This window comes from Entelurus aequoreus, linkage group LG17 (genome assembly GCF_033978785.1).
Source record: "Entelurus aequoreus isolate RoL-2023_Sb linkage group LG17, RoL_Eaeq_v1.1, whole genome shotgun sequence".
Classification (NCBI taxonomy): domain Eukaryota; kingdom Metazoa; phylum Chordata; class Actinopteri; order Syngnathiformes; family Syngnathidae; genus Entelurus; species Entelurus aequoreus.
The window spans coordinates 2,749,005-2,821,093 of NC_084747.1; the positions used below are offsets into that span (position 1 = coordinate 2,749,005).

General features: G+C 35.8%; 3 protein-coding genes and 1 pseudogene across 5 annotated transcripts in view; all 4 read left to right on the forward strand.

Moving 5' to 3' along the window:
- Nucleotides 1-14,891: 14,891 nt before the first annotated feature.
- Nucleotides 14,892-25,828, forward strand: LOC133631829 (selenoprotein M-like; annotated as a pseudogene).
- A 2,096-nt stretch (nucleotides 25,829-27,924) lies between these two features.
- On the forward strand, nucleotides 27,925-34,759 carry LOC133632156 (transmembrane protein 17A-like). The gene is made up of 4 exons (XM_062024429.1): nucleotides 27,925-28,089; nucleotides 33,977-34,083; nucleotides 34,153-34,266; nucleotides 34,323-34,759. Exons 1-4 carry the CDS (start codon nucleotides 27,966-27,968, stop codon nucleotides 34,638-34,640), a joined length of 663 nt encoding a protein of 220 aa, XP_061880413.1. The 5' UTR covers nucleotides 27,925-27,965; the 3' UTR covers nucleotides 34,641-34,759.
- Nucleotides 34,760-35,023: 264 nt separating this feature from the next.
- Nucleotides 35,024-49,096, forward strand: LOC133632153 (zinc finger protein OZF-like). Of its 2 annotated transcripts, XM_062024423.1 has the most exons (3): nucleotides 35,024-35,771; nucleotides 46,343-46,910; nucleotides 46,991-49,096. In XM_062024423.1, exons 2-3 carry the CDS (start codon nucleotides 46,394-46,396, stop codon nucleotides 47,113-47,115), a joined length of 642 nt encoding a protein of 213 aa, XP_061880407.1. In that variant the 5' UTR covers nucleotides 35,024-35,771; nucleotides 46,343-46,393; the 3' UTR covers nucleotides 47,116-49,096. The 2 variants fall into 2 exon arrangements, with proteins under 2 accessions (XP_061880407.1, XP_061880406.1); XM_062024422.1 differs by having other exon boundaries at nucleotides 46,343-49,096.
- A 9,673-nt stretch (nucleotides 49,097-58,769) lies between these two features.
- The window catches only part of kank1a (KN motif and ankyrin repeat domains 1a), a 453,264-nt gene continuing 439,944 nt past the window's right edge, over nucleotides 58,770-72,089 (forward strand). Inside the window, exon 1 of one of the 2 annotated variants that reach the window (XM_062024419.1) lies at nucleotides 58,770-59,011. The gene's annotated coding sequence lies outside the window, so the exon portion shown is untranslated. The remainder of the gene's footprint in view (nucleotides 59,012-72,089) is intronic. The other variant, XM_062024418.1, reaches the window with a different exon arrangement.

Genomic DNA, 72,089 nt, shown 5'->3' on the forward strand with positions numbered 1-72,089 from the left:
CATGACGATTCAGAGTGACTTCAGGTGATAACACGACTGATATCACGACGATCCAGAGTGACTTCAGGTGATAACACGACTGATATCACGATGATCCAGAGTGACTTCTGGTGATAACACGACTGCTATCATGACGATCCAGAGTGACTTTAGGTGCTAACATGACGATCCAGAGTGACTTCAGGTGATAACATGACTGATATAACGACGATCCGGAGTGACTTTTGGTGATAACACGACTGATATCACGACGATCCAGAGTGACTTCTGGTGATAACACAACTGATATCACAACGATCCAGAGTGACTTCAGGTGATAACACGACTGCTATCATGACGATCCAGAGTGACTTCAGGTGATAACACGACTGCTATCATGACGATCCAGAGTGACTTTAGGTGATAACACGACTGATATCATGACGATCCAGAGTGACTTTTGGTGATAACACGACTGATATCACGACGATCCAGAGTGACTTCTGGTGATAACACGACTGATATCACGACGGTCCAGAGTGACTTCAGGCGATAACACGACTGATACCACAACGACTGCTATCATGACGATCCAGAGTGACTTTAGGTGCTAACATGACGATCCAGAGTGACTTCAGGTGATAACACGACTGATATCACGACGATCCAGAGTGACTTTAGGTGATAACACGACTGATATCGTGACGGTCCAGAGTGACTTGAGGTGATATCACGACCATCCAGTGTGAGTCAGTGTTATGGGAGGCTGAGACGAGAAGACCAAGTGGGAGATGTGGTGCAGACATTCCTCCTGGACACATCACCAAATATGGGCGTGGACAACTGGTCAGGAAGTTTGCTGCATGGACAAAAGTATTGGGACGGAAATGGCAATGTGACCTCAATGTGACCTGGATGTGACCTCAATGTGACCTGGATGTCACTTGCATGGGCAGTGTGATGAAGTGAAGACAAAGGAAGTTGACTGACTACAAAATAAAAGTCAAAATGAGGTATGTAAATAGCTAACTTGTTGTGTTTACATTTAAGAAGGCCTGGTCCGCCTCCATTAGTTGAATGTAACGTTTGGAAGGGATGGACTAAAGAACCGAGGACAAAGTGGTTCTGGATCAGCACCTGGAAATGGCAAAAACCTGCAGAAAATGACCTTTTTTTTAATAATTTTGAGATTTTAAAAAATGTAGAAAAAGTTTTAAGTGAATTAGACACACCTTGTGATTAATTACTACCGGTATGAGGCGAAATTCCTCCCTTGTGGTTAAAATCCCTCTTTTGCCCGCGGACTATCAGCACATTTCCACTTTGGCCCCTGGAGGCCAAAGTAAGATTTAAGAAAAAATACAATCTGTCCATTTTACAGTAAAAAAAAAACTGGCAGTTCGGTCGTAAGAATTTTACCGTAAAATTTGCAGTCATTTTTCCAGTTTATTTTGTTAAAAAAACTGGCAGCTCGGTTGCCAGAATTTTACACAAAAAATTAGTTTTTTTCCTGTTAATATAAAAATGCTTTTTTACAGTAAACTCTTGTTTTTTTTACCGTGAAAACAACAACGTATTTTACGATGTGTTACCGTAAATTGCAAAACAGTACCAGAGTTTTTTATAGTCAAAAACTGCCAGCTCAGTTGCCAGAATTTTACCGTAAAATTTGCGGCCATTTTTCCTGTTTATTTTGTGAATGGAAAAACAGTACCGCTGTTTTTTTTATGGTAAAAAATTGACAGCTCAGTTGCCAGAATTTTACACAAAAACATTTTTAGTTTTTTTCAGTTAATAGAAAACTGCTTTTTTACAGTAAAAAACTGGCACCTCAGTCGTAAGAATTTTACCGTAAAATTTGCAGTCATTTTTCCAGTTTATTTTGTAAAAAAACTGGCAGCTCGGTTGCCAGAATTTTACACAAAAAATTAGTTTTTTTTCTGTTAATACAAAAATGCTTTTTTACAGTAAACTCTTGTTTTTTTTACCGTGAAAACAACAACGTATTTTACGATGTGTTACCGTAAATGGCAAAATAGTACCAGTATTTTTATAGTCAAAAACTGCCAGCCCAGTTGCCAGAATTTTACCGTAAAATTTGCGGCCATTTTTCCAGTTTATTTTGTGAATGGAAAAACAGTACCGCTGTTTTTTAATGGTAAAAAACTGGCTGCTCAGTTACCAGAATTTTACACAAAAAATGTTTAGTTTTTTTTTCTGTTAATAGAAAACTGCTTTTTTTTACAGTAAAAAACTGTTTGTTTGTTGATTGTTGTTTTTTTACCATAAAAAAAGAAAAAAAGAAAAAAAAAATTGGGGGGGGGGGGGATTTTACGGTGTTACCATAAATGGCAGAACGTTTATTACAGTAAAAAATGTTACCGTAAAATTTGCAGTAGTTTTCCAGTTTATTTTGTAAATGGCAAAACAGCACCGCCGTTTTTTAATGGTAAAAAACTGGCAGGTCAGTTACCAGAATTTTACACAAAAAATGTTTAGTTTTTTTTTCTGTTAATAGAAAACTGCTTTTTTTTACAGTAAAAAACTGTTTGTTTGTTGATTGTTGTTTTTTTACCATAAAAAAAGAAAAAAAGAAAAAAAAAATTGGGGGGGGGGGGATTTTTCGGTGTTACCATAAATGGCAGAACGTTTATTACAGTAAAAAATGTTACCGTAAAATTTGCAGTAGTTTTTCCAGTTTATTTTGTAAATGGCAAAACAGCACCGCCGTTTTTTAATGGTAAAAAACTGGCAGGTCAGTTACCAGAATTTTACACAAAAAATGTTTAGTTTTTTTTTCTGTTAATAGAAAACTGCTTTTTTTTACAGTAAAAAACTGTTTGTTTGTTGGTTGTTGTTTTTTTATCATAAAAAAAAAAAGAAAAAAAAAAAAAAAAAGTTTTTGGATTTTACGGTGTTACCATAAATGGCAAAACGTTTATTACAGTAAAAAATGTTACCGTAAAATTTGCAGTAGTTTTTCCAGTTTATTTTGTAAATGGCAAAACAGTACCACCGTTTTTTAATGGTAAAAAACTGGCAGCTCAGTTACCAGAATTTTACACAAAACATTTGTAGTTTTTTTTTCTGTTAATAGAAAACTGCTTTTTTTTTACAGTACAAAACTGTTTGTTTGTTGGTTGTTGTTTTTTTACCATAAAAAAAATAAAAAAAATAAAAAATAAAAAACTTTGGATTTTACGGTAAAAAATTTTACAGTAAAAAATGTTACCGTAAAATTTGCAGTAGTTTTTCCAGTTTATTTTGTAAATGGCAAAACAGTACCGCTGTTTTTTTAAGATAAAACGATTCGATTCGATTCCTGCAGATGATGATTCCATTCAGAATCGATTCTTGATTCAGAACGATTCCCGATTCAAAATCAATAATGGCTCAACAGGACAAAGTACACAAAAAATTGAAATCTATTTAAAAACAAAAACAAAAACAAAGATTAAGGTGTACACCGCCTTCCGCCCGAAGCAGCTGATGTAGGCTCCAGCACCCCCGCGACCCCGAACGGGACAAGTGGTAGAAAATGGATGGATGGATGGTGTTCATGAGCGAGCCCCAAATGTGTTTGTGGCGGTCCAAATGTATCTGTGGTTGAATCCCAGTGTCGTGCATCTTGTCGGCGTATCGCTTTAAAGCGAGACCAAATCACGATGCAAAAAAATTCAAATACTCGAGTATTACCCGAACGTTACCTTCTCCCACTCGTGAGTCCCTCCTACAACCCCGGGGGCCCCCCAGGGACTGTAATGGTGGTCCATCCGTCACCACCGGTGCATTGTGGGTATCTGCTTTGGCGGCAGGAATGCGAGCTGTGGATTTACACCACAAATATTCCCAAATCCCGACCCCCGCCTTCTCTCCCCCTCTCCTAAATGTCAGGCTATTTTCACCACACGCTTAACTTAACTTAACTTAACTCCACCTAATCCATCATTCATCAACTCCACCTAATCCATCCGCAACGTATCCGCAGCAGCCGGCCGGTGAAAAGATGGCGTCTGACATGAAACGCCATAAGAGAGTATGTTGATGCTTTTGACTTGCTACTGTACGTGCACAAATACAGTATATATTGCTACTGTACATACACAAATACAGTATATATTGCTACTGTACGTACACAAATACAGTATACATTGCTACTGTACATGCACAAATACAGTATATATTGCTACTGTACGTGCATAAATACAGTATATGTTGCTACTGTACGTGCACAAATACAGTATATATTGCTACTGTACATGCACAAATACAGTATATATTGCTACTGTACGTGCACAAATACAGTATATATTGCTACTGTACATACACAAATACAGTATATATTGCTACTGTACGTGCACAAATACAGTATATATTGCTACTGTACATACACAAATACAGTATATATTGCTACTGTACGTACACAAATACAGTATATATTGCTACTGTACGTGCACAAATACAGTATATATTGCTACTGTACGTACACAAATACAGTATATATTGCTACTGTACATGCACAAATACAGTATATATTGCTACTGTACGTGCATAAATACAGTATATGTTGCTACTGTACGTGCACAAATACAGTACTACTACTTGCTACTGTATGTATACAAATACAGTATATGTTGCTACTGTACGTACACAAGTACAGTGCTACTACTTGATACTGTACGTACACAAATACAGTATAGACACAAATACTAAGGGCGCACAAAAAGGATCGATTCACATCCAAAGTGTGAGTCTTACTCGTCCAGACTCTGAATTGATTCACCATTTGAGTCACATAACTTCCTATTTGACACTTGTTAGCGGCTAGCATGCTAATGTTAGCATGCTAGCATTCACCTTACAGTCATATAACTTGGTATGTGACACATGCTAACTGACAGCATGCTAACGTTAGCTTCGCTAGCTTGCTAAATTTAGCAGGCTAACTTTTTGCGCTAGTTTTGCAACCGTTTACCCTGAAGTCATGGATCTTGGTACTTGGCACTTGTAAACTGTTAGCATGCAAAGGTAAGCATGCTAACATTAAAGTGCTAACTTTCTTTGCCAAATGTACTAATTGTTCTCAAATATGCCAGCCATACGCCTTTAGAGTCAAATAACTTGGTAGGTGACACAAAAAATTTAATTAATTTATTTTTATTTTTATTTTTATTTTATATATTTTTTTTTTAATTTAATTTTTTAAAATGTTCTATTATTTATTTTGTTTTTATTTTACTTTTTTTATTATTATTTATTTATTTATTATTTTTATTTTTTTTGTTTTATTTAATTTTAATTTAATTTTATTGAATTGTATTATTACATTACAATTTTATTATTACATTACATTCATTTTTCCCCTTCAAAATGAATTGGCCATTTTTCAAACTTCCACCATTTCCACATTTTTCAACCTATTCAAACCATTCCACCTTCAACACATTTCACTCATCCTGGAAATTCTAACTATAATTTTTTCAAGTTCCAAAAAATTCCAGGAATTCCCAGAATTCCAGTTTTTTCAAACCTGTTTTTCACCCTTTTTTTCTGGTGCCTACTCCTTCCACATTTTTCAACCCACTTCAACCGTTCCACCGTCAAAACATTTCTCTTAATCAGGACAAAAAACAAAGTTGTTTTGTGAACTGGAAAATTTCCCAGTTTTCCCGAAATTCCTGGAATTCCTAAAAACAATTTCTCAATTAAAAATGTTACTACTTCCACATTTATTCTCAATTTGAAACATTCCAACACCAACACTCAATCAGAACATTCAAGTCTTTTCAAATGTTTCCAAAAAATTCCCGCTTTTCCCGAAATTCCCAAATTTCCATAAAATTCCCATTGAAAATTATGGGACATTTTCCAAAGTTCCACAACTCCCACATTTTTCATCCGATTCAAACTGTTTCAGCCTGTTCAAAATTGAGTGCTCTTCTTCAACAATTTTTAAAAAAATCCCGGATTTCCAAGAATTTCCAGTTTTCAGGGACATTTTTCCCCTTCAAAATGAATTAGCCATTTTTCAAACTTCCACCATTTCCACATTTTTCAACCAATTCAAACCATTCCACCTTCAACATATTCTACTCATCCTGGAAATTCAAACTATCCTTTTTCCAAGTTACAAAAAAATTCCAGGAATTCTCAGATATCCAATTTTTTCAAACCTTTTTTCTGGCGCCTACTCCTTCCACATTTTTCAACCCACTTCAACCGTTCCACCGTCAAAACATTCCTCTTAATCAGGAAAAAAAACAAAGTTGTTTTTTGAACTGTAAAATTTCCCAGTTTTCCCGAAATTCCTGGAATTCCTTAATACAATTTCTCAATTAAAAATGTTACTACTTCCACATTTCTTCTCAATTTGAAACATTCCAACACCAACACTCAATCAGAACATTCAAGTCTTTTCAAATGTTTCCAAAAAATTCCCGCTTTTCCCAAAATTCCCAAATTTCCATAAAATTCCCATTGAAAATAATGGGACATTTTCCAAAGTTCCACAACTCCCACATTTTTCATCCGATTCAAACTGTTTCAGCCTGTTCAAAATTGAGTGCTCTCCTCCAACAATTTTTTCAAAAATCCCGGATTTCCAAGAATTTCCAGTTTTCAGGGACATTTTTCCCCTTCAAAATGAATTGGCCATTTTTCAAACTTCCACCATTTCCACATTTTTCAACCGATTCAAACCATTCCACCTTCAACACATTTCACTCATCCTGGAAATTCTAACTATAATTTTTTAAAGTTCCCAAAAATTCCAGGAATTCCCAGAATTCCCGTTTTTTCAAACGCTTTTTTCACCCTTTTTTTCTGGCGCCTACTCCTTCCACATTTTTCAACCCACTTCAACCGTTCCACCGTCAAAACATTCCTCTTAATCAGGAAAAAGAACAAACTTGTTTTTTGAACTGGAACAATTCCAGGAATTCCATAATACAATTTTTCAATTAAAAATGTTACTACTTCAACATTTCTCGACCGATTTGAAGAATTCCAACTGCAACCAATTCAGCTCATTCAAGACATTCATGCTCCTAATCATTAAAAAAAAAAATCCTGTTATTCCCAAATTTCCAGGAATTTTCCAAGTTGCACAATTCCCACATTTTTCAACCGATTCAAACCATTCCAACATCGACACATTCCACTCATCCTGGACATTCGAACTAACACTTTCCCAAGTTCCAAACCAAATTCCGGTTTTCCTGGAAATTCAAACTCTTCAACATTCAAACTATTCTTACATTCTGTCAGCATTTCACTTCAACTTCAGCATTCACACATCTAGTTGTAATTCTTATAGTAAAATAATACATTGCGAGAGTCGGTTCGACTCGGAGAATCGATTCTGAATGGAATCGTCACCCCAGGAGTCGGACGGAAAGGTGAGGCCGCCCAAAGATTCACAACCCCTAAGAAAGTACTTTATTCACAAATACTGCGTTGACAAATACTGCGTACAAAAAGGTGGCGGTCAAAAGTATTGGGACACGTTGTGACATCACAACAACATGAAGCGTGTGGAGTGTGGTGTTTTGTTGTGGTGTGGCGTCAGTGTTTTGTTGTGGTGTGGCGACTCACCGCCCTCCTCATGCGACGCTGGTTCTTCTTCTTCTTGCTGGGCATGTTGACGCTCACGGAGGATGATGAAGGAGCAGTGAAGAAGGAGCAGTGAAACGAGGAGGCAGAGCCTGAAGGACGAGGCCTTATAAAAGACCCCCCCCCCCCCACCCACACCCACACCCTCCCCAACCCCCACCACCGACACTCCCCCGCCATCCCCCACTGACATTCCCCTTGCACATCCTCTCGGAAATAAGTTTGGACTTATTTATTTCCTTCACGCTTCCACGAATACGACGGCATTAGCGAGTTAGCATTAGAAGCTAAATGGTCTCCAGGGTGTTGCTGGTTAGCTCGATGGACTTGCAATTTATTTCAACCCATTTGTGAAGAATGTTGGATTAAAAAAAAATTGTTTTGAAGGTAACTGGAGAAGAAGTCTGTTAAACTTGTGCTAGTTGTGCTGGTTTATGCTGCTCATTGTTTTTGTCCAACTATTATAGTTTTCATGTTATTAATGTTTGATCGTTTTTGTGTTATCATCCATTATGCAAGTTATTTTTAGTCAAAATGAAGTCAAATAAATACAAAGCAACAATATACAAAACAATATGACGTAAAAACAAAATACATCAAAAATCTGTTTTTTGTCCGCAACGTCCAACAGTCAGAAAGTCGTCTTCTCAGTAAATTATGAAATCATGAGTCAGGTGCTTTATTTCAGTTGTAAATAACAATATATCAATAATACATGTCAGTGTTTATCTGTAAATAACAATATATCAATAACACATGTCAGTGTTTATCTGTAAATAACAATATATCAATAATACATGTCAGTGTTTATCTGTAAATAACAATATATAAATAATACATGTCAGTGTTTATCTGTAAATAACAATATATCAATAATACATGTCAGTGTTTATCTGTAAATAACAATATATCAATAATACATGTCAGTGTTTATCTGTAAATAACAATATATAAATAATACATGTCAGTGTTTATCTGTAAATAGCAATATATCAATAATAAATGTCAGTGTTTATCTGTAAATAACATTATATAAATAATACATGCCAGTGTTTATCTGTAAATAACAATATATCAATAATAAATGTCAGTGTTTATCTGTAAATAACAATACATCAATAATAAATGTCAGTGTTTATCTGTAAATAACAATACATCAATAATACATGTCAGTGTTTATCTGTAAATAACAATATATCAATAATAAATGTCAGTGTTTATCTGTACATAACAATACATCAATAATACATGTCAGTGTTTATCTGTAAATAACAATATATCAATAATAAATGTCAGTGTTTATCTGTAAATAACAATATATCAATAATACATGTCAGTATTTATCTGTAAATAACAATATATAAATGATAAATGTCAGTGTTTATCTGTAAATAAAAATATATCAATAATACATGTCAGTGTTTATCTGTAAATAACAATATATAAATAAAACAATGTCAGTGTTTATCTGTAAATAACAATATATCAATAATACATGTCAGTTTTTATCTGTAAATAACAATATATCAATAATACATGTCAGTTTTTAACTGTAAATAACGATATATCAATAATAAATGTCAGTGTTTATCTGTAAATAACAATATATCAATAATAAATATCAGTGTTTATCTGTAAATAACAATACATGAATAATACATGTTAGTGTTTATCTGTAAATAACAATATATCAATAATACATGTCAGTGTTTATCTGTAAATAACAATATATCAATAATACATTTCAGTATTTATCTGTAAATAACAATATATCAATAATACATGTCAGTGTTTATCTGTCAATAACAATATATAAATAAAACAATGGCAGTGTTTATCTGTAAATAACAATATGTAAATAATACATGTCAGTGTTTATCTGTAAATAACGATACATCAATAATACATGTCAGTGTTTATCTGTAAATAACAATATATCAATAATATAATGTCAGTGTTTACCTGTAAATAACAATATATAAATAATACATGTCAGTGTTTATCTGTAAATAACAATATATAAATAAAACAATGTCAGTGTTGATCTGTAAATAACAATATATCAATAATACATGTCAGTGTTTACCTGTAAATAACAATATATAAATAAAACAATGTCAGTGTTTATCTGTAAATAACAATATATAAATAATACATGTCAGTGTTTACCTGTAAATAACAATACATAAATAAAACAATGTCAGTGTTGATCTGTAAATAACAATATATCAATAATACATGTCAGTGTTTACCTGTAAATAACAATATATCAATAATACATGTCGGTGTTTATCTGTAAATAACAATATATCAATAATACATGTCAGTGTTTACCTGTAAATAACAATACATAAATAAAACAATGTCAGTGTTTATCTGTAAATAACAATATATCAATAATACATGTCAGTGTTTATCTGTAAATAACAATACACCAATATTACATGTCAGTGTTTATCTGTAAATAACAATATATCAATAATACATGTCAGTGTTTATCTGTAAATAACGATATATAAATAACACATGTCAGTTTTTATCTGTAAATAACAATATATCAATAAAACAATGTCAGTGTTTATCTGTAAATAACAATATATCAATAATACATGTCAGTGTTTATCTGTAAATAACAATATATCAATAATACATGTCAGTGTTTATCTGTAAATAACAATATATAAATAAAACAATGTCAGTGTTTATCAATTCAATTCAATTCAATTCAATTCAATTCAATTCAATTCAATTCAATTATTTATTTCGTACTTGGATGTGTACATTTCAACAACATTTCAACAATCTCACATACCTTACTGCATTCAATACACAGCCATGTCGAAAAGGAACAGGATGAAGAAAATCTTATATTTCCTGCCCCTTCGCACAAAAGAAACATTTTCTTAGTATTTCTTTGCCGGTAGTGCATTAGAACATCCAATGCAACAAATCAATACAAAACAATATATCACATATGCACACACAGGCACCCACACCCACACGCACCCACCCACCAGGGGCGTAGACTCTAGAGTAGTAAAAAAGGCTACAGGACATGTATGACCCAGTTGACAAGAAAAGTTATTGTTGCCTAAAAACTACAAGTTTGTACCCCTACCCAGTGCACACACTCATAGAAATTAATAGAACAAACAATCAATGAAAAGAATAAACAAGCAAGATAAGTTGAACAAAAAATAAACAAACAAAACAAAAACTGAAAAAATAAGGCAATCACTCAAACCAAACAAACTGAAAAAGAACAAGGCAATCATCCAAACCAAACAAACTGAAAAAGAATAAGGTAATCATTCAAACCAAACAAAACTGAATAGTACAAGGCTATCATAACAAGGTATCATTCAAACCAAACAAAGCTAAGAACAATGTGATCATTCAACCAAGGATCCATAGTGCATGTCGATAAAGAAAAAAAAAAAAAAAAAAAAAAAAAAAAAAATGAAAGGAAAGCTAGACTATACAATACTGTAAATAACAATATATAAATAATACATGTCAGTGTTTATATGTAAATAACAATATATCAATAATACATGTCGGTGTTTATCTGTAAATAACAATATATCAATAATACATGTCAGTGTTTACCTGTAAATAACAATACATAAATAAAACAATGTCAGTGTTTATCTGTAAATAACAATATATCAATAATACATGTCAGTGTTTATCTGTAAATAACAATACATCAATATTACATGTCAGTGTTTATCTGTAAATAACATTACATCAATATTACATGTCAGTGTTTATCTGTAAATAACAATATATCAATAATACATGTCAGTGTTTATCTGTAAATAACGATATATAAATAACACATGTCAGTTTTTATCTGTAAATAACAATATATCAATAAAACAATGTCAGTGTTTATCTGTAAATAACAATATATCAATAATACATGTCAGTGTTTATCTGTAAATAACAATATATAAATAATACATGTCAGTGTTTATCTGTAAATAACAATGTATAAATAATACATGTCAGTGTTTATCTGTAAATAACAATATATAATTAATAAATGTCAGTGATTATCTGTAAATAACAATATATAAAAAATACATGTCAGTGTTTATCTGTAAATAAAAATATATAAATAAAACAATGTCAGTGTTTATCTGTAAATAACAATATATAAATGATAAATGTCAGTGTTTATCTGTAAATAACAATATATAAATAATACATGTCAGTGTTTATCTGTAAATAACAATATATCAATAATACATGTCAGTGTTTATCTGTAAATAACAATATATCCATAATAAATGTCAGTATTTATCTGTAAATAACAATATATAAATGATAAATGTCAGTATTTATCTGTAAATAACAATATATCAATAATACATGTCAGTATTTACCTGTAAATAACAATATATACATGATAAATGTCAGTGTTTATCTGTAAATAACAATGTATCAATAATACATGTCAGTGTTTATCTGTAAATAACAATATATCAATAATACATGTCAGTGTTTACCTGTAAATAACAATATATAAATAAAACAATGTCAGTTTTTATCTGTAAATAACAATATATAAATCATACATGTCAGTGTTTATCTGTAAGTAACAATATATCAATAATACATGTCAGTGTTTATCTGTAAATAACAATATATCAATAATACATGTCAGTATTTATCTGTAAATAACAATATATCAATAATACATGTCAGTGTTTATCTGTAAATAACAATATATAAATAATACATGTCAGTGTTTATCTGTAAATAACAATATATAAATAATACATGTCAGTGTTTATCTGTAAATAACAATATATAAATAATAAACGCATTAAACTGCAAACAGTTTAATGCGATTAATCCCGATTATTTACAATTTACCTATGAACAAAATGCAATTAATTATGTTTATATACAAGTTAACTGTAGACAATGCGATTAATCATGATTAACTACAAGTTAACCTAACTAATTGCAACTAGATATGGACAAAATGCAACAATCAAGATTAATTACAAGTTAACTGTTGTCTAATTATGATTAATTTTGATAAATTACGAGTTAATTATGAACAAAATGCGATCAAGCCAGATTAACTGAGTTAACTATAGACAATGTGATTAATCCCACTTAATTACAATTTACATATGAAACAAATGAACAAAATGCGAATAATCATGTTTATTTACAAGTTAACTGTAGACAATGCGATTAATCATGATTAACTACAAGTTAACATAACTAATTGCAACTAAATATGGACAAAATGCAACAATCAAGATTAATTACAAGATAACTGTTGTCTAATTGTGATGAATTTTGATCAATTACAAGTTAATTATGAACAAAATGCGATCAAAAATGTGATTAATCCCAATTAATTACAATTTACTTATGGACAAAATGCAATTGATCACGATTAATCACAAGTTAACAATGGACAAAATGCGATAAATTATGTTTATATACAAGTTAACTACAGACAATGCGATTAATCATGACTAACTACAAGTTAACTTAACAAATTGCAACTAAATATGGACAAAATGCAACAATGAAGTTTAATTACAAGTTAACTGTTGACTAATTGTGATTAATTTTGATCAACTACAAGTTAATTATGGACAAAATGCGATCAAGCCTGATTAACTGTGAGGTTAACTATAGACAATGCGATTAATCCCGATTAATTACAATTTACCTATGAAAAAAATGAACAAAATGCGATTTATTATGTTTATATAGAAGTTAACTGTAGACAGTGTGATTAATCATGATTAACTACAAGTTAACATAACTAATTGCAACTAAATATGGACAAAATGCAACAATCAAGATTAATTACAAGATAACTGTTGACTAATTGTGATTAATTTTGATCAATTACAAGTTAATTATGAACAAAATGCGATCAAAAATGTGATTAATCCCAATTAATTACAATTTAGTTATGGACAAAATGCAATTGATCACGATTAATCACAAGTTAACAATGGACAAAATGCGATAAATTATGTTTATATACAAGTTAACTATAGACAATGCGATTAATCATGATTAACTACAAGTTAACTTAACCAATTGCAACTAAATATGGACAAAATGCAACAATCAAGATTAATTACAAGTTAACTGTTGACTAATTGTGATTAATTTTGATCAACTACAAGTTTATTATGGACAAAATGCGATCAAGCCAGATTAACTGTGAGGTTAACTATAGACAATGCGATTAATCCCGATTAATTAAAATTTACCTATGAAAAAAATGAACAAAATGCGATGAATTATGTTTATATAGAAGTTAACTGTAGACAGTGCGATTAATCGTGATTAACTACAAGTTAACATAACTAATTGCAACTAAATATGGACAAAATGCAACAATCAAGATTAATTACAAGTTAACTGTTGACTAATTGTGATTAATTTTGATCAATTACATGTTAATTATAAACCAAATGCGATCAAAAATGTGATTAATCCCAATTAATTACAATTTACTTATGGACAAAATGCAATTGATCACGATTAATCACAAGTTAACAATGGACAAAATGCGAGAAATTATGTTTAAATACAAGTTAACTATAGACAATGCGATTAATCATGATTAACTACAAGTTAACTTAACCAATTGCAACTAAATATGGACAAAATGCAACAATCAAGATTAATTACAAGTTAACTGTTGACTAATTGTGATTAATTTTGATCAACTACAAGTTTATTATGGACAAAATGCGATCAAGCAAGATTAACTGTGAGGTTAACTATAGACAATGCGATTAATCACAATTAATTACAATTTACCTATGAACAAAATGCAATTAATCATGTTTATATACAAGTTAACTGTAGACAGTGAGGTTAATCATGATTAACTACACGTCAACCTAACTCATTGCAAGTAAATATGGACTAAATGGACTCCCGGATGAAGTTTTGTCTCAATTCCTGTGAGAATCCTGCTTGTGACTGAAGCATTAAGGGGTGGGGGCTGGTTAGCTTAGCTGCAGGTAGCATCCGTGGGCAGATAATACTGTATCATCCCTTTCCTTTTCGACCTTAACAGGTCTTCACGTCAAAGAAATGCTATTAATCACGCATTCTTTACTCAAATGAGGGATTAGGCAGAAACGTTTGCAAATTGTCCTGGAACACTTTTTGTTGGACTCTTAAAATGTGGACTTCCAGGTGAGTGTGTGGCGTGGAGCAGGTGTCGCTCCCCCCGGCGTGGGAAAAGACGATAAGGGTGCAGGTGTGAGCCGTGAGGTCATCAGACCTGCACAAAACCAGCGAGCGCCGTGGTCCTGCGTGGGAGTCCTCCAGGTGGAGCCGATCAGACCGCTCGGAGACATGTGGGCCTTCCTGGCGCTCGCCCTGGTGGCGGTGGTGGTGGCGACGTCGTCAGAAGTGAACCAGGAGACGATCATCGCCAGAGGGAAACTTCTGGTGAGTCTACTTTGGGGATTGGGGTTCCATGTCTTGCCACCGGGTGACTGTGGGTCTGGTCTGGTCTGGTCTGGTCTGGTCTGGTCTGCAGGCCCCCAGCGTGGTCGGGTGAGGCATCAAGAAGATGCCCGAGCTGCGTGACTTCCTGATGGAGCGCTGGGCGCTGTAGTATCCTTCCTCTCCAGCACGGAGGAGCTCAGAAAATCATTTCTTCACTGACTGTCACTTGTTGCTAGGCAGATTTCACCCATGGTCACGTATTGTTATGTTTTGCTGCAGAAAGTACATTGTTTGAAACACGGAAATGTGAAAAAGTGACATCATGGTTAAATAAGTGACAGCATGGTGAAAAAAGTGACATCATGGTGGAAAAAGTGACATTGTGGTGAAAAAAGTGACACCATGGTGAAAAAAGTGGCATCGTGGTGGAAAAAGTGACAGCATGGTGAAAAAAGTGACATAGTGGTGAAAAAAGTGACATTGTGGTGAAAAAAGTGACATCATGGTGAAAAAAGTGACATTGTGGTGAAAAAAGTGACATCCTGGTGAAAAAAGTGGCATCGTGGTGGAAAAAGTGACAGCATGGTGAAAAAAGTGACCATGGTGAAAAAAGTGACACCATGGTGTAAAAAGTGACATCATGGTTAAAAAAAAAGTGACACCATGGTGAAAAAAGTGACATCATAGTTTTAAAAAAGTGACATCATGGTGAAAAAAGTGACAACATAGTGAAAAAAGTGACACCCTGGTGGAAAAAGTGACATTGTGGTGGAAAAAGTGACACCATGGTGAAATAAGTGACAGCATGGTGAAAAAAGTGACATTGTGGTGAAAAAAGTGACAGCATGGTGAAAAAAGTGACAGCATGGTGAAAAAAGTGACATTGTGGTGGAAAAAGTGACATCGTGGTAAAAAAAAAGTGACACCATGGTGAAAAAAGTGACATCATAGTTAAAAAAAAGTGACCATGGTGAAAAAAGTGACATCATAGTCAAAAAAGTGACACCCTGGTGGAAAAAGTGACATCGTGGTGGAAAAAGTGACACCATGGTGAAATAAGTGACAGCATGGTGAAAAAAGTGACATAGTGGTGAAAAAAGTGACATCATGGTGAAAAAAGTGACATTGTGGTGAAAAAAGTGACAGCATGGTGAAAAAAGTGACATCGTGGTGGAAAAAGGGACATTGTGGTGAAAAAAGTGACATCATGGTAAAAAAAAGTGACACCATGGTGTAAAAAGTGACATCATGGTGAAAAAAGTGACATCATAGTTAAAAAAAAAGTGACCATGGTGAAAAAAGTGACACCATGGTGTAAAAAGTGACATCATGGTGAAAAAAGTGACATCATAGTGAAAAAAGTGACACCCTGGTGGAAAAGTGACATCGTGGTGGAAAAAGTGACACCATGGTGAAAAAAATGACATCATGGTAAATATTAAAATGCCATTTGTTGTTCGTGTTGCAAAATATCTTTGTCAAACTATGCTAGTTATTATGTTATTAACGTGTTATTACTCATAATCTTGTTAAAATCTCCCTAACTTGTCGCATTCACTTGTGCTGCAAAATGTTGTGTCTAACTATTGTTCTATGTATTTGTATTTAGTCTGACTACTTTACTTGTTATACTCTTCACGCTGTATAGTTTTTATGTTACTAACCTGTGCTACTAATGTAGTACATTTGTGTTTGTCTAACTATTATAGTTTTTACGTTGTCAATGTTTTATTTTGAAAATCCACAAACTTGTCCAAAACGTTTGTGCTGAATTTGTTTGTGTTGAACTATTATAGTTTTTATGTTGTTAACGTTTTATCCTTCTTAACCAGCCCCTCCCCCAACTTGTCAACATCTCCCCAAACGTTTGTTCTATGTTGTGCTTCAATTTGTACTTAGTCTGACTACTACTTGTTGTACTATTCATGTTTTATAGTTCTTATCTGGATGATGTCACTGATCACAAAATGTCATTTAGAATAACTTAAAAACTGTAACGGCACACTTAGTGGTAGTACTTAGTAGTAGTAGAGTTGTATTTAGTGGTAGTACTTAGTAGTAGTGGTGTAGTTAGTGGTAGTAATTAGTAGTAGTGGTGTATTTAGTGGTAGTACTTAGTAGTAGTGTTGTATTTAGTGGTAGTACTTAGGAGTAGTGTTGTATTTAGTGGTAGTACTTAGTAGTAGTGGTGTAGTTATTGGTAGTAATTAGTAGTGGTGGTGTAATTAGTGGTAGTACTTAGTAGTGGTGTACTCAGTGATAGTACTTAGTAGTAGTGGTGTACTTAGTGGTAGTGCTTAGTAGTAGTGGTGTACTTAGTGGTAGTACTCAATGGTAGTGGTGTACTTAGTGCTAGCACTTCTTAGTAATGTTGTACTTAGTGGTAGTACTTAGTAGTAGTGGTGTACTTAGTAGTAGTACTTTGTAGTAGTGGTGTACTTAGTGGTAGTACTTAGTAGTAGTGGTGTACTTAGTGATAGTATTTAGTAGTGGTGAACTTAGTGGGAGTACTTAGTAGTAGTGGTGTACTTATGTTAGTACTTAGTAGTAGTGGTTTACTTAGTGGTAGTACTTAGTAGTAATGGTGTACTTAGTGGTAGTACTTAGTATTAGTGGTTTACTTAGTGGTAGTACCTAGTAGTAGTGGTGTACTTAGTGGTAGTACTTAGTAGTAGTTGTGTACTTAGTAATAGTGATGTACATTAGTCAACAAACAGACTTATGACCAATGTGTATTAGTCAACAAACAGACTTATGACCAATGTGCATTAGTCAACAAACAGACTTATGACCAATGTGCATTAGTCAACAAACAGACTTATGACCAATGTGCATTAGTCAACAAACAGACTTATGACCAATGTGCATTAGTCAACAAACAGACTTATGACCAATGTACATTAGTCAACAAACAGACTTATGACCAATGTGTATTAGTCAACAAACAGACTTATGACCAATGTGTATTAGTCAACAAACAGACTTATGACCAATGTGCATTAGTCAACAAACAGACTTATGACCAATGTGCATTAGTCAACAAACAGACTTATGACCAATGTACATTAGTCAACAAACAGACTTATGACCAATGTGTATTAGTCAACAAACAGACTTATGACCAATGTGTATTAGTCAACAAACAGACTTATGACCAATGTGCATTAGTCAACAAACAGACTTATGACCAATGTGCATTAGTCAACAAACAGACTTATGACCAATGTACATTAGTCAACAAACAGACTTATGACCAATGTGCATTAGTCAACAAACAGACTTATGACCAATGTGCATTAGTCAACAAACAGACTTATGACCAATGTGCATTAGTCAAAAAACAGACTTATGACCAATGTGCATTAGTCAACAAACAGACTTATGACCAATGTGCATTAGTCAACAAACAGACTTATGACCAATGTGCATTAGTCAACAAACAGACTTATGACCAATGTGCATTAGTCAACAAACAGACTTATGACCAATGTGCATTAGTCAACAAACAGACTTATGACCAATGTGCATTAGTCAACAAACAGACTTATGACCAATGTGCATTAGTCAACAAACAGACTTATGACCAATGTGCATTAGTCAACAAACAGACTTATGACCAATGTGCATTAGTCAACAAACAGACTTATGACCAATGTGTATTAGTCAACAAACAGACTTATGACCAATGTGCATTAGTCAACAAACAGACTTATGACCAATGTGTATTAGTCAACAAACAGACTTATGACCAATGTGCATTAGTCAACAAACAGCGCCCTCTAGTGGTTTAGTCTCCTTGCAACACTGTTATTACTTTCCTTGATCCTGTTTCCCCTCCCAGTCACAACCTGGAATACGACTCCTCGGAGGAGACCAATCCCAGGTTGATGTTTTATAACGAGAAGGACGAGATGGTGAAGGTAAGTCCTGAATGTGAGGAAATAAGACGTGAATAATACGTGTGGACAAACAGAAAGAAAAGTGTTTTTTTTCTCAGTTTGTCCTGAATCACAACATTTGTTTGGATTTAATAGCAACTTATTGATTGTTCTTCTTCTGTTGATTATTGGCTGTTTGATGCAGGGGTGTCCTAACTTTCTCCACTGAGGGGCACACATTGGAAAATGAAAACAAGCGGGGGCCATTTTTATATTTTTCATTTTCAAGATCAAAACAATATATTGATTTTCACATTTTTATTTGTTTATTTACCTTTAGGGCTCCCCTAATGTTTAGTCCTGGGCACCTGGAAGAGTCTCAGTCATTACATTTTTAAAAATAAGTCATGATTTTTTTTTAGTCAACCCTAAAATTTCTAGATCCAATTCAGATCTATCGGTGGACACAAAGTTTTATTTGTTTTCCATCTTTTATTTTGTCTTTGTAAAAGAAACCCCTGTTTTTATGGCAAAAAATACAAAATACGCAAAATATTAACCCCTTTTGATGCTTTTTGCCAACTTTTTAAAAAGTTGAATAAGTGGGAAGAAAAAGAATGTGAGTTTTGATGCTTTTTGCCAACTTTTTAAAAAGTTGAATATTTGAAGAAAAAAAGAAAATCTGACTTTTGATGCTTTTTGCCAACTTTATTAAGAGTTGAATATTTGAAGAAAAAAGAATATATGACTTTTGATGCTTTTTGACAACTTTTTAAAAAGTTGAATACTTTGAAGAAAAAAGAATATGTGACTTTTGATGCTTTTTGTCAACTTTTTTAAAAAGTTGAATATTTGAAGAAAAAAATAATGACTTTTGATGCTTTTTGACAACTTTTTAAAAAGTTGAATACTTTGAAGAAAAACGAATATGTGACTTTTGATGCTTTTTGTCAACTTTTTTAAAAGTTGAATATTTGAAGAAAAAAGAATAATGACTTTTGATGCTTTTTGTCAACTTTTTTAAAAAGTTGAATATTTGAAGAAAAAAATAATGACTTTTGATGCTTTTTGACAAGTTTTTAAAAAGTTGAATACTTTGAAGAAAAAAGAATATGTGACTTTTGATGCTTTTTGTCAACGTTTTTAAAAGTTGAATATTTGAAGAAAAAAGAATAATGACTTTTGATGCTTTTTGACAACTTTTTAAAAAGTTGAATACTTTGAAGAAAAAAGAATATATGACTTTTGATGCTTTTTGTCAACTTTTTTAAAAGTTGAATATTTGAAGAAAAAAGAATATATGACTTTTGATGCTTTTTGTCAACTTTTTTAAAAGTTGAATATTTGAAGAAAAAAGAATATATGACTTTTGATGCTTTTTCACAACTTTTTAAAAAGTTGAATACTTTGAAGAAAAAAGAATATGTGACTTTTGATGCTTTTTGTCAACTTTTTTAAAAAGTTGAATATTTGAAGAAAAAAATAATTTGTGACTTGATGCTTTTTGCCAACTTTTTAAAAAGTTGAATAATATTTTTCATTTTCAAGATCAAAACAATATATTGATTTTCACATTTTTATTTGTTTATTTACCTTTAGGGCTCCCCTAATGTTTGGTCGTGGGCACCTGGAAGAGTCTCAGTCATTACATTTTTAAAAATAAGTCATGATTTTTTTTTAGTCAACCCTAAAATTTCTAGATCCAATTCAGATCTATCGGTGGACACAAAGTTTTATTTGTTTTCCATCTTTTATTTTGTCTTTGTAAAAGAAACCCCTGTTTTTATGGGAAAAAATACAAAATACGCAAAATATTAACCCCTTTTGATGCTTTTTGCCAACTTTTTAAAAAGTTGAATAAGTTGGAAGAAAAAGAATGTGAGTTTTGATGCTTTTTGCCAACTTTTTAAAAAGTTGAATATTTGAAGAAAAAAAGAATATCTGACTTTTAATGCTTTTTGACAACTTTTTTAAGAGTTGAATATTTGAAGAAAAAAGAATATATGACTTTTGATGCTTTTTGACAACTTTTTAAAAAGTTGAATACTTTGAAGAAAAAAGAATATGTGACTTTTGATGCTTTTTGTCAACTTTTTTAAAAAGTTGAATATTTGAAGAAAAAAATAATGACTTTTGATGCTTTTTGACAACTTTTTAAAAAGTTGAATACTTTGAAGAAAAAAGAATATGTGACTTTTGATGCTTTTTGTCAACTTTTTTAAAAGTTGAATATTTGAAGAAAAAAGAATAATGACTTTTGATGCTTTTTGACAACTTTTTAAAAAGTTGAATACTTTGAAGAAAAAAGAATATATGACTTTTGATGCTTTTTGTCAACTTTTTTAAAAGTTGAATATTTGAAGAAAAAAGAATATATGACTTTTGATGCTTTTTGTCAACTTTTTTAAAAGTTGAATATTTGAAGAAAAAAGAATATATGACTTTTGATGCTTTTTGACAACTTTTTAAAAAGTTGAATACTTTGAAGAAAAAAGAATATGTGACTTTTGATGCTTTTTGTCAACTTTTTTAAAAAGTTGAATATTTGAAGAAAAAAATAATTTGTGACTTGATGCTTTTTGCCAACTTTTTAAAAAGTGGAATAATATTTTTCATTTTGAAGATCAAAACAATATATTGATTTTCACATTTTTATTTGTTTATTTACCTTTAGGGCTCCCCTAATGTTTGGTCCTGGGCACCTGGAAGAGTCTCAGTCATTACATTTTTAAAAATAAGTCATGATTTTTTTTTAGTCAACCCTAAAATTTCTAAATCCAACTCAGATCTATCGGTGGACACAAAGTTTTATTTGTTTTCCATCTTTTATTTCGTCTTTGTTAAAGAAACCCCTGTTTTTATGGCAAAAAATACAAAATACGCAATTTATTAACCCCTTTTTTTCCAAAATGATTTGATTAATCACAAGTTAACAATGGACAAAATGTGATTAATTGGTCTTTTGAATTCATTTTGATTAATTTTAGCAATAGTAGGTGTGCATGAAATAAACTAATTTTCCAGTCCCATGTTGGGTGTACATCTTGATAAGGTACACTTATTACACACATTAAAAAAATAACGTTAGTTACTTTTTGTTAATTACATGTTAACTATGAACAAAATGCGATTAATCATGTTTATATACAAGTTAACTGTAGACAATGCGATTAATCATGATTAACTACACGTTAACCTAACTCATTGCAAATAAATTTAGACAAAATGCAACATTCCAGATTAATTACAAGATAACTATTGACAAATTGTGATTCATTTTGATCAATTACAAGTTAATTATGGATAAAATGCGATCAAGCCCGATTAACTGCGAGTTAACTATAGACAATGCGATTAATCCCGATCATTTACAATTGACCTATGAACAAAATGCAATTAATCATGTGTATATACAAGTTAACTGTAGACAGTGCGATTAATCATGATTAACTACACGTCAACCTAACTAATTGCAACTAAATATGGACAAAATGCAACATTCAAGATTAATTACAAGTTAACTGTTGTCTGATTGTGATTAATTTTGATCAATTACAAGTCAATTATGGACAAAATGCAATCATGTGATTATTCTCAATTAATTACAATGTACTTATGGACAAAATGCAATTGATCACGATTAATCACAAGTTAACAATGGACAAAATGTGATTAATTGGTCTTGTGAATTCATTTGGATTAATTTTAGCAATGGTAGGGGTTAGGGATGTCCGATAATGGCTTTTTGCCGATATCCGATATTCCGATATTGTCCAACTCTTTAATTACCGATACCGATATCAACCGATACCGATATCAACCGATATATGCAGTCGTGGAATTAACACATTATTATGCCTAATTTGGACAACCAGGTATGGTGAAGATAAGGTACTTTTTAAAAAAAATTAGTAAAATAAGATAAATAAATTAAAAACATTTTCTTGAATAAAAAAGAAAGTACAACAATATAAAAACAGTTACATAGAAACTAGTAATGAATGAAAATGAGTAAAATGAACTGTTAAAGGTTAGTACTATTAGTGGAGCAGCAGCACGCACAATCATGTGTGCTTACGGACTGTATCCCTTGCAGACTGTATTGATATATATTGATATATAATGTAGGAAGCAGAATATTGATAACAGAAAGAAATGGGGGGAGGGAGGTTTTTTGGGTTGGTGCACTAATTGTAAGTGTATCTTGTGTTTTTTATGTTGATTTAATAAAAAAATTTTTTTTTAAAAACCCCCCAAAAAACAACGATACAGATAATAAAAAAACCGATATATTACATTTTAACGCATTTATCGGCCGATAATATCGGCAGGCCGATATTATCGGACATCCCTAATTACAAGTTAACTGTTGTCTAATTGTGATTAATTTTGATCAATTACAAGTCAATTATGGACAAAATGCAATCATGTGATTATTCTCAATTAATTACAATGTACTTATGGACAAAATGCAATTGATCACGATTAATCACGATTAATCACAAGTTAACAATGGACAAAATGTGATTATTGGTCTTGTGAATTCATTTGGATTAATTTTAGCAATGGTAGGGGTTAGGGATGTCCGATAATGGCTTTTTGCCGATATCCGATATTCCGATATTGTCCAACTCTTTAATTACCGATACCGATATCAACCGATACCGATATCAACCGATATATGCAGTCGTGGAATTAACACATTATTATGCCTAATTTGGACAACCAGGTATGGTGAAGATAAGTTACTTTTTTTTAAAATTACTAAAACAAGATAAATAAATTAAAAACATTTTCTTGAATAAAAAAGAAAGTACAACAATATAAAAACAGTTACACAGAAACTAGTAATGAATGAAAATTTGTAAAATTAACTGTTAAAGGTTAGTACTATTAGTGGAGCAGCAGCACGCACAATCACGTGTGCTTACGGACTGTATCCCTTGCAGACTGTATTGATATATATTGATATATAATGTAGGAAGCAGAATATTGATAACAGAAATAAATGGGTGGAGGGAGGTTTTTTGGGTTGGTGCACTAATTGTAAGTGTATCTTGTGTTTTTTATGTGGATTTAATAAATAAATTTAAAAAAAAAAAAAAAAAAAAAAAAACAACGATACAGATAATAAAAAAAAACGATACCGATAATTTCCGATATATTACATTTTAACGCATTTATCGGCCGATAATATCGGCCATCCCTAATTACAAGTTAACTGTTGTCTAATTGTGATTAATTTTGATCAATTACAAGTCAATTATGGACAGAATGCAATCATGTGATTATTCTCAATTAATTACAATGTACTTATGGACAAAATGCAATTGATCACGATTAATCACGATTAATCACAAGTTAACAATGGACAAAATGTGATTATTGGTCTTGTGAATTCATTTGGATTAATTTTAGCAATGGTAGGGGTTAGGGATGTCCGATAATGGCTTTTTGCCGATATCCGATATTCCGATATTGTCCAACTCTTTAATTACCGATACCGATGTCAACCGATACCGATATCAACCGATATATGCAGTCGTGGAATCAACACATTATTATGCCTAATTTGGACAACCAGGTATGGTGAAGATAAGGTACTTTTTAAAAAAAATTAGTAAAATAAGATAAATAAATTAAAAACATTTTCTTGAATAAAAAAGAAAGTACAACAATATAAAAACAGTTACACAGAAACTAGTAATGAATGAAAATGAGTAAAATTAACTGTTAAAGGTTAGTACTATTAGTGGAGCAGCAGCACGCACAATCATGTGTGCTTACGGACTGTATCCCTTGCAGACTGTATTGATATATATTGATATATAATGTAGGAACCAGAATATTGATAACAGAAATAAATGGGGGGAGGGAGGTTTTTTGGGTTGGTGCACTAATTGTAAGTGTATCTTGTGTTTTTTATGTTGATTTAATAAAAAATAAATAAATAAATAAATAAATAAATAAAAACCGATACAGATAATAAAAAAACCGATACCGATAATTTCCGATATATTACATTTTAACGCATTTATTGGCCGATAATATCGGCAGGCCGATATTATCGGACATCCCTAATTACAAGTTAACTGTTGTCTAATTGTGATTAAATTTGATCAATTACAAGTCAATTATGGACAAAATGCAATCATGTGATTATTCTCAATTAATTACAATGTACTTATGGACAAAATGCAATTGATCACGATTAATCACGATTAATCACAAGTTAACAATGGACAAAATGTGATTGTTGGTCTTGTGAATTCATTTGGATTAATTTTAGCAATGGTAGGGGTGCAGAAAAAAACTTGATTCCCATTTGAATCATGATTCGTTTTCACTCCAATTCTAAATCGGTTTGTAAATTTCAAAAAGATAGATTAAAAAAATAAATTTTTAGGAAAATATTTGTTATAAGGATCAATTTTTAATAAGATGTTTGATGTTTGACCAGAAGTTCTAACCTCTTTTGAAAAAGGTACTTTATAATTATACCAGATAGTACGCTGGTTTGAATCAAAAATCGGTTCCGAATCGAATGGTCACCCCAGGAATCAGATTGGGATCCAATGGTTATGTCCCCAAATATTCACACCTGCACGTTTGTGTGTCAGAGTGTTCCCGTGAAGGACATGACGGCGGACGACATGAGCCGCCTGCTGGACTCTCTGGGCTTCTACAAGCGGACCCAGAAGGGGGAGGAAGTCCCGGACCAGTTCCAGCACTTGCCCCTGCTAGTCCCCAGGGACGAGCTCTGACCTGGACAAACGCGTCCCGCCCTCAGCATTCATGACGGATGAGACCTCAAGGCTCCCAAAAAGACCCGGTCCTGTTCCGAAGACCCGCTGGGCCCCGATGCACTTTGTCCGAGGTCTGAATATAAATGTTACACAACAAGCAGACGGGTGTCCCAACTGTGCTTTGTGCTAGCATTCACACGTGCTTTTATACACCAATCATATATTTAAGCTTATTCTTCGTCCTCTCCAGGTTTTCCCTTGACAAATACCAAAAATTCCCAGATTTCCCAGAATTCCAGGTTTTCCAGGACATTCTTCCCCATTCAAAATGAATTGGCCATTTTTTCAAACTTCCACCATTTCCACATTTTTCAACCTGTTTGCACCGTTCCACCTTCAACACATTCCACCATCCTGGAAATTTTAACTTCTTTTTTTCCAAGTTAAAAAAAATTCCAGGATTTTCCAGAATTCCTGGTTTTCCAAAGCCCTATTTCCACCCTTTTTCCTGGAGACTACTCCTTCCACATTTTTCAACCCACTTCAACCGTTCCACCGTCAAAACATTCCTCTTAATCAGGACAAAAGACAAAGTTGTTTTTTTAACTGGAAAAATTCCCGGTTTTCCCGAAATTCCAGGAATTCCGTAATACCATTTCTCAATTCAACATGTTACTACTTTAACATTTCTCGACCGATTTGAAGAATTTCAACACCAACCATTTCAACTCATTCAGCCCGTTCAAGTTTTTTACCATTTAAATTTTCTTTCTTGAAAAATTCCAGGATTTCAGTTCAACTTCAGCATTGGAACATTCACACATTCAAATCTAGTTATTCGTCATCTCCAGATTTTGGCGCGCTCTACCTTCCACATTTTTCACCCGATTCAAACCGTTCCAACTTCAAACTGTTCAGCCTCTTCGGGAATCCCGGGCTGTCCCTTGACATATTCCAAAAATTCCCAGATTTCCCCGAATTCCAGGTTTTCCGGGACATTTTTCCCATTCAAAATGATTTGGCCATATTTCAAACTTCCACCATTTCCACATTTTTCAACCTATTCAAACCATTCCACCTTCAACACATTCCACCATCCTGGAAATGTAAACTTCTCTTTTTCCAAGTTAAAAAAAAAATCATAGGATTTTCCAGAATTCCTGGTTTTCCAAAGCCCTATGTCCACCCTTTTTTCTGGCAACTACTCCTTCCACATTTTTCAACACATTTCAACTGTTCCACCGTCAAAACATTCTTCTTAATCAGGACAAAAAACAAAGTTGTTTTTTGAACTGGAAAAACTCCCCGTTTTCCCGAAATTCCAGGAATTCCGTAATACCATTTCTCAATTCAACATGTTACTACTTCTACATTTCTCGACCGATTTGAAAAATGTAAACACAAACCATTTCAACTCAATCAGCCCATTCAATTTTTTTTTTTTTTTTACCATTTTCAATAAAATTCCCGCTTTTCCCAAAATTCCCATTGAAATCAATGGGACATTCTTCAAAGTTCCACAACTTCCACATTTTTCATCAGATTCAAACTGTTCCAACTTCTAAATATTCAGCCAATTTTGTGTTTACTTCAACAATTCTAAAAAAAAATTCCCGGATTTCCCATAATTAATTAATTTTATTTTTTTTTGCATTTTCCCCATTCAAATCCCCACATTCTACAACCCATTCAAAACATTCCACCTTTGACACATTCCACTATTCTGGAAATTCAAACTACCCTTTTTCCAAGTTCAAAAAAATCCCAGATTTTCCCGAAATTCCCTATTACCATTTACTACTTCAACATTTCTTGCCCGATTTAAACAATTCCAACACCAACCAATTCAGCTAATTCAGGACATTCATAGTCCTAATTATTTTCAAAAAATCCTGCTTTTCCCAAAACTACCAAATTTCCAGGAAGTTCCCATTGAAATGAATGGGACATTTGTCCAAGTTGCACAATTCCCACATTTTTCCAGCTATTCAAAGCATTCCAACATCAACACATTTCACTCATCCTGGACATTCAAACTAACATTTTCCCAAGTTCCAAACCAAATTCCAGTTTTCCTTGAAATTCAAACTCTTCAACATTCAAACCATTCCAACATTCAAACTAATCTTTCATTCATACCACATTCTGTCAGTATTTCAGTTCAACTTCAGCATTGGAGCGTTAGCATTGTCTTTGTTGACTCCCTTTAATCCCGTGTGCGCCTCCTGGTTCGCTAATCCGATTAGCGGCCTGCTTGTTGTCTTCATGCTCGTCCCGGTCTTGGTCTTCCACCATGCCGGTCTTCTACTCGCCTCTGTCAGAAAACCTCCGCGTCGGCCTGGCCCACGTGGGGAGTTCTGTCTGGACCAGCAACAGGACGGCGGAACACTTGGGCAAAGACCACGATGACCACTCTGGTAGGTTCTGTTGTTCGCCTCCACACCATAAAACACTCACCCCGCAGTTTGTGTTTTCTGCTGCCAATCAAAGAAATGCGAGAGAAAAATAGATTGTAAAATAGATTAAAAAATTGGTGAGAAAATGTCAAAAATGTTGCATATTTCAGAGAGAGAAAAAGAATATCTGTATATTAAAAAAACATTAAAAAGTTGGAGTTGTTCACATTTGAACCAATACAGTACCAATTCCCGGGATACCTGAGAATGGATACCGGTACTCAACGATACCAATTTTTGGTGAAAATTCTATTTTTTAATGTAACATTTAAAAACTATGATTACCATCTTCCATTTGAGTCTCATCTGCAATGCAGTTGCACTTCCAAACCATTAGATGGCAGTACTGTATAGTCTATTTCAGTGGTCACCAACGCGGTGCCCGCGGGCACCAGGTAGCCCGTAAGGACCAGATGAGTAGCCCGCTGGCCTGTTCTAAAAATAGCAGCACTTACCAGTGAGCTGCCTCTGTTTTTTAAATTGTATTTATTTACTAGCAAGCTGGTCTCGCTTTGCCCGACATTTTTAATTCTAAGAGAGACAAAATTCAAATAGAATTTGAAAATCCAAGAAAATATTTTAAAGACTTGGTCTTCACTTGTTTAAATAAATTCATTCATTTTTTTACTTTGCTTCTTATAACTTTCAGAAAGACAATTTTAGAGAAAAAATACAACCTTAAAAATGATTTTAGGATTTTTAAACACATATACCTTTTTACCTTTTAAATTCCTTCCTCTTCTTTCCTGACAATTTAAATCAATGTTCAAGTAAATGTATTTTTTTATTGTAAAGAATAATAAATAAATTTTGATTTAATTCTTCATTTTAGCTTCTGTTTCTTCGACGAAGAATATTTGTGAAATATTTCTTCAAATTTATGATTAAAATTTAAAAAAAATATTCTGGCAAATCTAGAAAATCTGTAGAATCAAATTTAAATCTTATTTCAAAGTCTTTTTAATTTCTTTTAAAAATTTTGTTCTGGAAAATCTAGAAAAAATAATGATTTGTCTTTGTTAGAAATATAGCTTGGTCCAATTTGTTATATATTCTAACAAAGTGCAGATTGGATTTTAACCTATTTAAAACATGTCATCAAAATCCTAAAATTAATCTTAATCAGGAAAAATGACTAATGATGTTCCATAAATTATTTTAAAATTTTTTTCAAAAAGATTCAAATTAGCTAGTTTTTCTCTTCTTTTTTTGGGTTGAATCTTGAATTTTAAAGAGTTGAAATTGAAGATAAACTATGTTTCAAAATTTAACTGTCATTTTTTTCGTGTTTTCTCCTCTTTTAAACCGTTCAATTAAGTGTAAATATCATTAATTATAAATAATAACAGAGTTAAAGGTAAATTGAGCAAATTGGCTATTTCTGGCAATTTATTGAAGTGTGTATCAAACTGGTAGCCCTTCGCATTAATCACTACCCAAGAAGTAGCTCTTGCTTTCAAAAAGGTTGCTGACCCCTGGTCTATCTGAACTAGTAAGTAGCTTTTTCCAGGATGCTGAATGTGTCATGTGGAGTCCTAAAAAGTGTTTATACTGTAAGTAGTGTGCGTATCACACAGCTGTTTAAACATACCAGTCATCTTCTTTGTAGTTCTCATTACCAAATTTTGCCATGTCAAATCGCTAATGCTAATTGTAGCCTGTCTACGGCAAATGCAAGAGAAAAATAGATTATAAAATAGATCAAATATATGTTTTCGAAAAAAAAATTTGTGAGGAAAACACATTTATATAATCAAAAATGTTGCATATTTCAGAGAAAAAAAACAATACTTGTTTATTAAAAAAAACATTTAAAAAGTTGTATATTTTCACATTTAAACCAATAGGGTACCAATTACCTGGGAATGGATACCAGTACTCAATCATACCAATTTTCTGTGAAAATTCTATTTTTTATTGTAACATTTAAAAATGAGCTGATTATGATAACTATCTTTGCAATGCAGTTGCACTTCCAAACCATTAGATGGCAGTACTGTATAGTCTATCTGAACTAGTAAGTAGCTTTTTCCAGGATGCTGAATGTGTCATGTGGAGTCCTAAAAAGTGTTTATACTGTAAGTAGTGTGCGTATCACACAGCTGTTTAAACATACCAGTCATCTTCTTTGTAGTTCTCATTACTGAAATTGGAGGTGTTGAGATTGCCATGTCAAATTGCTAATGCTAATTGTAGCCTGTCTAATATATGACTTTTGATGCTTTTTGCCAACTTTTAAAAATGTTGAATAATTTGAAGAAAAAAAAATTATGTGACCTTTGATGATTTTTGCCAACTTTTTAGAGTTGAATAATTTGAAGAAAAAACAAACATGTGACTTTTGATGCTTTTTGCCAACTTTTAAAAAATTGACTAATCTGAAGAAAAAAAGAATATGTGACTTTTGATGCTTTTTGCCAACTTTTTAAAAAGTTGAATAAGTTGGAAAAAAAATAAATGTGAGTTTTGATGCTTTTTGCCAACTTTTTAAAAAGTTGAATAAGTTGAAAAAAAAAAGAATGTGTGACCTTTGATGCTTTTTGCCAACTTTTAAAAAGTTGAATATTTGAAGAAAAAAAGTATATCTGACTTTTGATGCTTTTGGCCAACTTTTTAAAAAGTTGAATAATTGAAGAAAAAAAAGAATATACGACTTTTGATGCTTTTTGCCAACTTTTTAAAAAGTTGAATAAGTTGAAAAAAAGAATGTGTGACTTTTGATGCTTTTTGCCATCTTTTTCAAAAGTTGAATATTTGAAGAAAAAAATAATATATGACTTTTGATGCTTTTTGCCAACTTTTTAAAAAGTTGAATATTTGAAGAAAAAAATAATATGTGACTTTTGATGCTTTTTGCCAACTTTTAAAAAAGTTGAATATTTGAAGAAAAAAATAATATCTGACTTTTGATGCTTTTTGCCAACTTTTTAAAAAGTTGAATAATTGAAAAAAAAAGAATATATGACTTTTGATGCTTTTTGTCAACTTTTTAAAAAGTTGAATAACTTGAAGTAAAAACATGTGACTTTAAATGCTTTTTGCCAACTTTTTAAAAAGTTGAAGATTTTGAAGAAGAAAATGAATATGTGACTTTTGATGCTTTTTGCCAACTTTTTAAAAAGTTGAATAAGTTGGAAAAAAAATAAATGTGAGTTTTGATGCTTTTTGCCAACTTTTTAAAAAGTTGAATAAGTTGGAAAAAAAAAAGAATGTGTGACCTTTGATGCTTTTTGCCAACTTTTTAAAAAGTTGAATATTTGAAGAAAAAAAGAATATCTGACTTTTGATGCTTTTGGCCAACTTTTTAAAAAGTTGAATAATTGAAGAAAAAAAGAATATATGACTTTTGATGCTTTTTGCCAACTTTTAAAACAGTTGAGTAAGTTGAAAAAAAGAATGTGTGACTTTTGATGCTTTTTGCCAACTTTTTAAAAAGTTGAATATTTGAAGAAAAAAATAATATATGACTTTTGATGCTTTTTGCCAACTTTATAAAAAGTTGAATATTTGAAGAAAAAAATAATATCTGACTTTTGATGCTTTTTGCCAACTTTTTAAAAAGTTGAATATTTGAAGAAAAAAATAATATCTGACTTTTGATGCTTTTTGCCAACTTTTTAAAAAGTTGAATAATTGAAAAAAAAAGAATATATGACTTTTGATGCTTTTTGTCAACTTTTTAAAAAGTTGAATACCTTGAAGTAAAAACATGTGACTTTAAATGCTTTTTGCCAACTTTTTAAAAAGTTTAATATTTAATAAATGATAAATGATAAATGAGTTGTACTTGTATAGCGCTTTTCTACCTTCAAGGTACTCAAAGCGCTTTGACAGTATTTCCACATTTACCCATTCACACACACATTCACACACTGATGGCGGGAGCTGCCATGCAAGGCGCTACCAGCAGCCATCAGAGGCAAAGGGTGAAGTGTCTTGCCCAAGGACACAACGGACGTGACTAGGAAGGTAGAAGGTGGGAATTGAACCCCAGTAACCAGCAACACTCCGATTGCTGGCACAGCCACTCTACCAACTTCACCACGCCGTCCCTAAGACGAAGAAAAAAATAATTTGTGACTTGATGCTTTTTGCCAACTTTTTAAAAAGTTGAATAATTTGAAGAAAAAACCAAAACATATGACTTTTGATGCTTTTTGCCAACTTTTTAAAAAAGTTGAATAAATTGAAGAAAAAAAAATTATATATAACTTTGGATGCTTTTTGCCAACTTTTTTAAAAAGTTGAATAATTTGAAGAAAAAAAGAATATGGGACTTTTGATGGTTTTTGCCAACTTTTTAATAAGTTGAATAATCTGAAGAAAACAGAATATGTGACTTGATGCTTTTTACCAACTTTTAAAAAATTGACTAATTTGAAGAAGAAAAAGAATATGTGACTTTTGATGCTTTTTGCCAAATTTTTAAAAAGTTGAATAAATTGGGGGAAAAAGAATGTGAGTTTTGATGCTTTTTGCCAACTTTTTTAAAAGTTGAATATTTGAAGAAAAAAATAATATGTGACTTTTGATGCTTTTTGCCAACTTTTTAAAAGGTTGAATACTTTGAAGAAAAAAAGAATATGTGACTTTTGATGCTTTTTGTCAACTTTTTTAAAAGTTGAATAATTTGAAGTTAAAAAAAATGTGACTTTTGATGCTTTTTGCCAACTTTTTAAAAAGTTGAAGAATTTGAAGAAGAAAAAGAATATATGACTTTTGATGCTTTTTGCCAACTTTTTAAAAAGTTGAATAAGTTGGGGAAAAAAGAATGTGAGTTTTGATGCTTTTTGCCAACTTTTTAAAAAGTTGAATAAGTTGGGGAAAAAAGAATGTGAGTTTTGATGCTTTTTGCCAACTTTTTTAAATGTCGAATATTTGAAGACAAAAAGAATATATGACTTTTGATGCTTTTTGACAACTTTTTAAAAAGTTGAATAATTTGAAGAAAAAAATAATACGTGACTTGATGCTTTTTGCCAACTTTTCTAAAAGTTGAATAATCTGAAGAAAACAGAATATGTGACTTTTGATGCTTTTTGCCAATTTTTTAAAAAATTGAAGAATTTGAAGAAGAAAAAGAATATGTGACTTTTGATGCTTTTTGCCAACTTTTTAAAAAGTTGAATACGTTGGGAAAAAAAATAAATGTGAGTTTTGATGCTTTTTGCCAACTTTTTAAAAAGTTGAAGAATTGAAGAAAAAAAAAGAATATATGACTTTTGATGCTTTTTGCCAACTTTTTAAAAAGTTGAATATTTGAAAAAAATATATATCTGACTTTTAATGCTTTTTGCCAACTTTTTAAAAAGTTGAATACTTTGAAGAAAAAAAGAATATGTGACTTTTGATGCTTTTTGTCAACTTTTTAAAAAGTTGAATAACTTGAAGTAAAAAAATGTGACTTTTGATGCTTTTTGCCAACTTTTTAAAAAGTTGAATATTTGAAGAAAAAAATAATTTGTGACTTGATGCTTTTTGCCAACTTTTTAAAAAGTTGAATAATTTGAAGAAAAAACGAAAACATATGACTTTTGATGCCTTTTGCCAACTTTTTAAAAAGTTGAATAAATTGAAGAAAAAAAATAATATATAACTTTGGATGCTTTTTGCCAACTTTTTTAAAAAGTTGAATAATTTGAAGAAAAAACCAAAACATATGACTTTTGATGCCTTTTGCCAACTTTTTAAAAAGTTGAATAAATTGAAGAAAAAAAAATTATATATAACTTTGGATGCTTTTTGCCAACTTTTTTAAAAAGTTTAATAATTTGAAGAAAAAAAGAATATGTGACTTTTGATGCTACTTTCCAACTTCTTTCTCACACGAGTGTCCTTGCTGTTGCAGGGGTCAACGAGCTGGTGTCTCACCTTCCTCTGCAGATGTTGCTCTACTTCAACATGTTCTACTTCCCCTGCTGGTGGTTCTCCTCCGTCTTCATGCTGCAGTTGAAGGTCAGCTCAGTAACTGCAGCACTTTGCTCCACTTTGAAGGATCGGTCCTGATCGGGTCTTGACTTCCAGTACCAGTACCTCCCGGCGTACTACCAGGGTCTTCTCATCTCGGGCGTGGTCCTCCTGACGCTGGTGGAAGGGCTCAGACTCTACCTGGGTTACCTTGGCAACCTGCAAGAGAAGGTGAGTACTTCCACTGCCGTGCGTGAACGTTGTGTTGAAGTGGCGTCCGTCCTCAGGTCCCGGAACTGTCGGCCTTTTGGCTGCTGACGTTCCTGTTCCAGCTGCCGGTGCTTCTCTTCTTCCTGACGGACGAGGAGATCCTCATCCTGCCTCTGGAGCGGGCCGTCCACGCCCTCTACCTGACCTTCCTACTGGCCCAGATCCTGGCCGCCACCTTGGCGCTCCGGAGGATGACCCGCAAGCTCACTTTGCTCTTCCACCTGCGCCAGCTGGGAAAAGTGGACAGCTTGGGCCAGCGCTCCACGCCCGTGTGCGGCCTGACGTACCGCCGCAGCGTGTTGCCTGTGTCGCCCACCTGTGCCGCTTACCCCTGAACTATATTTGTATTATATTTTTAACGTACAACACAATTTCAACAGCAAAAAGCTGCCAAGGCCTTACTATTGAAATTACTTTGTTTATTATTATTCTCCATTTTTGAGGGCAGTACCTTACTGTGTATATATATATATATATATATATATATATATATATATATATATATATATATATATATATATATATATATATATATATATATATATATATATATATATATATATATATATATATATATATATATATATATATATATATATATATATATATATATATATATATGTTGTCTTCTATTTATTTTTTTTAAATTATCATTTTAATTTATTAATTTCTAGTTCATGTAAGCTTCTCTCAATGGATGTGTGTGTGAGTGGGGGCGGGGGAGGGGGATTGTTTTGTTTTGTTTTGTTTTTTTTTGCTTTGTCTTGTGTGTTTTGTGTTTCCTCTGTTTGTTATATGTTTCGGCTGGTGGTATTTTTGGAAAATAATTAATAAATATATAAATAAAATAAAAAACATGAGCGAATGGCAGAAATACAGTTGACTATTCTTGTAATATATAAGATGTTAATGTTAAAGCAAAATGTTTTTATTTATAAATATTGTTTCAAGTTGTTGTGCAGTGGGGTTTAGATAATAATGTATGGTCTACACTCCGGAGCGGAAGGTGGCGGTAATGTGCCATTAAGCTGAAAAAGAGGTATGTAGTCTTTGCGCATGCGCGTACTGATCCGTCTTCCGGTAGGCCGACCTCTCCTGGAGAGACGCCGAACATAATAGTGTTAAGTTCGCGGTAATTCCTGCTTTTATGGCGTTGTCTTTATTTCGTCTATATCTTGACAAACTACACGTTATCGATTATTATACTCGACGCGTCTCAGTAAATTTTGAAGCGTCTCAGGCTAAGTTAGCTTGTTAGTTAGCTTAGCTGGCTGGCTGCTGACAAAGAGACGCGGAAGTTGTTAACAAACATCGCTAAACAGCAAAGATGTGTGAAGTGCAAATGTTGAGAATGTTGTGGAATCATAGTAATAAAATATTTGTAGTGTTAGAAAACAGGACAGCAGAGTAGGAGGAAGTGTCAACGTCAACAACGACTGGACTTTTCAAGTTGTTACACGGAACAGGTTTGTTTACTTCTTACTCTCATGTACAAATATAATGTACAAATAGTAGAAAAATATAACGTACAAATAGTAAACATATAATGTACACTGCTTGCCTCGAAGCTAGCTTTATAGGCGAGGGCGGACCTACGTCACTTCCGCCTACCAATCCCCTAGCAACCAGACTGGCGTTGAAAACAAACCGTCGCCATTACTCTTTAACCTGTCGACCTACGCTGATTAAACCCGTCATTCTGCCTCCAAAATGCCGAAAAACGGTGTTGTTTTTGGTTGTGCTAACCACAACTGGAAACAGGGAAAACAAAGTTCGTATTTTGTTCTGCCAAAGCGTGATAAAAGCCCACAGAGACGAGACAAATGGCTCGCAGCTTTACACCGGGAAAACCAGAACGGTTCTCCACTCTGGGTTTATTGTTTTTTAAAAACCCAACTGTTAAGTGCAAATTTAAACGAAACCGGTTTTCGAAAATAGCCTATACAGGCTATAGACTATATAGTATATACCGCATGTTATTTTTGTACAACAACAACTTCAGCTGTCGAACGTTATAAGGTACAAATTCAACAAGTACAACATTAGCACGGACGGTATAGCCAAGTTGTGGTTAAGAAGGTGGATTTTTGTTCCTTATATTTACCAGAAACGAAGTGATCCGAACACACGACCCGGGACTTTGGGGGACTCCAGTGAAAACCGTCCTCGTTTTCCCGGTGTAAAGCTGCGAGCCATTTGTCTCGTCTCTGTGGGCTTTTATCACGCTTTGGCAGAACAAAATACGACCTTTGTTTTCCCTGTTTCCAGTTGTGGTTAGCACAAGCAAAAACAACACAGTTTTTCGGCATTTTGGAGGCAGAATGACGGGTTTAATCAGCGTAGGTCGACAGGTTAAAGAGTAATGGCAACGGTTTGTTTTCTTTCTTTTTTTTTTCATTTTATTTTTATTGACATCCAGCATCAGACATTCCTATCCATTACATCATATTCACATACATCTTATATCTGTTGTCTGCCCTAAATGTCCAAATGTTTTTTGTTTATATCCCAACCATACCACCCACCACCCCCCCAAAAAAGAAAGTAACAGCAAAAAAAACAACAACAAAGTAATATCTACAAATACAACAATTAAATAAACAAAAAATAAATAATACATTAATAATAATAATAATCAGAAATAAAATAATTAAAATATATATATAGACAGATACATATATATATATATACATGTACCCACACATACACATATACATACATACATACCTGTACACATAGGGAGTAGGGATGATGTTTGATAAGGAATTATCGAGTTCGAGCCTATTATCGAATCCTCTCATCGAACCGATTCCTTATCGATTCTCTTATCGAGTCCAGATAGGTTGTTGTATATGGAAAAAAACACAATATTTGGTTTAACAAAAGCTCACTTTTATTATATAATAAAAAAATAAAATCTAATAAATAAATAAATATTGACTGTTACCAACCTAAAAAAATAAAATAAAATAAATAAATATTGACTGTTGTTACCCAAAGTATATTAAGTGGGATTTTTCAGAGAAACAAATATATACAGTAACACAAAAACAACCTGTCTCTGTGATCACTATAGGTGTATAAATAATAATATAGTGTTAAATAAAATCAGTCCCTTGGGCACAAAACTGAAAATAATACAGCTCTCCAAAAAGTGCACTTCTGCTGCTATTGGACATAACTGTTTGTTATGATGCTTTGACATTTTTGCACTTTATTTCTTTATTGAAAGAACATTCTATGAAGAGAAAAGTTCTTTGCAAATGTGGTTACAATGCTAATAAATGAAAAGTTAAAGCTAAAAAAAGAAATACACTTTATTGAGTTAACATTATTTCTTTATAGGGGGAAAAATGTTATGAGCTAGAGAATATAACAACTACACTACCCAGCATGCAACGGGAGTTACGAGCATGCGCGGTAGCCCCGAAAAGTGTTGCATGTTGCCACGCTGTGAAAGTAAACGTCAAGAACTCAGCCAACACGCCTCGTCTGCATTATTTATAATTAGACAGACAACACATCCACAGTGTGATTTTGTTTTGTTTACAAGGAAAGAAAAACAAAAGTTAAAAAAGGGAGATATGTTGTATATATATGTATGTGCTGCGGTTGTTTTAAGAACATTGCGACAGCTGCCGTAAAGGAGGTGCGTTGCTATGTTTCCGGTTGGTCGTAAAAGTGTTGGTCATGTGTTTTACCCTGCAAAAATCTCTCAGTAAAGTTATTCGATGGATTATAGGTTTTGTTTTGAACTTTATTACACCTTGGAGCGCTTTTTCCCCGTCCATTGTTTTCCTGCTTTCGCTATCTGCGCCTAATGACTGAGCTACGTGACGTCATTTCTTGTGATGTCCCACGGAGCATTTCTGGTCGGGACGGGATTCGAATAAAGAATCAACTCTTTTCCTTTACTATAGTGGTCTCGATAACGGGTACCGGTTCTCAAAAAGGGATTCGAGTCCGAGGACTCTGTTCTTTTCTTATCAAACAACCGGGAAAACCGGTTTCGAGTATCATCCCTAATAGGGAGTAATCCTTCTTTTTTTTTTTTTTTGAGCAGTACAATCACTAATTCGAAAAATTAAAGTCAGGTTTATGGGGCGTGACATAATTGACCCAGTATGAAGTAAATTTTTCCAATTTATAATTAATAAAGGCAGTTATCTTCTCCATTTTATATATGTCCATTGTGATTTCCATCCATTGCTTCAAAGTTGGGCTATCCTGGGATATCCATTTCCTAGTAATGGTCTTTTTACAGGCCACCAGTAGGATATTCATTAAGTGTTTATATTTCTTCAGCCAGTCCTGAGGTACATGTCCAAAAAACAAAGTTTTACTTTCAAGGGGTATTTCACGTTTGAAAATATCCTGTAGAGCTTGGTGTATCTCTTTCCGGTAGTCCTTTATGATGGAGCAGTCCCACAAAACATGGTGGTGGTTTGCATTTGAATTCCCACAATTTCTCCAACAGGCAGGGGAGTTGTTATCATAGTGAGACTTCTGAGAAGGTGGAATAAAAAATCTGATCAAACTTTTCCAGCCAAACTCCCTCCACTTGGGTGAGCTGGTACAAGTCCATTGATATTTCCATATTATTGTCCATTCTTCCTCAGATATAGTTATCCCTCCTTCCTTCTCCCATTTTATTTTAATATATGAAGTTGAATATGGTTTCATATTCAACAGACCCTTATACAAGCATGAAATACTTCTATCAATAGTTTCTGAATTGTAGGCTTTTGTAAACAATTCAATCAAACATATACTCGTCTTTGTGACACTTTTCACCTTCATATTAACAAAATGTCGCAACTGCAAATATCGATAGAAGTCTTGGTTTTCTAATATATATGTCCTTTTAATAGTTTCAAAACTATGCATTTTTTCATCTTTCATTACACTACATAAAGCTGTTGTACCCTTAGATATCCAGTCCTTAAATCTTGAGTCTAATTTATTAGGTGTAAACTCTGTATCATAGGCACACCATTTAAGAACTGCAATATCACTCTCGAGTTTGTATTCCTTTATAATCATTTTCCACACTTTAAGGGTCCATTTCACCCATGGGTTATCAGTGTTATTTATGTGGGTCTGTAAATTGCTATCCGCCAGGATTGCTTGTATGGGGATGGAGGGCATTTCTTCTTCAATAATTTTCCATTGAGCAATGTATGACGGGTTGCACCAGCATATCACTGCTCTCATCTGGGCTGCAAAATAATAATCTCGGAGGCAAGGTAAACCCCATCCTCCCTTTTGTTTGACCAATTGTAAAGTTTTGAGACGAACTCTTGGCCTTTTACTTTGCCATATATACCTTGATAGCATTTTGTCCCATTCATTGAATTGGTTTTGGTTAATCTCTATTGGCAGGGTTTGAAATAGGTACAGCAATCTTGGCAGTACATTCATTTTGATGGAATCAATTCTAGAACTAAGGCTAAAAAAAGGAATTAAGTTCCATCTTGCTATGTCATCTTTTATTTTTTTATGTATGGGTAGATAATTGTATTCTGATCATTTTGTTAGATCTTTTGGCAAATTAATGCCCAGGTATTTAAAAGACTCTGTTTGCCATATCAAAGGGTAACTACTTCTGATTCCCCCGGTGGGTTATAATTATATGAGAGTAGATGGGTTTTACCTATATTGATTTTATATCCTGATAGTTGACCATACAGTTGAAATGATTGCATTAATTTAGGGAGCGAGTATGTTGGGTGTCCGATGTAGACCAAAATGTCATCCGCATAGCAGGCCAATTTATACTCTCTTCCTTTCATCATGATTCCCTTAATATCTTCATTTTGTCTGATGGACTGAGCTAATGGCTCCAGATATAATGCAAAGAGTAATGGTGACCATGCACATCCCTGTCTAGAGCCCCTTTCTAGGGTAAAACTGTTTGATAAATATCCATTGACTTTAATCCTAGCAGTAGGATTGTTATATAGTGCCTGTATAGTTTTAATGATTGTATCCTGAAAGCCGAATTTATGTAGAACTCTGTAAAGAAAATTCCAATTAACCGAATCAAAGGCCTTTTCAGCATCCACACTTATAACAATTGCTTCAATGTTTTTTCTTTGTATATGATCCATAATATGTAGTGTCTTTCTTATATTGTCTTGTCGTTGATGTATAAAACCTGTTTGATCATTATGTATCAATATAGGTAAGAAATGTTCTAATCGTTTGGCCATAATGGAAGTAAATAATTTAGAATCTACATTGAGAACCGATATTGGCCTGTAAGATCCACATTCAATTATATCCTTGCCTTCTTTTGGTATAGCTGAGATAATTGCCTCTCTCCAACTAAGTGGCGTTTGTGCCTTTTTTAAGACCCAATTCAATGTGGGGAGTAAAACAGGTATTCATTCTTTTTTAAATTCCTTATACCACTCTGCCGTGTAACCGTCTGATTCTGGCGATTTACTTAGTTTAAGCCTATTAATTGCAACTTTTAATTCATTTTCAGTTATTTCTGCAGATATTGTTTGGTTTTGTTTTTCATCTAAAATAGGTAAATCCAGGGAGTTCAGGAAGCTGTCAATTTGGGTTATGCTCCTACTAGAGACCTCAGAGTATAAAGTTTTATAAAAATGTTCGAAGGCTTCCTGAATTTCGTTTGGTTTAGTTTTTATCTCTTTTGTTCTTGGATCCCTGATTTTATGAATTGTGTTTTCCGCTATCTTTTTTTTTAGTTTCCAGGCCAATATTTTCATAGACTTAGAGCCACTTTCATAGTGTCTCTGTTTCAAGAACATTAGATTTTTTTGTATTTCTTGTGTGGCCAAACTGTTAATTTCATTCCTAGTATTTCTTATTTCCCTTAATGTATCCTGTGCCAAATCTAGTCTGTGTTTTCTTTCTAATTCTTTTAGTTTTTTTATTAAGTCATTTGATTTTGTATTCTCATTTTTTTTCTTAAATGAAGATATTGCTATGATTTTCCCTCTTAAAACAGCCTTCAGGGTGTCCCATAACATGGGAGGCGAAACCTCTCCTGTGTCATTGAACTCCAAGAAGAGATTAATTTCAGATTTAATTTGTGTTTTAAATGATAGGTCATTCAGCAGACTTGAGTTTAGTTTCCATGTATTATTTTTTGCCCTCAGATTAAAGTCAATAGATAGGTATATAGGTGCATGGTCACTTAAATCTATCGTCCCAATTTCACAGGTACATATTTTATCTTTATCCTTTCCAAATGTTAGAAAATAATCTATTCTTGTATAAAGACAGTGTGGCGCAGAGAAATAAGTATAATCCCTTCTGTCTGGAAAAAAGTCTCGCCATATGTCAATTAAGCCTACTTCCTCAAAAAGTGTGTTTACTTTCTTATAAAGGGGTTTAACGTTATGTATTTTTGTACTAGATGAATCCAATTTTGGCTGTAGATGTATATTTAAATCCCCACCACAAATCAAAAAACCTTCGGTTTCCGTTACCATAATATTGGTGATTTTTTGGAAGAAATTAATATCACTTCCAGGGGGTGCATAGACATTCAGTAAGGTGATTGGGTTCCCATCTATCTTTCCCTTTACTAAAATAAATCTACCCTCCTTATCACCAAATTCCAGTACTTTTTCAAAATTTAGATTTTTTGAGATGAGAATTGCAACTCCTCTCCTATGTCCTAATTTATATGACGAAAAAAACAAATGAGTGAAGCCCAGTCTCTTTAGTTTTACATGCTCCTTGTCAGTTAAATGTGTCTCCTGCAAATATACTCTGTGGGCTTGTTCTGTCCTCACCTTTGATAATATTTTATTGCGTTTAATTGGGTTCAATCAGATTCAGGAGGAACAGTGTGGTTTTCGTCCTGGTCGTGGAACTGTGGACCAGCTCTATACTCTCGGCAGGGTCCTTGAGGGTGCATGGGAGTTTGCCCAACCAGTCTACATGTGTTTTGTGGACTTGGAGAAGGCATTCGACCGTGTCCCTCGGGAAGTCCTGTGGGGAGTGCTCAGAGAGTATGGGGTATCGGACTGTCTGATTGTGGTGGTCCGCTCCCTGTATGATCAGTGCCAGAGTTTGGTCCGCATTGCCGGCAGTAAGTCGGACACGTTTCCAGTGAGAGTTGGACTCCGCCAAGGCTGCCCTTTGTCACCCATTCTGTTCATAACTTTTATGGACAGAATTTCTAGGCGCAGTCAAGGCGTTGAGGGGATCTGGTTTGGTGGCTGCAGGATTAGGTCTCTGCTTTTTGCAGATGATGTGGTCCTGATGGCTTCATCTGGTCAGGATCTTCAGCTCTCGCTGGATCGGTTTGCAGCTGAGTGTGAAGCGACTGGGATGAGAATCAGCACCTCCAAGTCCGAATCCATGGTTCTCGCCCGGAAAAGGGTGGAGTGCCATCTCCGGGTTGCGGAGGAGACCCTGCCCCAAGTGGAGGAGTTCAAGTACCTTGGAGTCTTGTTCACGAGTGAGGGAAGAGTGGATCGTGAGATCGACAGGCGGATCGGTGCGGCGTCTTCAGTAATGCGGACACTGTATCGATCCGTTGTGGTGAAGAAGGAGCTGAGCCGGAAGGCAAAGCTCTCAATTTACCGGTCGATCTACGTTCCCATCCTCACCTATGGTCATGAGCTTTGGGTTATGACCGAAAGGACAAGATCACGGGTACAAGCGGCCGAAATGAGTTTCCTCCGCCGGGTGGCGGGTCTCTCCCTTAGAGATAGGGTGAGAAGCTCTGCCATCCGGGAGGAGCTCAAAGTAAAGCCGCTGCTCCTCCACATGGAGAGGAGCCAGATGAGGTGGTTCGGGCATCTGGTCAGGATGCCACCCGAACGCCTCCCTAGGGAGGTGTTTAGGGCACGTCCGACCGGTAGGAGGCCACGGGGAAGACCCAGGACACGTTGGGAAGACTATGTCTCCCGGCTGGCCTGGGAACGCCTCGGGATCCCCCGGGAGGAGCTGGACGAAGTGGCTGGGGAGAGGGAAGTCTGGGCTTCCCTGCTTAAGCTGCTGCCCCCGCGACCCGACCTCGGATAAGCGGAAGAAGATGGATGGATGGATGGGTTCAATAGCCCATTAACATTAAACGATACACATTTTACTTTGTCACTAACCATATGTATTTACTTGTAAGTATACCAATAAAATATTCAAAATGAAACCTAGCAAGTCTACTCCCATAACGAAAAAATTGAAATAGCAAATAAAACAAAGCAAAATAACTAAAAAAAATGGAAAAAGAACAGAAGAAAAAAGAAAAGTGTAGTTCCAAGGCAGGGGTCTCTAATAGATGACCCTGAGTTAAGCTAGATAAAACGTCTAGCTGTGGGGGAAATCCTCTCCCAACTATGGGCTGAGGGCCCCCATCATGGCACTTGGTAGAAAGAGAAAAAAAATCTCTGTTCATTACATAGATACATCCCTCATTTGTATTTTTTCTCATCTCGCTGGGGTTATTATATAAACGCAAATGTCATAGAATGAATTCAAAGTCACCTGTTTTGGTTCTGTTCATCTTACCAGCACTTTAAGACGTCAGTCAAAATGAACAGGTCCTCCGGAGAAGGCGATGATTATCTTCTGTAGGCTTGCAGTCTCTCCTTGATGCTTTTCTCTGGCTCCTCACCTGTCCCCTCCCGGCTCCTTCCTCCCATGGTCTCCCAGGCGGAGCGGGACAGCTGATCCAGCAGGCTCTCTCTCGGCGTAATCACGCTGACTGGCAGTCCTCTGTCCTTCATGTCTTTTGTCGCCTCCTTTGCTGTCCGGTACAGCTGCGTGCCGTCCTCATAAAACACTCGTAATTTGGCCGGGAACGGAGTCTGGAAGCGGATGTTTCTTTGCTTTAACACTCGCTTGGCTTCAGCATATTCTTTCCTCTTTTGCAGGACTGCTGGGGGGTAATCCTGGTCAAAGTATATTTGTCTCCCGTTCAGAAAAATCTTCTTCTTTCCCCAGGCTTTACGTATGACATCTTCTTTCATCCTGTAGCGGAGGAATTTGACTATGGGTGAGGGCGGACCTACGTCACTTCCGCCTACCAATCCCCTAGCAACCGGGAATTCGTTGAAAACAAACCAGCTCACAGCGAACACAGCATTGACAGAAAAAGCATTTAACGAGCGTTGTGGCTCGGAAGTCGGCGTTAAATCCTTCATTTACCCATTTTTACTTATTCGCATATCATGTGAAAAAACGAAAATGTATTATTTGCGTCAGACTCGTCTCAGTGAACTTTAAAGCTTCTCAGGCTTAGCTTAGCTTGCTAGTTAGCTTAGCCTGCGCGCTACTAAGAAAGAGACGCGGAAGTTATCAACAACAAGATCAAGTGTTAGTGTATAAAATATTGAGAGTAATAAGGAATAAGGAAAAAACCATATATAAGTCGCACTGTAGTATAAGTCGCATTTTTTGGGGAAATGTATTTGATAAAAGCCAACAGCAAGAATAGACATTTGAAAGGCAATTTAAAATGTCTAAAGAATAGTGAACAACAGGCTGAATAAGTGTACGTTATATGAGGCATAAATAACCAACTGGTATGTTAACGTAACATATTATGGTAAGAGTCATTCAAATAACTATAACATATAGAACATGCTATACGTTTACCAAACAATCTGTCACTCCTAATCGCTAAATCCCATGAAATCTTATACGTCTAGTCCAGGGGTGGGCAATTAATTTTTACCGGGGGCCGCATGAGCAACCCGAGCACTGCTGGAGGGCCACATCGACAATATTTCAATTAAATTTTGCTCAATATTATTTTTTATATATACCGTAAGATAAATAATAATAATAATAATAATTAATAATAATAGTAATACTTCAACATAGTGTGTGTAACAGCATTCCATGACTAATATAAATAAATTAACATTAATAATAAATGACAGTAAAATAAGCACACGTATGACTGAGGAGTCATAGTGTGACTTTGTGTGGTGTTTGAGTTGTCCGACTTTTTGTGTGGCCATAAACGCACCAGTGGTTTAGTGCTATGCGTGTTGGTGACAGATGACAAGTTGGTTTTGACCTGGTTTGTACGGCAGAAAATGACTAGTTTTTCCAGATAGAATTGTTTTACTCATGTTTTTGGTGTGGTTATATCCGAATATAAACAGTTTTGCTCAATAAAGTGATGGATATAATTCCTGTCCTCGAAGCATCTCGATAGACGTTACAATAATTGAACGGTGTTCAATTGAACGGTGTTGACGAACACCGTTAGGGCCGCTTGTTGTCACTGTCACTCAGAGTTGCATTGCAAAATTACATAGAATAAATATGTTTATTTTGTTTAGAATTCAGATGGGATTTGATTTGGTGCGCGGCGTATATTTGCTGCGCGCAGCGGACGTTTGAGCAGTGCGCAATTGCGCAGGCGCGCACCTTAGAGGGAACGTTGCTTGGCAGTCCATGTCTTGTTGAAAACACGCCATTCTTCATCAACTTTTCTCTTTTTAGCGTCTCGGGTGTAAACCGTGCATCACTTGTCGCTGCATGTGCACCTTCACTCGCAGGTTACACACGGACACACGCCCATAAATAATACTTTTCAAAATAAAAGCAGCACAGTTGTATTGCGCGCACGACATAGATGTTTTTTCAACTTTATTTTGTGATTGCAGCTGTTCACATTCACTCACAATCACACACACGCATACGTCCACACGGAAGTAATACAAATAACGATTTTCAAAACAAAAGCAGCACCGTTGTATTGCACACTCGACATAGATACTTTTTTTAATTTATTTTGTAATTTATAATTGGCCTCACGCGGGCCGGACAAGGACGCACAAAGGGCCGCAGAATGCCCAGGTCTGGTCTAGTCTCTTACGTGAATGAGATAAATAATATTATTTGATATTTTACGCTAATGTGTTAATTTCACACATAAGTCGCTCCTGAGTATAAGTCGCACCCCCGGCCAAACTATGAAAAAAAATGCGACTTATAGTCCAAAAAATACGGTATTCTAACAAGTACCGTATGTCGTATTTGACTGAGCAAAGCTGGACTTTTCTAAAGCATGTGTTTGTTTTCTCGTGTCCTGCAGACGTCTGTGGAAAAACATCTTCTCCCTGAGCAGCAGGAGCGATCCTCTAAGATGGAGCAGGAGCCACAGCCACCCCACATTAAAAAGGAAGAGGAGGAGCTACAGCTCCCTCAAATTAAAGCAGAAGAGGAGCCGCACCACTGCCATATCAATAAAGAGTATGGGCCACAACTCTCTCACTTTAAAAAGGAAAAAGAGGAGGAACTACAGCCCCCTCAAATTAAAGCAGAAGAGGAGCCGCAGCACTGCCATATCAAAAGGGAATACGGGCCACAACTCTCTCACTTTAAAAAGGAAAAAGAGGAGGAACTCACCCCAGAATTTAAAAGGGAAGACGACAAGCACCAAATTAAAGAAGAGGAGGAGTCACCGGCCCCTCAGATCAAAGTAGAAGAGGCGAAACCAGAGCCACCTTGCTTTAAAGAGAAAGGGTTAACAAAGAAGAGGATGAGCCACAGCCCCTGCACACTAAAGAGGAAGAGGAGGAGCCACAAAGGCGGAAGTAAGAAGAAGGGAGAGGCGGAGCTTCCAGCTGATGGAGACCACCATCTCTTAGCTCCACTCTCAGGTAGTGAGGACACCACCTATGATGATGATGATGACTGTAAATATAAAACATGTTCTTACTGTCATAAACCTTTCAATAAGCCCAGTCATCTCAAAATACACCTGAGAACGCACACTGGAGAGAAACCCTTCGTCTGCTCCATTTGCAGCAAAGGCTTCTCCCAAAAAGGAAACTTGACAACCCACAGCAAAATACACACCGGTGAGAAACCCTACATCTGTTCAGTCTGTGGTAAAGGTTTCGTCCAAAGCAGCGTTTTGAAAGCGCACATGAAAATACACACCGGAGACCAACCGTTCTCGTGCTCGGTGTGTAGTAAGAGGTTCTCCCAGAAAGCAGGTCTGGTCAAACACACCAGTGTTCACAGCGAGGAAAAAAACTTTACATGTTCGGTCTGTGGTAAAGGCTACGTCCAAAAGTGTGACTTGAAAAAACACGTGAAAACGCACACCGGGGACAAACCTTTCAAATGCCTCGTCTGCGCTAAAGGTTTTGTACAAAAAGGTGATCTGAAATTACACATGAGGACGCACACGGGAGACAAACCCTTCGCCTGCTTCGTTTGCGGCAAAAGGTTCTCCCAGAAAGGAAATTTGATGGCGCACGCCAGAATGCACACCGGGGAAAAACCATTCACGTGTTCATTCTGCGGCAGAGGTTTTGCACAAAACTGCGATTTGAAAGTGCACACCAGAATACACACCGGTGAGAAAGTGCTGAGTTGCAGCGTGTGTGACGAAACGTTCTCCAGTAAGTACCAGTTTAAGAAACACGGGTGTGCTGGTGGGAAATGCACTGTCGAAACTTTGACTTGCTAACATCAAGACTTGTGGTTTTATTTCAGGCAAGAGTGTGCATTAATATACAAAACCCGTTTCCATATGAGTTGGGAAATGGTGTTAGATGTAAATATAAACGGAATACAATGATTTGCAAATCATTTTCAAGCCATATTCAGTTGAATATGCTACAAAGACAACATATTTGATGTTCAAACTCATAAACATCTTTTTTTGTTGCAAATAACCATTAACTTTAGAATTTGATGGCAGCAACACGTGACAAAGAAGTTGGGAAAAGTGGCAATAAATACTGATAAAGTCATCAAACACTTATTGGGAACATCCCACAGGTGTGCAGGCTAATTGGGAACAGGTGGGTGCCATGATTGGGTATAAAAGTAGATTCCATGAAATGCTCAGTCATTCACAAACAAGGACGGGGCGAGGGTCACCACTTTGTCAACAAACGCCTGAGCAAATTGTTGCACAGTTTAAGAAAACCCTTTCTCGACCAGCTATTGCAAGGAATTTCACCATCTACGCTCCGTCATATCATCAAAGGCTTCAGAGAATGTGGAGAAATCACTGCACGTAAGCCGCTAAGCCCGTGACCTTCCATCCCTCAGGCTGCACCGCATCAACAAGCCACATCGGCGTGTAAAGGATATCACCACATGGGCTCGGGAACACCTCAGAAACCCACTGTCAGTAACCACAGTTGGTCGCTACATCTGTAAGTGCACGTTAAAACTATCCTATGGCGTTGATCCAGATTTGAAAGGACTGTTGGCGTCGATATCAGAGCACAGTCAAAGAGGCAAAAAGAGAACATTTGGCAAACATTATTGCCTCAAATAGTCTTGACCCTCGTGTTTTATTCAAAACCATTGACTCTGTTCTTAATGCCCCTCAGCCTACATGTTTGGAACCCTCCTCTGAATTGTGCGATGCCTTTTTAAAGTATTTTATTGATAAGATGGCCACAACGAGGGCTCTCATCGCTGTTCCGACCTCTGGCCCTTCTGTCCCGTTTAACTACTCTGCTGTTTTTAATCAGTTTGAGCAAGTGACTCTGCGGCAGTTACAAGAGTTAACCAATCCTATGAAGCCCTCAGGTTCCCCCCATGATGCTGTCCCTCCTACATTTTTTAAAGAAGTGTTTCCTTGCACAGGGCAGCCTGTTCTTAACATTTGAAATAGCAGTCTGTTTTCTGGCGTGGTTCCTACCAGTTTTAAACACGCCGTGGTTCAACCGCTTTTAAAGGAACCTGGGGCCGTACTTATCAAGCTTCTTAGAGTGCCATTTTACACTTAAGTCCTGAGAATTTGCGAAATGTAGTCCTACTCTCAAACTTCAGAATAAAAGCTTTTTATCAACGTTCTTAAGTCTAAGAATCACTCCCACTCTCCACGATATTTAAGAGACCTTCAGAGGTGTCTTAAGTGGTTAGGAGTTGCCAGCAGGGGATGGCACTGAGGCGAGAGAGACGTGCGCGAACGTTCAGGGAACGGAACAATGTTTTTTTTTTTTGATGACGAGCAGCTGATCAAACCGTATCGTTTAGACAGAGCGGATATTATTTTTGTCACAGATTTAATACTTTTCGATTCCTTGTTGATTTCTGCATGTGTCTGCAGTGGGCTAGTATATATAGAGCCACCCACACCAGTTTCAAATTAGTTGCCTAATTAATGAATTGGAAAGAAAATGTTATGACAGTAGCGTATGTGTGTGGCCGTGAGGTGAGTGACGTCAGTGAGTGTGTGGGCGAGAGAAGAGAGGGAGCGGTAGCGTGAGTGCCGGCGGGGACTAGTTTGTTTTGTATTATTTTGTAGTTTATTGTCAAAATATACACTCCCATTGTCCACTTAAATATTTCCAAGATATTTCTTTATTCTTAGACAAGGGATTCCCTTCCGTGATTGGTCATTTCTATGGACACAGAAATGACGTCACCTAAAATTGCGTTTACGGCACATAGTAATGTCGTAATTCAGCTCTGAGTGTGACACTTAAGATTCAGTCCTACACTTCGCTGAAAGTGTGAGTAAGACGCTTGATAACTAACTTTTAAGTGCAGCTTTCAGCCAAGAATTTATTTACTCTTAAGTCAACTCTTAGCAGACTTCTTAGGAGTCATTCTAAGAAGCTTGATAAGTACGGCCCCTGGTCTTGACAGTTCAGTTTTAGCCCATTTTAGACCCATTTCTAAGCTGCCTTTTCTCTCAAAAATCTTGGAGAAGATTGTTTTTACCCAGTTAAACACTTTTTTAGAGGACTCTGATATTTTAGAAGTCTTTCAGTCTGGGTTTAAACCCCTCCGTAGTACTGAGTCAGCATTAGTAAGGGTTTTTAATGACATCTTTCGAGCAACAGACTTAGGTGATCATGTGATTTTAGTTTTACTGGATCTAACAGCAGCATTTGATACATAATATTTGAATTAGCCGCCTACAGCATCAAGTGGGCATCTGTGGTACTGCCCTGAGTTGGCTGAAGTCATATTTGACTAACAGGACCTTCACTGTAAATGTTGCTGGTTCTGAATCCTCTGTTGCTCCCTTAACATGTGGGGTCCCACAAGGCTCAGTTTTAGGACCACTGCTCTTTTCTATTTATTTACTTCCCCTGTGCTCAATCTTAAAGGCCTACTGAAAGCCACTACTAGCGACCACGCAGTCTGATAGTTTATATATCAATGATGAAATCTTAACATTGCAACACATGCCAATACGGCCGGGTTAACTTATAAAGTGACATTTAAAACTTCCCGGGAAATATCCGGCTGAAACATCGCGGTATGATGACGTATGCGCGTGACGAAGTCCGAGTAACGGAAGTTATGGTACACCGTAGAATCCTATACAAAAAGCTCTGTTTTCATTTCATAATTCCACAGTATTCTGGACATCTTTTGCAATTTTTTAAATGAACAATGAAGGCTGCAAAGAAGACAGTTGTAGGTGGGATCGGTGTATTAGCAGCGGACTACAGCAGCACAACCAGGGGGACTTTGTTGGAGCGCTAGCCGCCGACCTCACCTTGACTTCCTACGTCTCCGGGCCGCCAAACGCATCGGGTGAAGTCCTTCTGCCGAATGAATTTTTTTTATTCAAATGGGAATAGCAGATCCATTCTATGTGTCATACTTGATCATTTCACGATATTGCCATATTTTTGCTGAAAGGATTTAGTAGAGAAAATCGACGATAAAGTTCGCAACTTTTGCTCGCTGATAAAAAAAAAAGCCTTGCCTGTACAGGAAGTAGCGTGACGTCACAGGAGCTAGTATTCCTCACAATTCCCCGTTGTTTACAATGGAGCGAGAGAGATTCGGACCGAGAAAGTGACGATTACACCATTAATTTGAGCGAGGATGAAAGATTCGTAGATGAGGAACGTTACAGTGAAGGACTTGAGAGGCAGTGATGGACGTATCTTTTTTCGCTCTGACCGTAACTTAGGTACAAGCTGGCTCATTGGATTCCACACTCTCTCCTTTTTCTATTGTGGATCACGGATTTGTATTTTAAACCACCTGAGATACTATATCCTCTTGAAAATGAGAGTCGAGCACGCCAAATGGACATTCCGTGCCTTTTATCTCCACGACAATACATCGGTGAAATGCTTTAGCTACGAGCTAACGTGATAGCATCTTGCTTTAACTGCATATAGAAACAAAAAAAATAAACCCCTGACTGGAAGGATAGATAGAAAATCAACAATACTATTAAACCGTGGACATGTAAATACACGGTTAATGCTTTCCAGGCTGGCGAAGGTTAACAATGCTGTGCTAACGACGCCATTGAAGCCTACTTAGCAACCAGACCGCACAGAGCTATGCTAAAAACATTAGCTCTCCACCTACGCCAGCCAGCCCTCATCTGCTCATCAACACCCGTGCTCACCTGCGTTCCAGCGATCGGCAGAAGGACGAAGGACTTCACCCGATGCGTTTGGCGGCCCGGAGACGTAGGAAGTCAAGGTGAGGTCGGCGGCTAGCGCGTCTGCTCTCCAACAAAGTCCTCCTGGTTGTGTTGCTGTAGTCCGCTGCTAATACACCGATCCCACCTACAACTGTCTTCTTTGCAGCCTTCATTGTTCATTAAACAAATTGCAAAAGATGTCCAGAATACTGTGGAATTATGAAATGAAAACAGAGCTTTTTGTATAGGATTCTACGGGGTACCATAACTTCCGTTACTCGGACTTCGTCACGCGCATACGTCATCATACCGCGACGTTTCAGCCGGATATTTCCCGGGAATTTTAAAATGTCACTTTATAAGTTAACCCGGCCGTATTGGCATGTGTTGCAATGTTAAGATTTCATCATTGATATATAAACTATCAGACTGCGTGGTTGGTAGTAGTGGCTTTCAGTAGGCCTTTAAACTGTTTTTAACTTTTTAAACTGTTTTTAACTTTTAACTGCTTTTTATTTAACAAAGTGTTCTTAGGGTAATTTTGTATTTGCTTTTTTTAATGTGTATTTTACTTCTGTTTTAAATTTTATTTTTTAGTCTGTCCTTTGCCTCTATTTCTTTGTGGTGTACAGCCCTTTGTTTTTCAACTGTGGTTGTTTTTAAAGGGCTTTATAAATAAAGTTGGTATGGTAAGGCGAAAACCGTTTATCAACAACACCCAGAAACGCCGTCGGCTTCGCTGGGCCTGAGCTCATCTAAGATGGACTGATACAAAGTGGAAAAGTGTTCTGTGGTCTGACGAGTCCACATTTCAAATTGTTTTTGGAAACTGTGGACGTCGTGTCCTCCGGACCAAAGAGGAAAAGAACCATTCGGATTGTTCTAGGCGCAAAGTGTAAAAGGCAGCATGTGTGATGGTATGGGGGTGTATTAGTGCCCAAGACATGGGTAACTTACACATCTGTGAAGGCACCATTAATGCTGAAAGGTACATACAGCTTTTGGAGCAACATATGTTGTCATCCAAGCAATGCATGGACGCCTCTGCTTATTTCAGCAAGACAATGCCAAGCCACGTGTTACATCAACGTGGCTTCATAGTAAAAGAGTGCGGGTACTAGACTGGCCTGCCTGTAGTCTAGATATGTCTCCCATTGAAAATGTGTGGCACCTAAAATAGCACAAGGGAGACCCCCGGACTGTTGAACAACTTAAGCTGTACATCAAGCAAGAATGGGAAATAATTCCACCTGAGAAGATTCAAAAATGTGTCTCCGCAGTTCCCAAACGTTTACTGAGTGTTGTTAATAAAGTTTATGAGTTTGAACATCAAATATGTTGTCTTTGTAGTGCATTCAATTGAATATGGCTTGAAAAGGATTTGCAAATCATTGTATTCCGTTTATATTTACATCGAACACAATTTCCCAACTCATATGGAAACGGGGTTTGTATTTAGACCACAACGAACCCACTAATGAGCTAAAGCTACATCATATATTGTGTTACTCTCAGAGTATGTTTGTGTTAGGCTGCAGAAATAGATTTAAGATAAGTGTCTCATTTGAAAAAAAATACATATTTAAAAAAGAAATGATGGGTGTCAGTGCGTATTTCATTGCAATGACAGAAGGGTGAAAGTGGTAGAAAATGTGGCGATAATACTCTGATTTTTTTTTTTTAATCCACCCAATATTCATGTTTTATATTCTTGTTCACTTTTACTCCTAAGTAAGCGATTTTTGTTTAATACTAAACATTAAAAAAAAATCAGCGGAACATGACGTCACAAGGCTACGTCCTGAAAAAGAAAAACAGGAAATGACGTTCACCTTTGCGCATGCGTGGAACGATCGTGTCTTTCTGTACGGATGGAGTAATCGTGACCATGACAAAAATGTGGCGATAATACTCTCTAAATGTTTCTTTTTTAAATCCACCCCATGTTCATGTTTTTATTCTTGTTCACTTTTACTCCTAATCAAGCGATTTTTTTTTTAATACTAAACATTAAAAAAAAAATCAGCGGAACATGACGTCACAAGGCTACGTCCTGAAAAAGAAAAACAGGAAATGACGTTTACCTTCGCGCATGCGTGGAACGATCGTGTCTTTCTTTTTTTTTTCTTTTTTTTTTGACTTCTTGACGTTTACTTCCACAGCGTGCTCATTTTTTAATTTATTTTTTTTAATTTTTTATTTTATTTAAAGTTTTATTTATACATTTCAACATTTGATCGTGTCTTTCTGTACGGATGGAGTAATCGTGCCCATGACAAAAATGTGGCGATAATACTCTCTAAATGTTTCTTTTTTAAATCCACCCCATGTTCATGTTTTTATTCTTGTTCACTTTTACTCCTAATCAAGTGATTTTTTTTAAGACAAAACATTAATAAAATATTGTAGCGACTGGCTACGGGGTGTTAGCCAATGGTTTGGGCTGTGGGGCGGGACTTCCGGGAGAGTGGAGGAAGTGACGTAGATGTTGGAAGGGGGAGTTCGAGTTTTGCCGGGAAAGAGGATAGACACACATTGGAGCTGTTGTGTGGTTCAATTGCATCTTGCACAATAAAGACAAGACAAACAAAGAAGTCGTACGAGCCTACATTCTTTGTTACAATATCCATAGACATCGAATTTGTATAGAAATACAAATTGTAATAATATACACATCCTTTAATTATTATCTGTATAGTGATTTGTGTACCAAATAGTATCTAAAAATGTCATACGTGAATTCATAAAAGACTAAATCATAGATTGATTGATTTTATTATTTGTTGACCATCAAGTACTTCCGGTTAGTTTTTTTTTTACTTTCTAAAAACTACAAGTGGAGTACAAAACCATGTGCAACTGCATGAAAACCCGCTAGATGGCGACCTCGGTCAGCTAACGAAATACAATGCTTTAAACGCAGAACACACATGACAAATCGGTGTTTTATTCCACAATTTTTTAACAGAGCGAATCATGTTAAACAATCTTAGAACACGGATGAATTACCGAGTCAAAAACAAAAGCAATGAATACGTGTTTTTTTTCATATTAATGCGCCGTAAGGGCGAGGCAATGGGACTACGTTTTATAGCGGAGGAGAAGCAGAATCATGATTTACGGCGTTGTTGGGCGGAAGTTGATTAAGGAAGTTTAGTTCATTTCGGTAATATAATTTGTATTTAGTAACGTTAGCCAGTTGAATAGATAGCTTATGTTCTCGTTTGTTAAAGTTATCTTAAACCGTAATAGCTCAATTTATTAAGCTCATTTAGAAAGTTTAAACTTGATCTGCTGTTGGCAAAGGCAACCGTGTAAACCGCTTGTTTAACGGTGTGTTTACTATTATTAAGATGCTAGCAGACGGCGTAAAGGATTTAAACTAACGGGTAAGTAAAATAGGTCAATTTAGCAACAGGTAACCTACACCTGTGCTGCTATAAAGTGACCTTAATGTTAGCCTAGGGGCGGGCATAGACATCTTCTAAGGGTACGCAGCATGGAGCGCTACTGCCTACTGGCGCTGACGAGACGCGGGGCCGCCATCTTGGAGTGGTGATCCGCTCCACTCAGTGCAATTCATTTGGCAGGAGCGATGAACTGTCAGCGCATTTCATTCATCTTACCTCACTGAATACCACTGATTTTCACGCGCTTTTTTGTCATACGTGTAGCTATGATAAAGGACACATGTTTTATTATTCATAGATTTTGATTTGATTGATTTAAACTTTTATTAGTAGCTTGCACAGTTCAGTACATATTCCGTACAATTGACCACTAAATGGTAACACCCCAATAAGTTTTTCAACTTTTTTAAGTCGGGGTCCACGTATTCAATTCATGGTACAAATATATACTATCATCATAATACAGTCATCACACAAGTTAATCATCAGAGTATATACATTGAATTATTTACATTATTTACAATAAGTGGTAACACCCGAATAAGTTTTTCAACTTGTTTAAGTCTGGGTCTACAACTTAACAGTAATAGAATATTCTTATATGCTATAAGTGACCAGACGTCTGAGATCAAAACTGGGAATATAATCCCAGAGAAGAGGGGGAAAAAACGGTCAGCTGTTTTTAAATTGAAGAAACAATATGATTAGGTTATATATACATGCGTATTCATCCTACATAAACAATGTATGAATACATTAGATATCTATACATCTTATAGACTATCTCTGTTGCTGAGTTTATTCTGTCTTGACACTTTGTATTGATATTTTGTATTACATTATTCCCTTAAATTATCATGTTTACAGTGATTGTTTTATATGTATTTTTTATGTATGTCGCTTTGGATAAAAGCGTCTGCCAAATACTTCAACATAAACATATAAAAACACCTGAAAGTCTTTAAATCAGCTAAAACCACCAATCTGTTTCACTGGATTCAGAATAAAACCAAATTCTGTCTTACCCAACAATGTTAGTATTTGAATATTGTTACTTGAAGACTTATTCCTGGTTACAATTGTACTGTTAAAGTATTGTCTTATACACTGCATGACTGCAAACTAACCAATGCTGACATGCTATTTGGGCTAGCTGTATGTACATAGTGCATCATTATGCAATTTAATTTCCTTTACTTATGTCCTCTGTGTATTTAAGTTATATTTGTCATACATTATCTGTATGTAATATTGGCTGCATTTCTCATAATTGTTTGTGTGCCATGTTGTTCCAGACCACAGCAAACGTTACCCAGCTTGCAAAGATTGTAATAAATCCATTAGAGGAAGACAGCCTGCCGTTTCCTTAAACTTGGACACACACATCTATACCTTTGGTCATTATAAGCCAGTAATATCCAGGATTTCCTCATCCTGTGAGAAGCCTCCATTTTACTAATGAGTTCCAGTGTTGCAAAAATGCGTAGAATAAAAATTAAAATACAACATTAATGTCAATGAAGACTTGCGTCAGCCTTTGATAGTAGGCTAATACAGCTAATATAGACACTTACATCATGTGTTGCCTTCATTATAACACTTATATAAGGCTTTTGTTTTTTGGCGGCTCCAGACAGATGTATTTTTGGTCCAATGTGGCTCTTTCAGCATTTTGGGTTGCCGACCCCTGGTCTAGTTAGCTAACATATATTACCCCCCTACACAATCTGGACTGTGGTCCTAACTTTTACTCCCTGTTGGCTTTTACAATCTTTATCTTCATCATTTATTTCAACTTTATGTTATTCAAGTATGACATTTTTAAAGGCCTACTGAAATGATTTTTTTTTTTATTTAAACGGGGATAGCAGATCCATTCTATGTGTCATACTTGATCATTTCGCGATATTGCCATATTTTTGCTGAAATATCCTCTTGAAAATGAGAGTCTAGAACGCGAAATGGACATTCACAGTGACTTTTATCTCTACGACAATACATCGGCGAAGCTCTTTAGCTACGGCGCTAACGTGATAGCATCATGCTTAAATGTGGATAGAAACAAAAGAAATAAACCCCTGACTGGAAGGATAGACAGAAAATCAACAGTACTATTAAACCATGGACATGTAACTACATGGTTAATGCTTTCCAGCCTGGCGAAGCTTAACAATGCTGTTGCTAACGACGCCTTTGAAGCTAACTTAGCAACGGGACCTCACAGAGCTATGCTAAAAACTTTGCCGCTCCACCTACGCCAGCCAGCCCTCATCTGCTCATCAACACCCGTGCTCACCTGCGTTCCAGCGATCGACGGCGCGACGAAGGACTTCACCCGATCACCGATGCGGTCGGCGGCTAGCGTCGGATAGCGCGTCTGCTATCCACCTCAAAGTCCTCCTGGTTGTGTTGCTGCAGCCAGCCGCTAATACACCGATCCCACCTACAGCTTTCTTCTTTGCAGTCTCCATTGTTCATTAAACAAATTGCAAAAGATTCACCAACACAGATGTCCAGAATACTGTGGAATTTTGCGATAAAAACAGAGCTTTTTGTATTGGATACAATGTGTCCCAATACTTCCGTTTCAACTAGGGATAAATGCGTTAAAATGTAATATCGGAAATTATCGGTATAGGTTTTTTTATTATCGGTATCGTTTTTTTTTTTTTTTTTTTTTTAAATTAAATCAACATAAAAAACACAAGATACACTTACAATTAATGCACCAACCCAAAAAACCTCCCTCCTCATTCACAAAAAAGGGTTGTTTCTTTCTGTTATTAATATTCTGGTTCCTACATTATATATCAATATATATCAATACAGTCTGCAAGGGATACAGTCCGTAAGCACACATGATTGTGCGTGCTGCTGCTCCACTAATAGTACTAACCTTTAACACTTAATGTTACTCATTTTCATTAATTACTAGTTTCTCTGTAACTGTTTTTATATTGTTTTACTTTCTTTTTTATTCAAGAAAATGTTTTTAATTTATTTATCTTATTTTATTTTATAATTTTTTTTAAAAGTACCTTATCTTCACCATACTTGGTTGTCCAAATTAGACATAATAATGTGTTAATTCCACGACTGTATATATCGGTTGATATCGGTATCGGTTGATATCGGTATCGGTAATTAAAGAGTTGGACAATAACGGAATATCGGATATCGGCAAAAAGCCATTATCGGACATCCCTAGTTTCAACCATTGATGTCACGCGCATACGTCATCATACATAGACGTTTTCAACCGGAAGTTTAGGGGGAAATTTAAAATGTCACTTTTAAGTTAACCCGGCCGTATTGGCATGTGTTGCAATGTTAAGATTTCATCATTGATATATAAACTATCAGACTGCGTAGTCGCTAGCAGTGGCTTTCAGTAGGCCTTTAAATGTAATTAATTTAATTGCCAGGCAATTCTATTATGGTCACACTCTTGTTTGCTAGCGACTACGATTTCAGTACTATTGAAGATCTTTGTTCCTTCTCAACTCTGTGGTAATATTCTTTTCACAAAATACAACCAATAGCACGTTAATGTTGAAATCTTACTTGTGAAAAGTAATCCCCCGATTCCTATGTTCAAAAAACGCTGAACACCATCTTTTGTTTTGTACCTGTCAACTGTCAGTTTAGGCTGCTCATCACCACTTCAAGATGGCGGCCCAATTTCCGGCGTCACAGCAGCTGCGCCTACGTATAAAGATGTCTATGGGGGCGGGCCTCACTAGCCAGGCCGAGTCCAGTGCGCATGCGCGACGCTCCACAAGTTGCAGCCGGGAGCGGACAAGTACAAAGAGGAGTTCTTTGGCCGGGTGCTTGGACTTCTTGGACCTGCACAGGTGGACTAAAAACTCCCCCCCCCGCCCCGGACCCCGCAGTCCAAGCGAGAACCGGAACGAGAGGACCGAGGAGGATTCGCCGTGTTGCGTTCAAGTCCGACAACGCAGGCACCTTGCATCGGGTAAGCTTTCCACCGTCTCCTCACGCACGTTCTTTCAATGGAATACACAAACTAGTTTAGTTTGTCGTTCCCGACCACAACAATAAAGCGCCGCAGTGTGTTGGTCAGGTCAGGTCAGGTTCTCTGCGTGTTCCCTGCGGCGAGCAGACGAGACAATCCCGTGAAGTGGCGCTGGAGGACTTTTTCCAAGTGTTGCGTTTACGTGCTTCCCGTGACACCTGTCGGTCATGCGTGTCGAGCGGGTTAACTTTGATCTGCATTCAAAGCAGGTCAGCGGCTACAATCTTCTTAAAGTGGGTCTGTTTTATACTTGGATTCTTGCCGCGCCATAACATGTGTCGGAAATGCGTTTATATTTCAAAAGTTGTTTTTTTTTAAACTCCTCATTAGGGATTGTAGAGAGTCTGGTCCAGGGGTCACCAACGCGGTGCCCGCGGGCACCAGGTAGCCCGTAAGGACCAGATGAGTAGCCCGCTGGCCTGTTCTAAAAATAGCTCAAATAGCAGCACTTACCAGTGAGCTGCCTCTATTTTTTAAATTGTATTTATTTACTAGCAAGCTGGTCTCGCTTTGCCCGACATTTTTAATTAAGAGAGACAAAACTCAAATAGAATTTGAAAATCCAAGAAAATATTTTAAACTCTTGGTCTTCACTTGTTTAAATAAATTCATACATTTTTTTTACTTTGCTTCTTATAACTTTCAGAAAGACAATTTTAGAGAAAAAATACAACCTTAAAAGTGATTTTAGGATTTTTAAACACATATACCTTTTTACCTTTTAAATTCCTTCCTCTTCTTTCCTGACAATTTAAATCAATGTTCAAGTAAATGTTTTGTTTTTTTATTGTAAATAATGATAAATACATTTTTAATTTAATTTCTTCATTTTAGCTTCTGTTTTTTCGATGAAGAATATTTGTGAAATATTTCTTCAAACTTATGATTAAAATTCAAAAAAATTATTCTGGCAAATCTAGAAAATCTGTAGAATCAAATTTAAATCTCATTTCAAAGTCTTTTGAATTTCTTTTAAAATTTTTGTTCTGGAAAATCTAGAAGAAATAATGATTTGTCTTTGTTAGAAATATAGCTTGGTCCAATTTGTTATATATTCTAACAAAGTGCAGATTGGATTTTAACCTATTTAAAACATGTCATCAAAATTCTAAAATTAATCTTAATCAGGAAAAATTACTAATGATGTTCCATAAATTATTTTTTTAATTTTTTCAAAAAGATTCAAATTAGCTAGTTTTTCTCTTCTTTTTTTCGGTTGAATTTTGAATTTTAAAGAGTCGAAATTGAAGATAAACTATGTTTCAAAATTTAATTGTCATTTTTTTCGTGTTTTCTCCTCTTTTAAACCGTTCAATTAAGTGTAAATATCATTAATTATTAATAATAACATAGAGTTAAAGGTAAATTGAGCAAATTGGCTATTTCTGGCAATTTATTGAAGTGTGTATCAAACTGGTAGCCCTTCGCATTAATCACTACCCAAGAAGTAGCTCTTGCTTTCAAAAAGGTTGCTGACTCCTGGTTTGGTCATTCAACAGGGATGTCCGATAATGGCTTTTTTTGCCGATATCCAATATTGTCCAACTTTAATTACCGATATCAACCGATATATACAGTCATGGAATTAACACATTATTATGCCTAATTTGGACAACCATGTATGGTGAAGATAAGGTACTTTTTAAAAATATTAATAAAATAAGATAACTAAATTAAAAACATTTTCTTGAATAAAAAAGAAAGTAAAACAATATAAAAACAGTTACATAGAAACTAGTAATGAATGAAAATGAGTAAAATTAACTGTTAAAGGTTAGTACTATTAGTGGAGCAGCAGCACGCACAATCATGTGTGCTTACGGACTGTATCCCTTGCAGACTGTATTGATATATATTGATATATAATGTAGGAAACAGAATATTGATAACAGAAAGAAATGGGGGGAGGGAGGTTAAGTGTATCTTGTGTTTTTTATGTTGATTTAATTTAAAAAAAAAAAAAAAAAAAACACGATACAGATAATAAAAAAAACGATACCGATAATTTCCGATATTACATTTTAACGCATTTATCGGCCGATATTATCGGACATCCCTAATAATCATAGTATTAACTACTGTGTTGATTGAAGAGTGATCTATTTTTCCAAGACATTGGTCCTAAAGTGTTTTTTAAATGTGGCCCTTAAATGTTGCCCTGCTTTTCATACTGCTAAACCTTTTTTTTTTTTTTTTTTTAACAACTAATGACTGCAAAAAAAAGCCACCGTGGGGGCCAAAGAAAGTTGAGTGCCAGCACTTTGATAAAGAAGGCGGCCAACAATATTACATGAACTCCTAATAAAGTAGCACCCATGTGGCTTACCCCTCCGCTCTCTTCGCCAACAGTCTTCAGTAAAAATGTCAATTTGTCCATTTTATTTATCATTTATATGTATTTGTACATTGTTTTCTGCTTGCAATACTATAATTATTTATAAAATGTGTTCATATGTTCATATTTGGGTTTTAATTTGGTCTTCGTCTGACCTTTTTGGATTTAAAAAAATGTATACGCATGTACTTGTGTAAGACTTGAATCAAATCAAATCAACTTTATTTATAAAGCACATTTAAAATTGACCACAGGGGTAGCCAAAGTGCTGTACAATGGGCAGGTTAAAATAATACGAGAACCGAGCAAACACAACACAAACAGAACACGATAAAAAATAAATAAATAAAATATAAAAACATAAAAACAGGTTGACAGCAGGTGTATTCATTGCAGGATGGATATCACTCAGTGTTAAAAGCCATGGAATAAAAGTATGTTTTTAAGAGAGATTTAAAAACAGGAAGAGAGGAGGCTTGTCTAACACTCAGAGGTAGGTCGTTCCAGAGCTTGGGAGCAGCAGCAGCGAAAGCTCTGTCACCTCTAAGCTTCCGCCTTGTGTTTGGGACCGTCAGTAGCAGCTGATCGGCTGATCTTAGGGATCGGGTGGGGCAGTAAGGCTGAAGGAGGTCGGAGAGATATGTTGGCGCGAGGTTGTTTAGACCTTTAAAAACAAACAAATGAATTGTTGCGCTTAACCACTGCAGCAAAGTGGAGGGTCAAAACACGCACATGAAGTCATCATTTTCTCTGCAGAGCCAACATGAGATGTTCTCATATTCATTTATTGTGTTTTGTACAGTGCTTTCATTTGAGATGTTTCTGTTTATTTTTGTATTGTATATACGTGACAATAGCTTTAGATTCCTATGAGGTTTGCCAGGAACCTTCCATGGGCTCTGATTTGCAAGGTTCAACTGGGAGTAACAAGAGCTGCCGTTGGTCTCTCCTGGAATCTAAACTCCACGGTTGTTCCTCTTTAATGCTTTGACATGCCACTACCTATTTTCCTTTCACTCAGAGGTTTAAAGAGGCGGATGAAAGGTGAACCAAAAAGCCGTGCTGGGGGACTGGAGGGTCTTAGGACCAGAATAGTGGGGCCGGTGGTCTCTATTGTGTTTTTGAAGAGCTTGAATCCTTCCCCTTGGGGGGTTAGATAGAATCGTTTTTTTTTTTATATATATACTTTTTTTTTTTTTTTTAAACCAGCCATAGGGCGTCTTTACTTTTCAGTTGAGCTGAACTGTTAATGGAACATTGGGATTAGAGATATTATCGGCCGATAAATGCTTTAAAATGGAATATCGGAAATGATCGGTATCCGTTTCAAAAAGTAAAATGAATGACTTTTCAAAACGCCGCTGTTGCGTCTCCCAGTCAGCAGCCCCTCCCCCATCCACTCTCCCACACACAACACAGGAGTGGCAGCACGACTGCAGCATGAGAGGTTTGCTGGCGACGCTTGATGACCTCATCAAACCGTCGCGAGCGCAGCATAACAACGACGGGAGTGTGTTGTTGCCGGTGCTGTAGCCGTGGCTAACAAGCCAGCTCGCTCGCTCGGTGACTGACTGACGACATGGTCTGGGATTAGAGATGTCGGCCGATATATGCATTAAAATGTAATATCGGAAATTATCGGTATCATTTTTTTTATTATCGGTATCGGTATCTTTTTTTGTTTTTGTTTTTTTATTAAATCAACATAAAAACACAAGATACACTTACAATTAGTGCACCAACCCAAAAAACCTCCCTCCCCCATTTACACTCATTCACACAAAAGGGTTGTTTCTTTCTGTTATTAATATTCTGCTTCCTACATTATATATCAATATATATCAATACAGTCTGCAAGGGATACAGTCCGTAAGCACACATGATTGTGCGTGCTGCTGCTCCACTAATAGTACTAACCTTTAACAGTTAATTTGACTCATTTTCATTAATTACTAGTTTCTATGTAACTGATTTTATATTGTTGTACTTTCTTTTTTATTCAAGAAAATGTTTTTAATTTATTTATCTTATTTTACTAATTTTTTTAAAAAGTACCTTATCTTCACCATACCTGGTTGTCCAAATTAGGCATAATAATGTGTTAATTCCACGACTGCATATATCGGTTGATATCGGTATCGGTAATTAAAGAGTTGGACAATATCGGAATATCGGATATTGGCAAAAAGCCATTATCGGACATCCCTATCTGGGATTATTTTAAAGTGTCTCTGACGGATAAAAAACTGGCAATTTTGCAATGACTGCAAAAAGTTGTTTATGCGTGGAGGAACCGAGACGTCTTCCTTTTTAATACGAGCAATTTGATGTCCCACCTCTTCAAGAATCATAAGGAGATACACGATGAATACAAGCGGAAGATGGATGAAAAGCAAACCGCAAAAAAAAGTAGTACCACACAGTTGTTGCTTAACTACTGAAATAAATTTTTTTTTATTCAAACGGGGATAGCGGATCTATTCTATGTGTCATACTTAATCATTTCGCGATATTGCCACATTTTTGCTGAAAGGATTTAGTATAGAACATCGACGATAAAGATCGCAACTTTTGGTATCTGATAAAAAAAAGGCTTGCCTGTACCGGAAGTAGCGTGACGTAATCAATTGAACATATACGCAAAGTTCCCTATTGTTTACAATGATGGCCGCATGAAGTGAGAGAGATTCGGACCGAGAAAGCGACAATTTCCCCATTAATTTGAGCGAGGATGAAAGATTCGTGGACGAGGAAAGTGAGAGTGACGGACTAGAATGCAGTGAAATAAAAAATTTTTTTTCGCTCTGACCGTAACTTAGGTACAAGCTGGCTCATTGGATTCCACACTCTCCTTTTTCTATTGTAGATCACAGATTTGTATTTTAAACCACCTGGGATACTATATCCTCTTGAAAATGAGAGTCGAGAACGCGAAATGGACATTCAGTGCCTTTTATCTCCACGACAATACATCGGCGAAACGCTTTAGCTACGAGCTAACGTGATAGCATCATGCTTTAACTGCATATAGAAACAAAAAAAACAAACCCCTGACTGGAAGGATAGATAGAAAATCAACAATACTATTAAACCGTGGACATGTAAATACACGGTTAATGCTTTCCAGGCTGGCGAAGGTTAACAATGCTGTTGCTAACGACGCCATTGAAGCTAACTTAGCAACTTAGCAACCGGACCGCACAGAGCTATGCTAAAAACATCTGCTCATCAACACCCGTGCTCACCTGCGTTCCAGCGATCGGTGGAAGGACGAAGGACTTCACCCGATGCGTTTGGCGGCCCGGAGACGTAGGAAGTCAAGGTGAGGTCGGCGGCTAGCGCGTCTGCTCTCCAACAAAGTCCTCCTGGTTGTGTTGCTGTAGTCCGCTGCTAATACACTGATCCCACCTACAACTGTCTTCTTTGCAGCCTTCATTGTTCATTAAACAAATTGCAAAAGATGTCCGGAATACTGTGGAATTATGAAATGAAAACAGAGCTTTTTGTATAGGATTCTACGGGGTACCATAACTTCCGTTAAACTGACTTCGTCACGCGCATACGTCATCATACCGCGACGTTTCAGCCGGATATTTCCCGGGAAATTTTAAATGTCACTTTATAAGTTAACCCGGCCGTATTGGCATGTATTGCAATGTTAAGATTTCATCATTGATATATAAACTATCAGACTGCGTGGTCGCTAGTAGTGGCTTTCAGTAGGCCTTTAAATTAGAATTTGTCCCGCGTGTCGCCAGTCAAATAGTCCCGTTTTTTGGGAGCTCCTGTTTTTTTCTCTCGACGTGTCCCAAAGCTCGGGCCTGATTAGCTTAGCGTCAAAGCTGTGCATTGTGCCCGGTTCCCCCCGCTATTGACTAAGCGGGTCCGCGGGAAGCCCGGCCTGGCTTGGCTCGGTACATTTGGGCTTAGCGGGCCACGACAGGCCAGCCACTCGGCCTCTTGTGTACTCATGGCAAAGGTCCCTCAATTATCACCGTAGCGAGACAAGCCCTCTGTCCACATGATTAAAGACTCTCCCCCTGTGATTAGGACTCCCACCATTGCAGTGTGAACACTTCCTTCAAATCTTCTCTCTCCCTCCCTTGCAGCTGGACACGTCCCGGTGTCGTTATTTCCTGGTGCGGCGCTCGCTTTGTAATTTTAGTCCGGGGCGAACATCTGCGCATACTTTGTACGCTAAAAATATTACAGTGCGGGCTGCGTTGTACTTGGAAGTGTGGAATTTGTACATTTTTATTCTGCGGAGGAAGGTTTTGGATGGCACATTCTTGCTGCCGGAGACTGCAACCCAGCAGAAAGTTTGCGGGCGGGAGGTTATTCTAAACCTCCACGACTGGCCTGTAATTAGTGGATCTCATGGACTATAGCCTTGTTTTCGCCAAGCATCCTGTTCACTTTGGCAAGGTAAATCCTTATCTGCCTCCTTTTTATAATAGCCGTGTTAACATGGACACAAAGAATGGAAATAAAGGCCCAGTCACATTAAAGATTCTTCATATACCGTATTTCCTTGAATAGCCGCAGGGGCGCTAATTAATTTAAAACCTCTTCTCACCCCTGCGTTTACCAAAAGCAGGCGAGATTGCCATGCATGCGGTAATTATTTTAAAAGCTCTTCTCACTCCGGCGCTTGCCTTATCATGAAAAGCACATTTAATAAAAAAAAACGTTATTATGGTCTTACCTTTAGGTATAAACGAGTCCATGCCAGCTCCTTTTGAAGAAAAGCATCGATATAGAAGTCTTCCTTATCTTTCTTCAGTTTTAAAAGTCTCTCTGTCTCGATGGAGATCTTCCTTTAAGTATTACCTCCTGCTTCGATTGAAAGTCCAGTTTAGACAACTGTTTTATTTTAGATATGTAATCCTCCATGGTAAAATAAATGGCTGCGCACTATTGTTGCTGTTGTCTTCTTCTGTAGTACCAGCAGTCGCAAGAAGGATCACTAGCGCCCTCTACCACCAGGAGGCGGGAGTCATTTAATGACTCATGTTTGACCCGGCGGAAGTGCCAAGCATGCGCTAATTATTTTGCGAAACGAGTTTGACCCGGCTGTAATTCTAGGCATGCGAATACCAATTCAAGGAAATACGGTAGCAGAAGTAGGGCTAGGCCGGGGGTCGGCAATCCAAAACGTTGAAAGAGCAATATTGGACCAAAAATAGAAAAAACAAATCTGCTTGGAGCTGCAAAAAATACAATACGTGACGTAAGTATCTATATTAGCTATTTTAGCCTACTATCAAAATGACTGTGTCGCAGGCTGAAGCAAATCTTCGATGACAGAAATGTTGAAATGTAATATTTATTCTACACATTTTTACAACATTAGAAACCATTAGTAAATCAGATGCTACTCAGAAGGTGAGGTAACTCCTGGAAATGACTGGTCAAGGGTTTAGATTAGGGATGTCCGATAATATCGGCCGATAAATGCGTTAAAATGTAATATCGGAAATGATCGGTATCGGTTTTTTTATTATCTGTATTGGTTTTTGTTTTTATTTTTTTTAAATTTTTTATTAAATCAACATAAAAAACACAAGATACACTTACAATTAGTGCACCAACCCAAAAAAACCTCCCTCCCCCATTTACACTCATTCACACAAAAGGGTTGTTTCTTTCTGTTATCAATATTCTGGTTCCTACATTATATATCAATATATATCAATACAGTCTGCAAGGGATACAGTCCGTAAGCACACATGATTGTGCGTGCTGCTGCTCCACTAATAGTACTAACCTTTAACAGTTAATTTTACTCATTTTCATTCATTACTAGTTTCTATGTAACTGTTTTTATATTGTTGTACTTGCTCTTTTATTCAAGAAAATGTTTTTAATTTATTTATCTTATTTTACTAATTTTTTAAAAAAGTACCTTATCTTCACCATACCTGGTTGTCCAAATTAGGCATAATAATGTGTTAATTCCACGACTGCATATATCGGTTGATATCGGTATCGGTTGATATCGGTATCGGTAATTGAAGAGTTGGACAATATCGGATATCGGCAAAAAGCCATTATCGGACATCCCTAGTTTAGATGTGTGTGTTCAAGTTAAAGGAAACGACAGGCTGTCTTCTTTTAACAGATTTATTACAATCTTTGGCAAGATTGTTAGTAATGTTTGCTGTGGTCTGGAACAACATGGCACACAAACAACTATCTGAAAAGTGTCACGAGACATGCGAAACTAAATTATATACAAAGAAGAGAAAAGTAAAGGATATTAAATGCAGTGTTTCCCACACATTCATTTATTTGTTGCGGCCCGCCACGAAAGCATTAAGGCCGCCACAAAAATTTTTTAAATTTTTTTAAATTTTATTTTTTGTCCTGTCCAGCTTCTCAGGCAAATCATATAGTTGATGTAGATGCCCATATCGGCTGTTCACATTTACTTTACAAAAGAGAAGTGTAGGGTCAAGATTTTTGGAGCTCTTTGTTCAGTGGATCAGATGTTTGATGAAGCTTTGTGTCTATCTACCACCACTACTGTTTTCTGTTTATTTGTGGCAGGACACCTCTGCCTCTGTTTCACTTTATGTTGCTGGTAAATAATATGCTTGTAGTAGTAGGCTAAAGTTAAATTATTTAGTATGCACTAATTAAAGGGGCAGAGCTTTAAGAGACATTTTAGCTTTTATATTTTTATAAGATATATTTTTTGTAAGAACCACAATTAATAAATATATTTCAGTGAATAACTTATTGTTCAAATCTGTATATAAATATGTACATAAAGTGTTGTAATTATATTGTAAAATGGATGGATGTTTAAAACCAAACTGTTATTATTAATTAGTAAGTATACATTTTTTGAGCCTTTTTAGAGAAAATCATATTGTCATAAATTATGCAAATTACTCGATGATGTCATGGTGACCACGCCCATAGCCACGCCCACGCCGCCACAGGTATCTTGGCAGTTTATGGGAAACACTGTGAGGGTTGGCAAGTATGGCCTACACGTCAACGCGACCTTTTCTTTGTAAGAAAATATTGTTTTCTCTCCCGTTTGACACCAAATACACTTAGTGAATGTGCAATTATTGTTGTTACTATGAATCCTCTGATGGCACAAGCCCTATGGACAAAATACAGCCTGTCACTTGGAAGGATGAAAATAGAAATGGCACGATTAGACATTTTCCTATGGTGCCCACATTTAGAGATGTCCGATAATATCGGTCTGACGATATTATCCGCCGATAAATGCGTTAAAATGTAATATCGGAAATTATCGGTATCGTTTTTTTTATTATCAGTATCGTTTTTTTTTGTTTTTTTGTTTTTTTTGTTTTTATTAAATCCACATAAAAAACACAAGATACACTTACAATTAGTGCACCAACCCAAAAAACCTCCCTCCCCCATTTCTTTCTGTTATCAATATTCTGGTTCCTACATTATATATCAATATATATCAATACAGTCTGCAAGGGATACAGTCCGTAAGCACACATGATTGTGCGTGCTGCTGCTCCACTAATAGTACTAACTAGAGATGTCCGATAATATCGGCCTGCCGATATTATCCGCCGATATATGCGTTAAAATGTAATATCGGAAATTATCGGTATCGTTTTTTTTATTATCAGTATCGTTTTTTTTTTTTGTTGTTGTTTTTTTTTTATTAAATCCACATAAAAAACACAAGATACACTTACAATTAGTGCACCAACCCAAAAAACCTCCCTCCCCCCATTTCTTTCTGTTATCAATATTCTGGTTCCTACATTATATATCAATATATATCAATACAGTCTGCAAGGGATACAGTCCGTAAGCACACATGATTGTGCGTGCTGCTGCTCCACTAATAGTACTAACCTTTAACACTTCATTTGACTCATTTTCATTAATTACTAGTTTCTATGTAACTGTTTTGATATTGTTTTACTTTCTTTTTTATTCAAGAAAATGTTTTTAATTTATTTATCTTATTTTATTTGATTCATTTTTTAAAAAAGTACCTTATCTTCACCATACCTGGTTGTCCAAATTAGGCATAATAATGTGTTAATTCCACGACTGTATATATCGGTTGATATCGGTATCTGTTGATATCGTAATTAAAGAGTTGGACAATATCGGCATATCGGATATCGGCAAAAAGCCATTATCGGACATCCCTACCCACAATATGTGTCGTCATATCTCCCAGAGCTATGTGAGGTACAATTTGTCAAAATCCCACAAGGAGAATATAAGGCCTGAAGGTGTAAACATGGACAAGGAGACTAAAAATCTAAATCCTCCCGAGCTGGTGTGTATCGCCCGGGGCGGCTGCCGGGCAAGCACCGCCTTGTTGCTGTTTTTTCCTTAGAAAGTCATTGTTGTGGTGATCAAAGCTCTGGCAGACTTGCTTCAAATCCAGTGAAATGTGTGACTTGTGGGTTGGTCTAAAAGGGATTGGCTTTGGATATTTCCTCTTGCGTATCAATGTTAATAGTCATGCTGGTGCAGTACATGCAGTACAATGTTAAAGGCCTACTGAAAGTACTACTAGCGACCACGCAGTCTGATAGTTTATATATCAATGATGAAATCTTAACATTGCAACACATGCCAATACGGCCGGGTTAACTTATAAAGTGACATTTAAAATTTCCCGGGAAATATCCGGCTGAAACGTCGCGGTATGATGACGTATGCGCGTGACGAAGTCCGAGTAACGGAAGTTATGGTACCCCGTAGAATCCTATACAAAAAGCTCTGTTTTCATTTCATAATTCCACAGTATTCTGGACATCTTTTGCAATTTGTTTAATGAACAATGAAGGCTGCAAAGAAGACAGTTGTAGGTGGGATCGGTGTATTAGCAGCGGACTACAGCAACACAACCAGGAGGACTTTGTTGGAGCGCTAGCCGCGCTAGCCGCCGACCTCACCTTGACTTCCTACGTCTCCGGGCCGCCAAACGCATCGGGTGAAGTCCTTCGTCCTTCTGCCGATCGCTGGAACGCAGGTGAGCACGGGTGTTGATGAGCAGATGAGGGCTGGCTGGCGTAGGTGGAGAGCTAATGTTTTTAGCATAGCTCTGTGCAGTCCGGTTGCTAAGTTAGCTTCAATGGCGTCGTTAGCACAGCATTGTTAACCTTCGCCAGCCTGGAAAGCATTAACCGTGTATTTACATGTCCACGGTTTAATAGTATTGTTGATTTTCTATCTATCCTTCCAGTCAGGGGTTTATTTCTTTTGTTTCTATATGCAGTTAAAGCACGATGCTATCACGTTAGCTCGTAGTTTAAGCATTTCGCCGATGTATTGTCGTGGAGATAAAAGGCACTGAATGTCCATTTCACGTTCTCGACTCTCATTTTCAAGAGGATATAGTATCCCAGGTGGTTTAACATACAAATCTGTGATCCACAATAGAAAAAGGAGAGAGTGTGGAATCCAATGAGCCAGCTTGTACCTAAGTTACGGTCAGAGCGAAAAAAGATATGTCTTGCACTGCACTCTAGTCCTTCACTCTCATGTTCCTCATCTACGAATCTTTCATCCTGGCTCAAATTAATGGGGTAATCATCACTTTGTCGGTCCGAATCTCTCTCGCTCCATTGTAAACAACGGGGAATTGTGAGGAATACTAGCTCCTGTGACGTCACGCTACTTCCGCTACAGGCAAGGCTTTTTTTTTATCAGCGAGCAAAAGTTGCGAACTTTATCGTCGATTTTCTCTACTAAATCCTTTCAGCAAAAATATGGCAATATCGCGAAATGATCAAGTATGACACATAGAATGGATCTGCTATTCCCGTTTGAATAAAAAAAAATCATTTCAGTAGGCCTTTAAAAGTAGCATATATTAATGCAGTATGAAGAAGAATGTTTTAATGTAGACACATAGAATCATCATACTGCTGTGATTATATGCATCAAGTGTTCATTCAAGGCTAAATATCCACATGTATATCCTGTATCGTGACATGGCCTAAACATATCCACATATATATATATACACATATATATATATATATATATATATATATATATATATATATATATATATATATATATATATATATATATATATATATATATATATATATATATATATATATATATATATATATATATATATATATATATATATATATATATATATATATATATATATATATATATATATATATATATATTTGCCCCCAGCCAAATTGTATTACCCCAATGTGGCCCCAGAGTAAAAAAGTTTGGGGACCCCTGCTTTAGGGGCTCCGTATGAATGATTGGAAAATTCCAACAACAAAAAAATTATAAAAAATTAAAATAAAATAAAAACGGATTTCATAAGGCCCAATATTTCAAGCAGTGTCCACTGCAGAGGACCTTTGTTTTTGGTCCCTTTTTTTTGTCAGAACCTAATATTTCTGGAAAGAAAATAGCCCTGTTAGGTAAACACAAATGTCCACTGCAGAGGGATAAAGCATCTATTAAAATGAACAAGTGCAAAAGCATCTTTTAAAATGAACAAGAGCAAAAGCATCTTTTAAAATGAACAAGAGCAAAAAAGTACAAAATTGACCTTAGCGAACGAAATATGTGCTCAACGATGTTCCACAGAAGATATTGGCCTTCTTAAAAGAAAGAAAAGATGGCAAGCATTTACCCCGAAGACTATTAGTGATCCCCAGGAGAGCACATGAC

Coding starts and splice junctions, on each gene's coding strand:
- LOC133632156 (XM_062024429.1), top strand. CDS start 27,966: ATGCCGGTCTTCTACTCGCCTCTGTCAGAAAACCTCCGCGTCGGCCTG. Junction 28,090..33,976: donor AGACCACGATGACCACTCTG/GTAGGTTCTGTT, acceptor TTGCTGTTGCAG/GGGTCAACGAGCTGGTGTCT. Junction 34,267..34,322: donor TTGGCAACCTGCAAGAGAAG/GTGAGTACTTCC, acceptor GTCCGTCCTCAG/GTCCCGGAACTGTCGGCCTT.
- LOC133632153 (XM_062024422.1), top strand. CDS start 46,394: ATGGAGCAGGAGCCACAGCCACCCCACATTAAAAAGGAAGAGGAGGAG.